This window comes from Helianthus annuus, chromosome 1 (genome assembly GCF_002127325.2).
Source record: "Helianthus annuus cultivar XRQ/B chromosome 1, HanXRQr2.0-SUNRISE, whole genome shotgun sequence".
Lineage (NCBI taxonomy): Eukaryota > Viridiplantae > Streptophyta > Magnoliopsida > Asterales > Asteraceae > Helianthus > Helianthus annuus.
In genome coordinates, this window is record NC_035433.2 from 135,282,174 (window position 1) to 135,354,262 (window position 72,089).

The following is a 72,089-nucleotide window of genomic DNA, read 5'->3' on the forward strand; positions in this document are numbered from 1 at the left end:
TATGGTACATTTGCTTTTCGGCGAATGCCATTTGGATTATGTAACGCCCCCGCCACGTTCCAAAGATGTATGATGAGTATATTTTCGGACATGGTCGGGGAGTCTCTTGAAGTGTTTATGGACGATTTTTCCATTTTTGGTCCAAGTTTTGACTCTTGTCTTAATGAATTAGAAAAAGTTTTAAAAAGGTGTGTTGAGACAAACTTGGTACTAAGTTGGGAAAAGAGCCATTTTATGGTTCAAGAGGGTATTGTTTTGGGGCATGTCATTTCGGACCGGGGGATGGAGGTAGACAAAGCAAAGATTCGGGTAATTTCATCTTTACCCCCACCAAAGAATGTAAAGGGGGTGAGATCTTTTTTGGGACATGCGGGGTTTTACCGAAGGTTTATTAAAGGCTTTAGTGTGATCACAAAACCTTTATGTAACTTATTATTAAAAGATGTTCCATTTGATTTTACTGACGAATGTTTGCAAGCGTTTCATGTTTTGAAGGAACAGTTGGTGAAGGCTCCCATTTTGCAACCACCGGATTGGTCAAAGCCGTTCGAGATTATGTGTGATGCTAGTGATACAACTATTGGAGCGGTTTTGGGGCAAAGGGTAGATAAAAAGCCGGTGGTGATATACTATGCAAGCAAAACATTGTCCGAGGCGCAACTTAATTACACCACAACCGAGAAAGAATTATTAGCGGTGGTGTATGCCTTGGACAAGTTTCGATCTTATATTTGGGGAAGCAAGGTGATAGTGTATTCGGATCATAGCGCGGTCCGATATTTGATGGAAAAGAAGGATGCAAAACCCCGGTTGATTCGTTGGGTGCTTCTACTACAAGAATTCGATCTTGAGATTCGGGACAAAAAAGGGTGTGAAAATGTTGTTGCGGATCATTTGTCCCGAATCCCGTTGGAAGGTGTCGATGACCCAAGTGAAATAAATGAACGGTTCCCCGATGAAGACTTGTTGGCCGTCTCCACTTATGTTGCACCTTGGTATGCCCATTATGTCAATTATTTGGCTAAGGGTGCAATTCCAAGTCATTGGACTAGGAAAAGACGACAACAATTTCTTAGTCAAGTGAAGCAATACATATGGGACGAACCCGACTTGTTCAAAATTGGAGCCGATCAAGTGATACGAAGATGTGTTCCCGAAACGGAAGTTCTAGAGATTTTGATTCATGCTCATTCATCGGCATGTGGTGGGCATTTTAGTGGGAACAAGACGGGTTATCGGGTGTTATCTAGTGGGTTTTATTGGCCCACGATTTTCAAAGATTCTTGTGAGTATGCCCGGAATTGCATCAATTGTCAAAGAATGGGAAGTATTTCGAAACGTGATGAAATGCCGTTAAACCCGATTTTGGTAGTAGAAGTATTTGATGTTTGGGGAATTGACTTCATGGGTCCTTTCCCAAACTCAAATGGGTTCTTATACATTTTGGTTGCGGTTGATTACGTGTCGAAATGGATTGAAGCTATTGCCACAAGGACCAATGATCATTCCGTTGTTTGTAAGTTTGTGCAATCTAATATTTTTGCTCGTTTTGGTGTGCCTAGGGTGATAATAAGTGATGGCGGGTCGCATTTCAAGAATTTCAATTTTGGGAAGTTGCTCAAGAGATACAATGTGAACCACCGCGTTGCTACACCATACCACCCGCAAACGAGTGGTCAAGTCGAAGTTTCTAACCGGCAAATTAAAGAGATTTTAATGAAGACGGTGAGAACGGATCGGAAGGATTGGTCAAGCAAGCTTGACGATGCGTTGTGGGCCTACCGAACGGCTTACAAGACTCCACTTGATACCACTCCTTATCGGATGGTTTATGGGAAAGGATGTCACCTGCCTATGGAGTTGGCACACCGGGCATATTGGGCAATTAAAACGGTAAACGCAAACTACGATGAAGCGGGTCGGGCGAGAAAGCTTCAATTGAATGAAATAGAGGAAATAAGGGACCAAGCTTATGAGTGTGCAGCCGCATACAAAGACAAACTTAAAAAAGTTCATGATGCGAAGATCAAGAAAAAGAACTTTGAAGTGGGTCAGAAAGTGTGGTTGTATAATTCAAGGTTGAAATTGTTTGCGGGGAAACTAAAAAGCAAGTGGATGGGTCCTTACGTTGTCCGAAGAGTGGGAAGGTTCGGAGATGTTGATATTCAAGACGAACGAACAAACAAGCAACAAACGGTGAACGGGCATCGGCTCAAACCGTACTTGGAAGGTAATGATATCAACAATCTCGAGCTAGATAAAGTGGGCTACATTTTACGCCCGGTGGATGATGAGGAAACGTGAAAGAGGCCCAGGTTTGGTATTTGTAAATATTTAGTATAGTTTATTTTTATTTCGAATAAGTCTCGTTCAAACCGGTGTTCGAAACAAGTGTGGGGAAATTTTCACGAATTTCCCGAACATAGTGTTGAGGACAACACGGGTTTTTAACGGGGGGTAGGGTAAAATTTATGTTTTTCTTACAAAAATTATAAAAACTCATAAAAATCAAAAAAAAAAAAAAAAAAAAAACAAAATTTTAAGTTTTTCCAGCCCCTGAGCCCAGTACTCGCCGTAAGCTACGGTGGGGGGCCGTAGCTTACGGCGGCCATTCATCTTTTGGAACCATACGGCGCGGAGCTCCTGTCTTACGGAGCTTTATTTTTGCCCAGTTATCACCGTAAGCTACGGCGATGCGCCGTAGCGTACGGCGCCGAGCAAAATGGTGGGTCTTCGTTGAGTCGGTCATGTATATAAAAAAAAAATTATTATATTTTATTAAACCCGAAAATTTATTAATAATAATAATAAAATCAATTATCTAACCATCCCCAACCACACAATTCTCCCATTTATCCCCAACCACACCTTTCTTCTTCTTCTTCTTCACTTCTCCTTCTTCATCTAAGAACCCTAACTTACACACTTTCATAACTTTCTCAAAACAAGTCCGATTTCGGTGATTCTTGGGTCCATTTTGGGTGGAAGTTCACAAGGAATTCAGATTTAGTATTGAATCTTGAAGATTCCTTAGTATTCTGGGTCAAATTTCAAACCCTAGGTGCCGAAAATTTGGGTCTTTTTGTGGGTTTTTGTGTGAACTTCAAGCTTTAGTGATTCTCATCTTCTACAACACCAAGGTATGCAATTTTTGTTCATTTTTTGAAGTACATTGAGGTTTGTAAGTTTCCATCATGTTTTTACTTACACACTTGCTTGTATGAGATAGATGATAGAATTTGTAAACCATTGATTGTTATTAGTATAAATGTGTTGATGTTTTATAAAACTTTGTTGGAAAATTCTGATTTTAGGAGACATCATGCCAAAATTTTGAAGAAATAAAAATTTTGGGTTTTTGCACATTTATACTTATAACATGAAGCAAGTGTGGGGAAGATGGGATAAAAATCACTAACTTGAATTGTTTGCTTTGTTTTTGAATGTGTGTAGGTATGGCTTCTAGGAAAGGAAAGGGGGTTGCAAGTTCTTCCCAAGGGGATGCGGTACAACAAAAAAGGAGGAGATTGGCTCGGATTGGTGACCCGGACTCGGAGGAGGATGCACCGCCAAGGGGACCAAAGCCGGATTGGGCATCCGGTTCATTGTTAGAACAACCCGCGGAATGGAGAGAGGATCTTTTTCACGAACAAATGAACAAGTTAAAACAAAGGGGAGAAGCGTTTATTTGTGAAAAAGAAATCCGGGAGTCGGATTTTGCCCCGTTCGGGATCATAGCCAAGTTTAACGCATTGGGTTGGGGAGCGGTCACAAAGTGTTATGATGGCGAGAAGAAGAAAATGTATGACACGCAGATTCAAGAGTGGGTGGCATCACTTGAATGTCCTCCATTCAAGGCTCCGAACAAGATGCGGTTAGTTGGGAAGTGTAATGGTGTGAAGGTAGAGATGTCGTATGATTCCTTGCGCCGGGTGGCAAAGTTTGATGATGGGCCGGCCAATGAATATATTTACCCAAGTCTTAAGGATCTTTACCACGAGCCCGCTAAACATCCACAATGGCAAAACATGCTTGATTACCTCTTTCTTCCGGGCACAACACATGGGAAATTATATAGAAGAAATTTAAGAATGGAGGCGAAGTTGTTATTGACGTTGTGTATGTACAATGTCATGCCAAGGCGAGGTAACAAGATGGAGGTACGGTTTCAAGAAGTGCCAATCTTGTATATGATGATGCGTGGGTCACCCAAGGTTCCTTTCCGATTTTTGGTACTAAACAACATTTGGTTGAGCAAGAATAGTAGGGAGAAGAAGATTATACCTCATTGCTGGTTGATTACGGCATTGCTCAAGAAGTACGGGGCAATCAAAGGAGATGAAAAAGGGTCCTACAAGAGGTTTAGACCATTCGACCTTAATAATCTTGGGTCGGATTGGACTTACACAGAATCGGAAAGGTTTCATAAATTGAAGACGGATGGTAGAAGGTGGAGAGCCTTAAAAGTGGATGCGAGGCCGTTGAGACCGGGAGAGGAAGAGGAACCTGAATCAATGGATGAGGAAGTGAGTGGGGATGATGATTATCGTGAAGACACTTTCACGGTAGATGTTCAAGGAGGAAGTGTTGGTCAAGCGGGGGTTCAAGGAGCCGGCGTACAATCTGGCTATGTGGGAAGTGCATTTGACTATGCACAACAAGCTTACGACCCGTATTGGGCCCACTCGGGGGATATGGGTCAAATCATTCAACAAAGGAGGCCACCCACATTCGGCAATTGGAGTGAACCAAACCAAGTGTTATTTGATCATCAAACTTTTTTGGGTGCTAGTGCGGAAAGGGCTATCAAAAGAAGCTATGATCGGAATGAGCAATTGAACCGCGCTCATAGATATGCTCATGAAGAAGAGATGAATAACCGTTACTTGGATGATCGACAAAGGCGCATGCACGATCAATGGCATGCGGGGCAACCGGTTGTGGGAGATCCACCCGTTGTGGACTACACCACACTTCCACCATATGATGGTAGTGTGTCATACCCCACTCCACCATTGCACCACTCTCAATGGGTGGATCCGCATGCTATGAGTTACCAACAAGCAAATCCAAGTAGTGATCAAGGAAGCAGTAGTGGCGGTGGAGCATTTGGTTTTGGTGAATGGACGGATGTGATGACATCCATCTTTGGGCCTCCACAGCCGAAGTATTACTAGCCAGGTCGTATTTCGCTCCTTTGTACATTTTTGTATATATAATTATGTGTTTATGTTTATGATTGCGGTTGGGAGGTTGGGTGGTGTTTGTGTTAATATGTTTGTGGGTTGTGAGCGTTGGTGGTGTCTAATAATAAAAAAAAAAAAAAAAAAAAAAATTTGGGTTTGAGAATATAAGCAATTGGGGATGTTTTCTTGAAAGCGATCTTTCCCTCAAAACCATACATTGGGACAATGTATCCCAAGTGTGGGGATGGGGGAAATTTTTGAGAAATTCAAAATTTTTGCAAATTCAAATAAAAGTGTCCAGATTTGAAAGCTTGATATTGTTCCATTTGACACACCAACACCCATTACTAATCCTTTCTTGGTGAGAATTGAGCCACGTATGATTGTTAGTGATATTTCCTTGTTTGAGTGGCGTTGTGTGTTGTGTGTTAATAGAACTTGTGTGTGAATACTTGTTAGATCCTAGAGTCAACATGCTTTTGAAGATGATAGGGGACTTTTAGGAAACCTCGTCTAGGTGAGTGCGAGTGTGGGATTTGGGGGGTTGGACCTCATTAGTTATATATATGAGCATGGTTGCGAGAGGGGCGGGGGTTTGGACATTTAGTTGCCCATTTTGTGCTTAAAGCCTATCATTTGTTACCCCTAGTTAGTTACCCAAAAATTTATCCGATTTGACCCGGTCTTATAGTATTAGTGGTTGTTAGTAATTTGTGATTTAGTTATATGAAAAAAAAAAAAAATGAAAAAAAAAAAAAAAAAAGTGATGTTTAGTTGTCTTGTATATAGTAGTTAAGTTTGTTAGTTGTTCGTTTATTTCATTGTGTAATAAAAGACCGGGTTAAATCCTTCGCTACTACATATATATTCCTTTTCCTACCCTTTCACCTAGCCCCATTACAACCCGTAAGTTTCCTTGATTCAAAAGCATGCTAGACATTGGTTAGGAGGCAACTTGATTTTCATACAAGCTTATTGTCGCACACACACATATACGCATTGAGTGGTTTAGCATAAGTTGCTAATTTTTCTTGTCACCGAGAGTTTGTGAGGGGTGTGTCTTGTGGATTGATAAAAAGCTAGTAAAAGGATGGCATTTTGGTTTGGTTTGCATGATTGGTCGCTTATGGTTAAAACAGTTTTTGAAGTGGTTGCTTGGGACAAGCAACGGGTAAGTGTGGGGATGTGACGGGTGGTCCGTAGGACAACCCTTAAAAGGCTTAAACATAACGCACATTCTACATTTTATCCGGTTATTTGTGTGAATTAGGTAATCACAAGTTTATGATGGTGCAGGTGTTAAAGTGTACAAAATGCGGGTTTAAGGAAGCTTGAAGGATGCGAGAGGCTGGCGTGATCGAGATGTGTGGAAATCAAGGAAAATGGAGGAATCGGAAGCAAAAGATCACTCAGAGCCGTAAGCTACGCCACCAGGCCGTAGCTTACGGCCCCTATAACCCACAAGAAGAATGCACCGTAAAACAGGAGCACAAGGGCGTATGGAACAACTGCTCACCGTAAGCTACGGCCACCTGCCGTAGCTTACGGCGCTGACTTGAGTCCGGGGCAACACTGATCGCCGTAAGCTACGGCAGGTGGCCGTAGCTTACGGCGCCGATCGAGCCAAAAATGTAACTGACACATTAAAGAGCATTTTGAAGACACTTTATGATGGCTAATCATGCTAGGTCGGTTACCACTTGAGGAAAACGAGTGGGGGACTATTTAGGAGGCACTTGGGAGTTAAGAAAGACATCTTTTTTTTGCATAATCTTTCACTAGAATCAAGTGGGAAGAATCTTGGCACTATATTTCTTGTCTTTGTTGGTGAAACTTGGAAACATTGTTTGTTATTTCTATTTTGTCATGATGTGTGTTAAAGCCATGAGTGGCTAGGTACTTTAATGACTATCTTGTGGTGAAGGTTTGTTAGACTTTTGTGTTCTTATTTATATTTCTAGAATATCAATCCTTTTTATCTAAATTGATTGTTATGGTGTGTAATCGATTGTTAGTAACAGGTTGAATTTTATTTTAAACTAATTAGAAACCATACGTTCTTGGTGCCGTTGGCAATCGAGATATCATGGGTATAGTTAGGTTTGGGTAAGGTTTGATTGATCATCGGGTGATAACCTCACGTTCTCGGAATCTGAGTACTTCGTCCCCTTTCATCACTGCAATTGTTTATACATGAACTATGTCTATGTAGTTCTTTCTAGTTAAATGATTAACACAAAAGTTGAAGCAAACCGGATACACAAGATAGTCGTTTATTTCTCAATTGTTTACAACTTCAAGTTTCATTTCGCAAATTAGTTAATTAATCTTAGTTTTTAAAACCAATCAAATCCAAACAACTCGTGAATTTTCTTTTTCTTGCAATTAGTTTAATTTTAGTTAACTTAGATAACTTTCAAGTAACACATTTTCCACAAACTCCCTGTGTTCGATACCCGCTTACCACTATTTACATAGTTGTTTTAGGGATTAAATTTGATTGTGACCACGACATCACGTCAGTATCATGTGGACCAACCATGTTATTCGATAAAGTTCCGAATCCTTCCCAAGAGAAAAAGGACATCACAGGCATTCTTGCATTTTATTAGAAGAGCCCCTGAGAGAGGAGCCATACCGCACGAAGTCTAGATAAATATAACTTTTGGATTCGAGAGGTGTCTTTGGTGGGTCGTATAATCAATGAAGCAGGGATGCACGTGGATCTCGCTAAGACCCGTTTTGGTTGGAAACTGATCGACACTGAAGAACTCCCCGAGGCTACAACGATTACCTGGTTCCGCTTGATATTACCGCAGGTTAATCGCAAGGATTCCGGAGGTCACGTAACCTAGATCTCTCTAGTACAGCCGAGTGACGTGATTGCGAAAGACAGAACAGGAGGACGCCTTTCCAACCTTCGAATCTTAACCCTGCAAAGCGCTGAGCATCGTTATACCCGAGGGTGTGGGTAAAACAGTGGTATATCATCATGTTTGAATCGGAGTCCCAGCTACACACCGACGCAACACAAGAGAGTGACGACTCACGTAATGGAGTTACAAAGAAAAACAGCACGACACACGACCGGTGGTAGAAATCGTGGCCTATGGATTCATTTGGAGGCATTACTTGGGCGGTACCGAACGCGTTACTTAGACCGATCACAAGGGCCTCCCGTGTACCCTGGCCACGAGAGAAGCTTTATCAGTTGATGAGAACGCTGGATGGAACTTTTGGAGGATTACGACCGTGAGACCTGAACGTGCACGATCTTGCAATACGCTATCCACTCTGACACACCTGACCAGACTCACCTTGTTCGAAGTGAAGACCTGTTGGAAGAGAATTCACAAGATGGGTTCATGCAAGGCATGGAGAAGCAACTATTGGCAGGGCGGACGACATTCGCTACCTCATGGAACGAATGTGGATCCCACTATACAGCAACCGTATGGAACTTATACTGAGCGAAGCACACCGACTCCGATGTTCCGGTAGTCTGGACTTGATAGGGGATATTAGGATTTTAAGTCTCGCATGAATAACCGGGCATGAAGGCCCCATAACACTACATATGAACGATGTTGGACAGGTGCGAAAGTCAAGGTGGAACACCGGAAACCTACTTGTTTGACAGTAACCAGAAACACCCATATGGAAACGAGAACGAACACCATAAAATTGTCATTGGTTTACTTAAAACTCAGAACGGAACCGATGTCACCTGGTGATCGTATATTGCCTCACGAAACCAGCACACTCTCTTACAATCAAGAAAACTAGCGAGTCTTCACAAGCTGTGGATGTTCTTCTGAGAGAGGCGGCCTCATGCACGAGGTGCCAACTTCTGTTACTTCTGATATTGGAGCTATACCTTATTTATGACAGGCAATACACGATACCCTCGGCTTACGTCTAGGCATGGACATTTCGTATCACCGTGGGGCAAACGATCAGAGTAAACGAACCATCCTTGCACACGAGGACATGCTGTGAGCATGTGTAGGGTTAACTGTGGTAGAACTGGAAGGACGCTTACCTTTGGGTGAGTTCTACAGCAGCAGTTACCGTATTAGTATGCATATAGCCTGGGTTGAGGCATCGCTTGGACAGTAACGCTAATCTCCTTGTTGAATTAAGGTGGGTGATAACCTAATCGCAAAACCAGGATTTGAGCTCAAAACTCTGGAAGATTGTTAGATCGGAAATTGTTTAATGGCAACGCGTAACTGTTAGGGAAACTGATAAGCATAAGAAACTCTGGGAGTTCGTTGTGGACGAACGTGTCATAACCGAAAGTATCACCCTAGGAGGGTGCGGTACGCTATAGTAAACATGGTAATCGTAGCTTTCGACGCGTGGGAACATCCGAACTACTAGAATGAAACGGTGGCATGGCTCACAAACCCAGACTAATTGATGGAGTGGGATAACTGTTGTAATGGTATGTACGCCATAGATGTAAGACCGTGTTGTCTGATGAAACCCTTATGATACCCTTGTCGGAGTCTGAAGTCATCAGAACAGTTGTATTTATCAGGGAACCTATCGAAAACACGGGCTAAGGAGTCAAGGTTCGCTAGCATAAGTTGTGTGGATTTGTTAAACCTCAATACGTGGACTAGAGTTTACATAGGAATGTAAGAATCTGTTGAAACTTTAATATCCTCAATGGTTCAAGAGGTTGAACCAACCATGGTTATCACTGGTGAATTTCGGGACGAAATTCCTCTTCAAGTTGGGGATGATGTGACATTTGAGCAAAATCCGCGACAATCTTGAATTCTCACTCCATTCCTTCGTGTTTACTTGTCAAATTTCGGGACGAAATTTCCTTCAAGTTGGGGATGATGTGACAACCCGAACTTCCAAGGTTAGCTACGTTTTAGTCCTGTGAACTTAACTCCGTTAAACATAGACATTTATTAATTGAGTTTATAGTTGAGTGGGATTGTAGGGTCGCATGTATAATTAAGTTATATAGTTTAGCAACACATGACGCCCGGTAGACTTGATTGGGTTATGCGACCACAATAACTAGTTTAACCGGCCCACATGTAGAATATGATCATGAAACCCAATAGCCTTTGTACAGCCCTTTGTAGTCGGCCCACTTGAACATCATGGAGTTCCGGCCCAGTTAGAGTAATAAGCTTGATGGCCGGCCCACTATTGTGAAGTTTAGTATTATATCTAGTGGTAAGGTCACACTTCTGTATCACATAAAATATAACAAGACAAACCCTACTAGTCATTCTTGGGCGACGGCAGTTAGGAGGACCCCCTTCGCATTATCACCTGATCATTCGAATTTCCGGTTAGTGAATCCTTATGCTAGCTAATTGATATTCATGTTCTGTAGATGTTATTATCGATCAAGTCGCATGCTATTTGATGTTTATGCCATGTAGATAGTAACGTCGATCCGGTCGTACATGTTATGTGCAAATTGATAAATTGAATCAGATTTCATAGATCTTATGTGAATTATGTATGATATGCATATGTTATGTGAATTACGTATGTTATGCATGTACCGTGTGAATAATAGGATATCAGATTTGATGATGGGTTAAATGTTTCGGTTACAATTGAGCCATGGATGTGGTGCGTAGACGCTGATAAATGACCGAAACCCTTTGCAATTGTGTGAGATTGTTATACGTGACGACCTAGGGGTTCGATGTTTGATCTATGATAAAATGTGATAAAATCGTGATGCCGCTAGTACTACACACGATCAGAACCGGTCATACTAATTGTGCATTGATCTGACCCGAGAGGGTATTTAATTTGATACACTCGATTGATATGTAAATAATATGAATTTCTGGTACATGATGCACAAGTCGTATAAAACAAACAGTATAATTTGGGAGGGATGAACGACTTGGGCCAGTAACAAAGAAAGGGGTTACTTATAGTTGGGCTGGTTATTTGTTAAAGAATTATTGGATAAAAATCGTTAGCTGGGTCGTACCAAAACAATTGAATACAAGCATGCAATCTGAATATATGAATTGGGCTGCAATCGAACCAATTCACAACTGGGTCACGAGATGTACCGTGCACACAACTCAGTTGGGCCGGAGTTCATTGGACGGCATGGCTGGACACGGGCCAGCAATGTTGAGCCGGATGAAACTGCCAAGGCAGTGGGCCGCATAGGATAGAAATTGGGCTGGGCCTTGTATGAGAACTTGCTGGACATTATGTTATATGCGCATGTTTCAATCTTGAGTCATACACTACTAGTCGCTTTTGTAGACAAGTACATGGTGTATTTTTAAGAAAACATAACGGTGGATTTCGAGTCGTGATGATTATATGCGCGTCAGTTATAATGTAATCTATGAGCGGGCTGTGCACGTTATAATTAGACTTGAAATGTATGATAAGTAGATCATGTGTGTATGACGGGTTTTGGATAATTATTTACTAGCGCTTGTTGATTGCTATAGTCGGGTGAATAAACTGGTATGAGTCAAAAGTATATGGGTGTGCTATGTGAACTATGAACTGTACATGCTTGACGTGAACCCCGAATACGCTAAATGACTGTATACAAAGTGCATGAAAAACTAACTGTTATCGGTACTCCTTTTAGGACGTGATTGTTCAATTGCTAATCAAGTAGATAACCTTACCGAGCAAACCTAAGGTGAGTTCACTACATTCGAGCATGCGTCCCAGTGGTTGGGGACAGTCAGTGGGTATCCCATGGGGGGGATAAGTCTTTGGGTAAAAACGGGTATATTGGTTAATATTCTCACCTATCATCTTTTGTAAGTCCCTCATCGGGTATTAGTTAGTAGCGCTACTTAGGTTTGGCACCCTCACCCCGTGCCTGTAGAGGACGGAGGTGAACTAATGACCCAGTCTGGCCCAGTACTAGATAGGAGTACGTGGGAAGGGCAGTCATGTATTTCAGGAGCCGTCCGTGTTTGGAAATGAGATATTAACAATATTACTTGCATTGGTTATTGAACGGTTTTTCACACAACGGGTAATAAACATTTTCTAAAACTGTGAACTCGCCAGCTTTGTCTGATACACGTGTTACATGCTCGCAGGTCGTTAGGTATCTTGGAATTGGGAAGTTTGCTATCTGGGAGTGCTGGAGTGGTCATGGATCGAGGCTCTTTGATTAAAATACATTTAATACATTGGTTGTAAGCGTTATTACGAAACAATTGCTAAACAACTTATTACATGCTTCCGCTACACAACTTTTGAGAATTAATATTATGTTGGCAACTTATTTTGGTAAAATAGTGTCATGACTTATTTTAATATTTATCATTGGTTCAATGTGATTGGTGGCTCGAACTCTGATGCGTGACACGCCTCGCGGAGTTTCCGCAGGTGAAATTTTGGGGGTGTTACATTATGTGTATATTTTTTATAGTTTCTAACAATCCCCTTATCGTGTTATATTTTCTTAACATTCTATTATTTAATTCAGTTACAGAGGACCCTGGTTCTGTAGGGTAATGAATCGAGCAGACCAACTTATTCTGGTATAGGAAAAAATATTACTTTAGTTATTTGTTTTATCTGTTTTTCCATATTTTTAAAAACATAACATTATTATTCTGTTGTTTAAATCAATTGAAAATATTTATAATTCATTTTCCATTTCATTATATTATTAGTCCATTCCGGATGATGCGGCCTCCAAACTATGGGGTGTTGACAAAGGTCCTACTAATGTTATGATACACACTAAAGATGGTCGTGACTTTAATGTTTTTTTAAGCGCGTCTAAAGGGAAGTTATTTTTTTTTCATGGATGGTCCAATGTTGTTGAACACTTGGGTCTAACTCAGGGATGTTTGGTAGTATTTAATCCTTTAGATCATGCTACGTTTAAGTTAACAACTTATCAGAATGGTGTTAGTCGTGGGTCTTTCTGGACATATATGCTACCTCCATCATGCAATTTTTATGTAAGACAAATGTGATTTTATTTTTCCTTAAGTATTTAATTATAATTTATAAATTTATAGATACTAACCTTTTTTTTTCATCCTACAGCTCATCCCTGAATGTATTTTGCCCAAGATTTACGATTTTTCGTCAAATGATGTAACCTCTACTGTGATGATCGACAACCAAACGTTTAACTTTTCCATTGTAACTAATGACGGCAAAGTCGGTTTTTCCGCTGGTATGGATGTAATTATTAGTATGTTTCAGTTGGAGGTTGGTTGTTATTTCTTATTCACCAAAGGTTTTGGACATTTTTTCTATTTGAAAGTCTTTGGAAAAAACGGTGTTGAAATCACATATCCTAACTTAGATTTTCATGAGGTAAATTAAATATATGTACTTACTTCTATGTATTATACATATCATAATGTACTTCATTTTTTATATATTAATTTGCAGATTGAGGTTGCACCTATAGATGTTGATAATGAAGTTGAAGAACAAATACATGGTGGTGTTACTCGGTTTGTTCGTACGGCTGGTGAAGATTATTTTGTAAGTTTTCATATCATCTTCAAAACTGATAAAACACATAAGTTTTATGTTATTTTATTTTATTTAATGAGTATTAATATTTTTTTTAATTTTATTTAAATACAGAGAATTCCTGATCACGTTTCACGCATGGCTAAGCTTCATGAAGGGTTAAAAGATTTGACCATAAATTTTTTGCATCTGGACCCGCCACTGCAGATTACTAACAGTACTAGACGTGAAAGAAGAACCAATGGTCGTGGTTATCGATACGCTTTAACCTCTTGGAAGAAGTTCATGAAAGCCGCTCAAATTAAGGTCCGTGACGAGGTTCACTTTTCTTTTGATGAAAATGAGCAGGTCTTGACTATTGAGAGGGTTGTACCTTACGTTAACCGTAGTAATTAGATATATGACAATTAGGGCATGTTTTTGGCCTTTCAAGTTTTTTTGGTTATAACATTGGTTTTGGACTTTAATTTCAAGTTTTTATATATCTTTCAATCTATTTCTTATTTTAACCACTGTAAGAAAATACTTAAAAGTATAATATATCATTTTACTAATTTATATTCCCACTAAAACATTTTATCATAGATAAAACCACGATATTCAAACTACTTTTATGGAAAAAATCTATCTTATATATTCAGTATAACATTGCTGATTATTGTTTACAACTAAATATGTAAAAAAAAACAATATATAAACTAACTTTGCATATATGAAAAAGTATTATGAACTTAGTATTATATCTTCAGCATATTACACTAATTTGTTACATTATAAACATTTTATAAACCTTCCAGAATAGTTTTTTTATTATATATAATAATTGCAGAAAGTCAGGTACGACATAGTAGGTTGCATATTTATAAATGTTTTCATTATTTCGAAATTTACTAATCATCAAATTTCCCTCCGTTCCTTGCAATTTCAAATTAATAACTATTGAAATTGTTAATATGCCCCATGTGTTTTTTATCCAGTGTAATCGTTTACAAATCTATAATAAGCCAAAAAAATATACAAATTTAGTATACGTAGTTATGGCCATTATATGGATATGTTCGTCAATGTGTGATATGTCATAGTTCAATGCTGAGTTTAAAACTGCTAAAGTTGTAGAATGTTCCATAGTTTCAAATTCAATTAAAGGTTATGAAGGAATTTAATATTGACAATCCGTATACTAAGTTGGTTAGTTACATTTCATTTTCTAATTTTTTATGACATATACCATATTTTTGGACATTTAGATTGATTGACTATATTTTTAGAAAATACCTTCATATTACATATTTCCATTTTCATCGTATATTATAATTGATTGTGTTCGATATTTTAAATTTTTATAATTTACAATGTTTACTTAATTAACTTTGCCTACCTATTATAAATATTCTTTAAACATTTCACATTTTAATCAGTCTTATCTATTCAGCATTTTTTCTATCATTTTTCATAATCTTTGGTAAGAATACCATTGACAGTTCTATACGATATTGATTTATAATTTATTACAATGTGTTAGTATATAGTGTTTTTTTTCTAATCTTTACTTTGAATTTTATGCAGAAATGGAAGAAGGTGCAATCACATTGTTGAATAATTTGGACCTCAATGTTGATAACTATACCATAAGAATACGCATTGTTCGTTTGTGGACAAGAGCTGATTTCAATAACGCTAGAAAAGTGTATTGTTATGATATGATAGTCATGGACAGTGAGGTAAGTGTTCATATACGTATTTTATAATTTAAGTTTATATACTGTTAATTGTCAAAGTACGTATTATTTGTCTAACATAATGTTGTTGTTTGTCAGGGAACAAAAATGCAAGCTTTTGTCTTGGCTAAAAACGCTTCTGGATATCAACATCTTTTGGAAGAAAAGCGTTGTTTGACGATTAGAAATCCTTCATTGGGTGAGAATCGTCAGAAGGTCAAGTACGCTAAAGGTGGTTTGAAGATTAACCTTAATAACAACACCGTTGTTGAGGAATGCCACGAGGCTATTGGTTCTGAATGGGGTTTTGATTTTACTCCGTTTGATTCAGTTGTGGAGGATCCAACAGTTGACAACAAGTTTTTTAAAAGTCCAATTGGTATGATATACAATTAAAACTATATAACTAAACATAACACATTTTTTATTTTGTTGACACTATTTAATTTTTATCCACAGATGTAATTGGTTTTGTGGTCAAAAGTTTTCCCTTCGAGATAGACACGGAAACTAATAATGGACAAAACCAGAAGAAAGTCACCTTTATGCTTGAAGACTTGAAGTATTTATTTATTTTTTCTTCACTTTTATTCTTTAATATATTTTTTTATATTATGTATTCTGAACAGCTACTTTGTTTGTATTGATTTCAATAATGTTCAGCAATAAGCAGATCTTTGTGACACTTTGGGACGGTTATGCGGATCAAATAATGGAGTATGAGAGCAGCAATCGAGGTGAAAAAAATGTCGTCGTAATCATTCAGTTTGGGAAATACAGATTCTGGGGAGGTATCGTATTACTTCAAATATATTGTGTTTTTTTCTTTATGGTTACATTTTGAATAATTGTTTACATTAATTAAAATAAATGTATACATCTGTTCAGAGCATTTGTCTGTTTCAAATTTGTATACTGTCACCCGAGTCTTAATTAACAGTGATATTGATGAGGTTGCTGAGTTTAAACAAAGGTTCACTATCCTAATAAGTTTTTTTAAATTTCCTATGCATTTCTGTGAGTCTAAATTATTAAATTTTATTTTTTTACTAGATTTATCGAGAAACTTTCTCCCCAAATGTCTTCCAGTTATTCTGGCCTAAGTTCTTCTGTTGTGAAGTCTGCCACTGAAGAGTTCCTTTCTGACCTCACTTTTTTTCCCATTGGGTCGTTAAGCTCAATAGATACGGTAACACGGATAACAGATAGTTTTTATATGTTTTACACCATCCATTTTTGTATACTTTATATATATCTTAAACACAGACGAGGTTTGTTGTCATTGTTGGCACTATCAAGAGTTTTGCATCGAACAATGAGTGGTTTTACAACGCGTGCACAAACTGCAACAAAAAGGTTTCAACCGTTACTGTTGTTAAAGAAAAGCATGATGGTACTGATGGTTTTGAAGAGGTTACTGTCTTGGAATGCAAGACTGATATTTGTAATACAAGGACCGTTTCATCAATTCCACGGTAAATATTATCCATGTTAATTTTTGTTTGTCAAAATAAGTAAATCTCATTTATATTTGTTTGCAGAATTAGGCTTTATATACGTGTCCAAGATTGCACTGGTATTGTGAGTCTAACATTGTTTGAGCGTGAGGTGACAAAGCTTTTGAAGGTTAATGCTAATCAGCTTTTAGACAACAACATTGAAGTATGTACTAAATAATTCATTTTATCATAATTGTGTTTATTTTAAAAATATTAATTATATTTTATTTTTCAACAGTTAGCAAACGAAGGAAGCTTTCCAAAGGAGCTAAATTCATTACTCAATATGAAGTTTGCCTTCAAGATTGTTGTTTCTTCTTTTAACATCACCAAGAAGTCTGATGGATACTCAGTCTCCAAGATGACTGATAACCCGGTTGTTTTGTCCGAGCTTGATAAACATTTTGACACTATTCAGGTAAATTTATTCCAATTCACCTTTATACTATTATTACAATTTTCCAACAATGTTTAACTACTAATTAATATCATATATGTTTTTAACTTAAAAAAATTTTAAAAATCAGCCTATTGATGAGGAAGCCGTCAATGTCGAACCATCCGATTCAAATCGTAATGATGATTTGCCTGTTAAGGTTTAGTATCCTTTACCTTATCTATGATTCAACTTTAACTCATTATATGTTAAATGTATGTTTATAACTCATACCTATTTATTTATTTTATTTTACTAGGATTCTATATCCCAAACGGGAGACGATGTAACCCCTTGCTCAAATGTGTTTAAAGTTGGCTTTACAACATCGTTTGATCAGAAGGATGCTGACTTTGATACGAGCAGCGAGCGTGACTTGAAGCGCAATTTGGATACCGTGTATGACGTGGATGATGTATCTTCGCAATCTTCGTCGAAGTCGCGTAAAGATGGTGGTGTGGATGCAGTTCTTCTAATTCCAAAGAAAGAAAAGTAGTCACCTATAATTCGAACATTTGATTTCATCGGCTGTTTTTTCTTAAGTATTTTGCTATTTTTGTTTATTTTGACAATGGTTTTAAGTGTGTGGTTGATTTTTATGAACATGGTTGTCTTATTGTTTAGTTGTTTGTTTTGAATATCAATTGTTATTTTGCTAATTTATTTTTCTAATCCCACTTTTTGTTTCTTATACATATGACATTATTATTCTTTTTGATAACTAACATTTTAATATTATATTGTTTGAGTATTGATATTTTTATTTAAAATATAAGAGCTAATATCATTTTGTGTAACATAACTCATTTTAAGAACGTATCATTTAATATTTACGTATTTATTAATCAGTATTTAGAAAAAATTACACAGTAATAAGATAACAACTTTTTACGTTATTTAAATAATAAAAAAAATAATCCGTGCTTTAAATAATGAATCTTACTTAAAATTTAGTTCCGAATATGATAATTCGTTAATATGGGACACTTAGATATCATTTTTTTTATTATATAAAAATTTAATATTATTTGTTATTTTATGTAAATAAAACGTAAAATTTAATTATTGGTTGATATTTGAATTCAATTTAATTATACATGTAATGTAATGTATTTAAGGAATGTAGTTAATACATTATCCATTTTTAATATACAGTTACCATAAATTAATTCTAAATATATATATTAATTAGAATAAAATATATATTGTTTATACTATTATTTTTATATACATATTTTACCAACGAATTACCACAATTACTTAGCTGATTTCAACTGACCCTCTTCATTGTATGGTTAACAAATACATGGTAACAGTATTTTAACCCTTAGTGGAACATAAAAGGTTGTTGTGGTAATTTATGTTTAAATCCATGTTATTTTGGTCAGAAATCAAACTATAGGGGATGTATATGTAAATTTCATTATGGCGGTTCTAAATAAGGACTTTGTCCTTACCATACTCTACCATCAAATCATCCTTCTTATCATTCTTATCATCCCTAGGAGAACGCAAATCGCCGACCGGAACGTATCATCGGATTATCGTCGGAATCATCCATCTTTTAGGTTTCCGGCAACCGAAACTAGGGCTTCTAATCTTCACTTAAAGGTAACAACATTTATGTTCCTGTGATCAGTCATAAACTTTACTTTTAATCGTTTATACATTTGATTTTAGACCACTACATTGATGTACTTCTAAAGTTAACCATTAATATTGTTGATTTTTGTAAGATTTGATTCTTTAATTGTTTGAAAAATAGTGTTGTAGTTTAGTTTTGTTATGCTATGTTCAAAAGTTGTTTATATACCGATCCTAATTTTTTCATAAACGTTTGTTGATGAATCTGTATTTAATAATTTACTTAAAATTTGATAGATACTGGTATTAAAACTTTAAATTGCTGATGCATTAAATTTATTTATAATATTGTATGTATATTCATATAAATTTTTAATTTGTTAAGCATATAACTTTGGGTTTTTCATTATTTTAGTCGTCATTTTTTGTAGTCCAATCAGTGGTATGTATATATTTGTTAAGATAGATATATTAGTGTTTGGTAAAGTACTAGAATTTGAAAATAATTTATTGTTGCAGGTTTCAAAATGTATACTTCATTTGTAAAGTATCTTCTAAACCCATCCTCATTGAGTATAGTAAGTATTCTTTATGTAATCTATAATTCCGCTTTTAGAGTAATATAATTTATAATTTTGTTCTTTGAAACTTATAATACTAAATATAGTTAATATTAATATTGATATATATACAGGATGTACCTATCAGCTTTGTTACTCAATTCTACGGAGAGGATTGGGCCGATAGGAAGATGCGTATATATCACTCAAGTGGGAAAATTTAGGTCGTAATGTTGAAACGATTAAAACGTATGCCATTCTTAACTGACGGCTGGGAAACAGTTGTTTCAGATCTCAAACTTCAGAAGGATTGTCTCCTGACATTTCGTCCCATGAACCATTTTGGTCTCTATCTTTCATCTTTTGTTAATGGCGTCTGTGATCAATCTTATTTCACGATTAATCGTCATCTAAGATTGGGTTTTACGGTATGTAATCTCAATTATTTTTCCTTAAACTTTATATTTAACATGTATTTCACTTTTTATAATCTACCGTACATAGTCAACATTCAATTTGTTATGTTTCATATTATGTAGATCATTGAAGATTCATTTGTTCAACAATGTTTTGGAGACGATGTAATGGCTGGCTCATATGAAGTTAATTATAAGGGTTCTCCGTGGACGGTGTCAACAAGTAAGGTTAATTCAAACTATGTATTCTCACAAGGTTGGACTCAACTTTGCAACGATCTTGGCGTTCAGGAAGATGATTTATTGGTTTTTGAAAAACTTAATGATGTTATGTTTGATTTAACGGTGTATCGAGACGAGGTTGAGATAAGGTTGAGCAAGAAGGTTGAATCTGATGATGATGATGATGATGATGATGTAATTCAGATCTCTAGGGCCGATTACGATAAAGCGCTTTTTAAGGTTCGAATCTATTAGGTATTATATTTTGTATCCATTTTTATTCTTCTTTCAATCTTTTTTTTAATATGATTTTTTCAGGACATAGAGGTAGATGATAACCAGGGACGGAACCACAAGGGGGTCAGGGGGGTCAGTTGACCCTCCGGCCGGCCAAATTAGAAGCTTATCGGAATATTCAACCAAAATTTTTCTTACAGTTGACCCTCTAGATTTTCTTCTCTAAAGCGTTAAAACTGAAAGAAAAAAGTAAAAATGTTTGAAGCTTTCCCGGCCGGCAAGCGGCGGCGGCATGCGGTGCTGCGACTGCAGCTAGCGGTGGTCCGGTGGTTTGTTATGACTTCTGAATTCATTGCAGAGAAAATAGGGAAAAAAGAAGATGTGGTGTCTAATATTTATTGGGTTAATAATAAATACTATTATGGGCTTTAAAAGTAAATTAGATTGGCCCGGTTTTCAAAATGAGAAAACTAATATTTTATTTATATATTACTTTCCCAATAAAAATAATCTAACCCTATTCCTGCCGCATTTTTTCTCCGATCTTCTTAAAGACTTTTCTTTGTCTCGAGAAGTGTTAAATACATGGCAAAGTGAAGCATTAAGAAGTAAGTTATTTATCCTTTGTTAAACTTTTTCAATTGTTTAGTTAATATTTGAATACTGCTTGTGAATTAAACTTTGATACGTATACCAATTAGTTTTGTATGTGTTTTATATTTCTAACTTTTAAGATATTTAATTAATTATCTAGCCAATTAGGTTATTATTTAATATAACTTTTATCAAAATTTGCTAATTGCTAAAATTACCACGTGTAGAAATGCATGTTTAAAAAGATATTTTGGTAAAAAAAAAAACCTCAAATCATGTATTGAAACTTCATCAAGTAACAACAAAAGAAGTCGGGATGAAATCATTAGTGATCCGGCCTTGTGAAAACCAATTAATGATTATTTACGTTAAGGAGACGACACATAACAAAAGGTCCTTGTCAACCAAAAGGTCAGGTTTTCCCTAAGATTACAATTACCAATTGATACATCTATTGTTAAAAAATGATTAATGTACTTAAAAGAGGGTAAAACAGTTATTTTCTTTTTAATAGCAAGAATTATATAACTAAATGAACTATAATGTTTGTAACACATTTCCATTTCGACCCTCCGACAAAAAAGTTCTGGTTCCGCCACTGATGATAACCAGCCCACATCTGTTAAAAGTCCATCAGGAACAGTCCCGACAAGTACACCAAAGAATGTTCATGTTAAAGAGACGTTGAAAGTAGGTGATGCTTTACATTTCACGACAACACAAGATGTAAGTTTACACTCTCTATTATATTGTTATATTAATTTATTTATTATGACAATGACAATTGCCTATTATAACTAAATTTTTTGAATTCAACCTACAATTAACCCATACGAACATTAGTACTGATAATAAACCAATGGTTGCATCTATATTATTACTTTTATAGTTTTTTTGTTTCTTTGTTTGTACAAACACATAGTTTAATCAATTTGCCTTATTAGTAATACCATGGGATAGTTTCAATCATCATAATAGTTGTATTCGAGTTGTTGGAACTTCATTATTTATTTCTTTGGTTTACAATTCAAGTATTAATTAAATAAACATGACAATGTACAATTAATTTAACAACTTTATTATGTCTGAAAAATAACCTCCAACTTGATTAGATCAATTAGAAGGTGAGTCTTGGATGTATTTTTTCCTTTTTTTTTTCTAAAAAATTAGTACATTTTGTATATGTAATTTGTTGCTGACAAATTTTTGCTTTAAATTTAAAAAACATATAAGATGTAAAATATTTCATGTCCTAACTCTATTATTTCACAACAGCTCAAAGGAAAGGGAAAAGGTAAACTTTCTGTCGACCGATCCGTCACAGTTGAGAATTTCAACAAACAATGCAAAGGCCGAAAACGTTATACAACATCTGATCAAACTGTAAAGGTATTAAATAATTTATGTATTTTATTTTAACTGTACTAATATCCGTTTGTATTGTACATTATTTTCCTTATCAAAGGCAAATAAATGCTTAACTGTTGTTAAAAATGTGTAGCATCCAAAGAAGGTTTCAAGGAATGCAAACAAAGTTTCCCGTATCTGCATTGATCCAGAATATTTCGACTTTAGCCGTAAAGCTGAATATAGGCTGGTACTTTTTCTTTTATACCTGATCAACAATTAAAAATTTTATAATTGTTTATATTTGCTTATAGTTTTTTGTTATTTTCAACGCATTTAGCGGCTTCCGGTTGAGGTTGTTAATAGAGCCGGCCTGTCTGAAAGATTGCAACCTATATCTGTCCAGAACTTGAATGGTGATGTTGAAGTTTATGACACAAAGACAGAGTTAAACAGTGGTACGTTACGTTACGCTGTGGATGGATGGAGGAAATTTATGGATGATAACCAGTTGCAGTTTGGACACATGTTGCACTTCACATATGTAACTTCACAGAGGAAGATTGTGTTGAACGGTGTAACTTCAATCTAATGAAGACTGCTATAAAGTGTGTTTAAAACAACTATGGTTTGGTTAGTTGTTTGTTAGTCTTTTGAATAGTTTAACTTTTTTGGTTGTGTTTATGAACATGAAAAATTTGCGTCCTTTCCCATGGTTGACTTTATTTTGATCTTTTGTAATGATACTAATGTGACTTATTTTGTAATAGTTTTTAGATTTTGTTAGTGTTTTATATGTCTATTATATTAAGTAGTTACAATCTTCATATTTACACAGTTCATATCTTTTATTTATTTGTAAAGATGTTATAAATCTCAATTTCCTAAGAAAAATTTTAATATAAGGTAAGCAAATTCATTTATGGAAACATATATAACAATTTACAAACTTCTAAAATTAACGTATTACATAAATATATTTCCATATTTTTTATATTCTATCTCTATATATTATTATAGACTTCTTCCAATTTGTGATTTCTATATCCCCCTTTCATTTCTTATTGGATGATTCAATAAGAATTGATCAAAACACTCATTTTCCCTTGATTATTTCATCCTCGGTATTCAACCTTTCAACTCGGTTAGTTTGTTCAGTTTGTATTTTTATCTAATGTTATTTAATCATTTAGCATTTTATTTGAATCTGTATGTATTTTTGTTTTCACAATATTTTTTTTCGCACAGTATAATTCATTTAAGTTGTGCGCTGTCATTATAATGTATCTTTATATTTATATATTTATACATATATAATACATAAATTTTATGATTTAACACTCCGTATAAAATATAGACCATTGTACACAATTAACACCTTATTGTTTTGTTAAATTGTTTATATGAATCTTTATTGATTATTGATTAAATATTACTTAACATGTGTTCCAACATACCAACTATGTAATTTAACAATTCTTTTTCTAAATTCATAGCAATGCCTAAACGACCAAAAATTGTCTCCGTATACAATGACATTGATAAAGAAAACACTCAGCATGGTAAGTTATTTAAAGTTTTACGGTTTTTTTACCTTCTTAGTTATTTGATTATATTGATAGAGATGTATATTTTTTTTATCCGCAGTTCACCGGAATGAAAACACATCCTCCGACATTGTTAACGGTATAGCACTAATTATTTCATTGTCCATTTATATTATTTTAGACCTACTTACTTAGCTCACTATTACGCTAGAATTTTTTATTAATTCTTCCATTTTTTATTTGTGTCTTTTTAAAGTTCGACGAGGGAGAAGACCTTTATCAAGCATAACGAATGGTATTATTTTAAGTATATATTTTTTTAACAAAATGATAATTATTTTTTCCTTATCTACAACTAACTATTTTGATTTGTTATTGTTTGTTTATTATAATTTTTTCAATTTGTCTACGATTTTATAATAGCTGTCCTCCCAATTGTTACTCGAGACGAGGCATCTCATAGAAGAAAATTAAGAAAATTATACTTGGATAATAAGAAATCAAATGTGGGAACTACATCGTCATCCCTCAATATTGATTCCACTAATATTAATTCCACTTCCACTCCGTGTGTTACATCTGATAACATAGTCAACAGAATTGGTTTTCACAATTTTGAATCCACTCCTGAGGTGACTAATAATGTTAATCCAAGTCCTTCAAGTATTGTAACAAGTAAGTATTTTTTTATTTTATTGTTTATATATATGGGAATATGTTCTTATTGTTTTGCATCTATATTTTTAAAATGCTTTTTGTCAATTGTAGCAGGTAACATTATTTGTAGTACCAGCAATCGTACAACGAGAAAAAACGATGTTGGGAATAATATTTCAACTGGCATCACATCAACCACCTGCACATCATCATTGAACCGTAATTTGCAAAGGCTATCATCTGGGAAACGTAAGTTGGTATCCAAAGCACGTATTTCGTCTCCTATACCAATGATCGACTTGACCACAGACGAAACCGTAGAACGAGATCCTTATAAAGGTGTTTCTACAGGTTAGGTTTCTTGATAAGTAGTGCTACATATTGTAAAAATACTAAGTCTTAAATACGTATATCTTTTTATTGTAATGAATGTTGTATATATAACTATAATAATGTTGTATGTTTGAACAGATTATTTGGATCACGGTGATCAAGTTATTACTTGTGAAGTTTGTTATGCAAAGTTATGGGACGCAGAGAAAGGAAGCGGAAGAAAAGAGGGTGGCAAAATATGTCATATGTTATGTTGTGGTTATGCCAAAGTTGTCTTACCGGATTACAAAACCGCGACACCTTATTATAAAAGTCTATTCATGTCCAATGACAATGAAAGCAAGCACTTTTTGAAGAACATTCGACGTTACAATTCTATGTTCGCGTTTACGTCAATGGGTGGTAAGGTTGACCAAACCGTGAATACTGGTAATGCTCCTTTTTGCTACAGAATTAGTGGTGAAAATTACCATTCTATTGGTAGTCTTGTGCCACCAAACGGAGGGAAGCCTAAATTTTGTCAGTTATACATATACGATACTGAAAATGAGTTGGCAAACAGTCAATCAGTTTTTAGGTACCATTCATGAACTAATTCTATTAATAACATTTATTTTAAATATATATTTACTTAATATTTCAATTTGATGAAACAGGTCTTCAGACAATGTTTCCTCATCATCCACTTCAGATGAAACTGATAATAAGCTGATACAACAAATCAAAGCAATGTTTGATGCCGAAAATGTGCTTGTGAAAATTTATAGGATGGTTAGAGATTGCTTCCAACAAAATCCTAATACCACTTTAAAGCTTCGCCTAATTGGCAAAAGAGAACAAGATGGTCGGACTTATAACTTACCTACTTCCTCAGAGGTTGCTGCTCTTATTGTTGGAGATATCGATAACGCACTTGAGAAAAGAGATATCGTTGTCGAGACACAAACAGGTTCATTAAAAAGAATAAGTGAATTGCATCCTTCCTATCTTGCACTTCAGTATCCTATTTTGTTCCCATATGGAGACGGCGGTTACAGAATTGACATACCACATAGGGGTGTCATTGATGTTACTAACAAGAAACGTCCGAATTGTACAATGAGAGAGTTTTTTGCGTATCGTGTACAAGATCGTAGTAACCAGTTTTCATTGATTCTAAATTCCCGACGGTTATTCCAACAGTTTTTGGTTGATGCTTATACGATGATTGAGAGCGAGCGACTTAACTTTATAAGATTTCAGCAACAAGATCTCAGGTCTGATACATATGAGAATATCCGGAAACTAAGATATAACGGCCAACAAGATTTGTCTAAGGTTGGAAAACGTATTTTCCTTCCATCTTCCTTTACAGGCGGGTCACGATATATGATGCAAAACTATCTTGACGCAATGGCAATTTGTAAATGGTATGGTTATCCAGACTTTTTTATAACCATTACCTGCAATCCCAAATGGCCGGAGGTTCAAAGGTTTCTTAAGGACACAAATCTTAATCCGGAGGATAGGCCTGATATTTTATCTCGAATTTTTAAAATAAAGCTGGATTCAATTTGTAAAGATTTGAAAGACCGTGATTTGTTTGGAAAAGCTTCTGCTGGTATGTTTATAAAGTTACTTTTTAAAAATAACCTTAATTATAATTACAAGGTTTTTTTTTTTTTTTTTTTTTGTAGTTGTTTACACTATTGAGTTTCAGAAGCGAGGATTGCCTCATGCGCATATGTGCTTATTCATGGAGAATGATTACAAACTTCCAACTGTAGACCATGTTGATCAGTTTATTTCTGCAGAAATCCCTGATTTAAACCAAGACCCGGAACTATATACGCTTGTGAAAGACCATATGATTCACGGTCCATGTGGTAATGCTAGAATGAGCTCTCCATGTATGGTTGATAGAAAATGTTCAAAAGGTTTTCCCAAGAAATTTCAAGATCACTCAACCTTGGATTCTAACGGATTTCCCTTATACAGAAGAAGAGATGACGGTTCCTTCGTTTTAAAAAATAAAATTCAGTTAGACAACAGAAGTGTTGTACCATATAACAAAAAGCTTTTGAAAAGATATCAGGCGCATATAAACGTTGAATGGTGCAACCAAGCGGCGTCAATAAAGTATTTGTTCAAGTATATTAATAAAGGTCCTGATAGAGCAACAGTTGCTGTGGTTCCGAGCAATAATGAAAACGAGCAAGCAGAAAATGATGAAATTAAAGAGTATTATGACTGTAGGTATATATCTGCGTGTGAAGCCTCTTGGAGGATTTTTTCTAATGAAGTTAATTATAGGAGTCCTTCTGTTATGCGTCTTCCTTTCCATCTTCCTGGACAACAAACAGTTTGTTTCGGTCCTGATGAAGATATTAATCAAGTGCTAAACAAACCATCTGTGAACTCATCAATGTTTTTATCTTGGATGCAACGTAATCAAGATCCTAACGACCATGTTGCATGTACACTAACATATGTACAGTTTCCGCGTTTTTATGTGTGGAAGCTTGACAGGCGTATATGGGTTCCGAGAATAAAAGGAAAAACAATTGGAAGAATTCATTCCGTTTCTCCTTCTACCGGTGAAGCGTACTATTTAAGAATTCTTCTTAACAAAGTTAAAGGACCAACATCGTTTGATGATATTAAAACAGTTAATGGTCGAGTGTACGATACTTTTAGAGATGCTTGCTATGCGCTTGGTTTGTTGGATGACGACTCGGAGTACATTGAGGCCATCAAAGAAGCAAATATATCAGGTAGTGCAGCTTATATTCGCAATTTATTCGCCACCATGTTACTGTCAAGCACATTATCTAGACCTGAAGTTGTTTGGGAAAGCACATGGAAGTATATGACAGATGATTTTCTGTACAGATTTTCAAAGTATCATCGTGTTTCAGGTAAAATTATAAATTTCATATTATGTTTTTGTGACAGTTACAAAAAATTTACCATTAAATTTATATGTGGTTTTGATTTTTCACAGGTTTATTAATTCCTGATGAGCAACTAAAGAACTACGTTTTATGCGAAATCGAGAAGTTTTTAACTCGGAATAATTCATCACTTCGGAGATTTTTATCAATGCCTTACCCGGATACTTCATCTTTAGATAACTTTCGCTGCCGATTGATTAACGAAGAGCTTGCTTATGACAGAACAGAGTTACAAAATGTTTATCAAGGTCAGGTGAATTTGTTAACGGATGAACAACGTGCAGTATATGAAGAAATTATGAACGCAGTTCATGGAGACAATGGAGGAGTATTTTTTGTTTACGGTTATGGCGGGACCGGTAAAACATTTTTATGAAAAACATTGTCTGCTGCAATTAGGTCAAAAGGTGAGATTGTATTAAACGTTGCATCTAGCGGAATTGCATCATTGCTGTTGGAGGGAGGAAGAACGGCTCATTCTAGGTTTCATATACCTTTGAATCTTAATGAGGATTCCGTTTGTCATATAAAACCAGACGATGATGTAGCTAAATTACTACAGCAGACCAAACTCATTATATGGGATGAAGCTCCTATGGTTCATAAACATGCATTTGAGGCTTTGGATAGAACTATGCATGACATTTTCAATATATCTAATCCATCCAGGTCTGATGTTTTATTTGGAGGAAAGGTAATTGTATTTGGTGGTGATTTTAGGCAAATACTACCTGTTGTTCCAAATGGTGGACGTCAAGAAATTGTGAATGCCTCATTATGTTCTTCTTATTTGTGGAGTAAGTGTAAGTTGTTGACGTTATCTAGAAACATGAGGTTAACTGTTGGAAGACCATCATCTGAAGTTGAAGAGATCAGTAATTTTGCAAAATGGTTGTTGGACGTTGGTGAGGGAAATGTTGGTGGTTCCAATGATGGAGAAGCAATAATTGAAATACCACCTGAGCTTTTAATTGATAGCATATCTGATCCAATTTCTAGCCTGATTGATTTTGTTTATCCGTCAATTTTGGAGAATTACAATGATCGTAATTACTTTAGTACAAGAGCTATACTTGCGCCTAAGAATGAGGTTGTTCACGAGATTAACGACAGATTGTTGGCAGTATTCCCTGGTGAAGAAAAAGAGTATCTTAGTTCTGACAGTCTATGCCCTACTGAAGATGGCAATGTTGATCAGCAAAAAATATACTCCCCCGACGTGCTCAATGGTCTCAAAGTGTCTGGTTTACCAAATTATAGGTTAGTGCTTAAAGTTGGTGTTCCAGTAACGTTGTTGCGAAATATTGACCAACGAAATGGTTTGTGTAACGGTACAAGGTTAAAGGTCACAAAACTTTACAGCCGTGTTATTGAAGCTGAGATAATTTCTGGTGGTAATATTGGTTCTCGGACATTCATACCTAGAATGAATTTGGTACCTTCGGACCGAAAGATTCCTTTTGCATTCCAAAGGAGGCAATTTCCAATAACTGTATGTTTTGCAATGACGATTAACAAAAGCCAGGGACAGTCGCTATCTAAGGTTGGGTTGTACCTAAGACAACCAGTTTTCACACATGGTCAATTGTACGTAGCTTTATCCAGGGTTACAAGACGAGATGGAATCAAGTTACTAATACTTGACAATGATGGCAGGCCTACAAATAAAACAACCAATGTTGTATATAAAGAGATATTCAATGGATTGTGACTTTTTTATTTTTGTCATTTTTTGTTCATCACGTTATTTGTATCATTTTTTATTATATGCGAAGAAACTTATAACGAAGTATTTACGCATTAAAGTATATTCACATTCTTATGTATTATTGAATCAATAGTTATTTCTGGTAATAATATTGGGACATGAACTTTTATTCCAAGGATCCATATTCCTCCGTCCGACAAACTAATTACTTTCAAATTATATAAAGTAACCGATTCACATATAAACAACAATAACTTATTATGTTAATATATATACATACACATATTAATCAACAACCTTTTATAGATGATACCAACATTACTTACATTCCAAAATATGGTTTTTTTTCATGATATATAACTAAATGTCTTTAAGGTTAACCACTTACTACATTTCCATAACAAAAGTAAACATAACATCATAACCATTGATTACATGTCCAAAACAAAAGTAAACATAACATAACTTGCATAATATAGTCCTCATTTCGAGTACACAAAAAACCTTCTTCATTAGCTTAAACATTTACCTTTCAACCTGCATTAACTTGATCCACGTCTGTTAAGATCAGCAGATTTCCTTTGCTTATGAATTTGAAATGCATTTTGTCACCCAGACGAAGCCCATTCTCTTTCATGAACATTGGCCATCCTTCGATTGCATACCTCACATCATCTCCATTCTTTTGGCGCCTAACATTCATATCGACTGTTTTTCCCTTCATGCTCCTCACTTTTAACACATGCACTTTGTTTTTTAATCCGCCAATTCTTACAACATTAGCAGGCAATCTCTGCATGAATATGATAATTAACAATTAAACCAACCTTATGAATGTTATAGTCTTACCGTTTATCAATTAGTGTTGAAAAAACATACCATTCTGTTACCTCCCTTTTGTGTAAATTCACAGCAACCATCTTTATCTACAGAATTGTTCCTTGCAACACGTTTTGGTGCAACATCTGATATCTTCAATTTACTGCCCGATATCTTTCTAATGTCTTTTTCCTAATTATTACAGAAACACATAATGTTTATAATAAAATATGTATTATATATTTTAATCTCTTTGAGTTAATCATAAGTAAATGTTATTATACGTACCAACCGACTGCGTGTTCTTTTTCCAACTGTTGAAACGGTTTGCATTTCCACTTCTGTTCCGCATATCAGCACCTTACCTTCGTCTGCCTTACAATATCCCTCAATATGTTTTCCTTTTTTCTTAACCTGTTTACACAATTTCTTATTTTAGACATCAATGTCCAAGAAGTAAAAAATAAATATGGCTATACATATTAAAAGTACTACTCATGTATTATTATGATTAAAATTCTTACATCTTCTTTTGGCAGTTGGTTTATCTCTTCTCTCATCACACTCTTTGTTTCCACGTTCGAGGCTTCTTCTCCACCAACGTTCTTACTCCCCTCATATTTGTAACCACTTTCATTCATCTATTTATCATACATTTATACTTAGTAAAATCCCAAAAGCTAATTCTAATTTATATTTATCTACATAAATGGATGCTTATTACCTCACACATAAACAGATCAACTGAATCATCGTCTTCACATAAAGTCTGTCATACAATAACATACGTAAGTAAGTCGGATTTTTTACTAAAGTCTTATAATTTAGTATAAAATACTTACAAAGTCAACGTTTTTGTAGTATGTGTGTTTAGGTATTTCCAGCACAGATTCATCATCACTTTCTTCTTTGATGTTAACATCTAACTCAACTCCTCTACGATATATCTTTATCTCAAATGTTGCATTGTCTGTTTTCGTCAACAACAGTAAATCATCCTCTTCTATTCCAAGATCATGAAATAACTTCGGACAACCTTTTGTAAAAACATAGTTATCATTTATTTTTTCCGTCTCAACTTTCCAACTATGACCTGCTGCATTTATGTTGTAACAGTCGTTCACTGGGACGTACGAGTAACATTTTGTGACATAAGCTTCTGGAAGCACCTGAAAAGTAATGTAACATTTTATTGATATATATTTATGTAAATCATCTATATTTCAAGTATGACAAAATAAAAAATCATTAAGAAATAATAGTATACTTACTATTAACTTTAAAACGTTGTAACGATTGAATGTTACAAAAGATTCACCACTTATGTTTTCAACGAAGCAACTGATTTCCATACTTTTGTCCTCCATTATCCTTAATCGCAATATCGTCCTCTTTGTCAATTCAAGATCCCTTACTAAATTACTCCATCCGTTGGTTATAACAGATTCCCCACTTACACTTCTTAAAGAAACTGGCCAACTTCTACGACTTTCATGATTTATCATTATTTTTTTCCTTTGCTAATATTCTCCGTATACATTCTTAACAAAATCAATTGGCAGCACCTGCGGTTAAAGTTAGTCATTACATAATTTTTAATACAGGTTATATATATTATTTTTTATCCTTTATACATACAAGTTTTAACGACGATGGCTCTTCTAAGATTGCAATGCATGAGGGACTCATTTTTTAAACCTGCATTATACCAACATATGGTATAAACATTTAGTGTTGAACTTCAATGGATACATATATGTTCATATCAATAAGAAAATAATATTTTAAACAGATGTTCACACACATTTTGCTGATACAATTAATATCTACAATATACATATAAACAAGACTAAAGCAACTTTTCCTGATCATTACATTTATATAGAGTATTAGAAATAAATAAACGAGTCAATTATTTTTTACCAAATATTATCATTTTATAGTGTTCAAGATGAGTTAAATATAATCTTACTTTGAATACAAATCAACAAAAAAAATTCTGGATCGTAAATTTAAGATGATAATCATACCTATTCAATCATCCAAATCACACTATTAACTAACATTTTTTCTTCATAACAATATCATCAAAATATATCAACCAAATCAAAGTAATAACCGAAATTATATACACTCAAACACATGCAATACATATACTCCTTCTTAAACACAGATAACATACAGAACTTTCCAATTAATGAAAACCTAACTCTGATTTCACGTCTAATTCTTCAATAATCGATGGAAATAAACACAATTCTTGAGTTGTTTGTAATACCGTTGATAATTTTAGTTGGTAAATGAAAGTAACCATGTTCTTACAAGTGATCGGAGTTGAAGTCGGAACTTACCTTTACCAATTTTTAGAACCGGCGGTGAAGCTTTTCTTGAAGCATGTGAAGAAGGTAAGCTTATTTTCAAGAAGTTGATTTGATATATTTGCAATGATAATGATGATAGTTTTGTTAAAAGATATTATCATACATTCTTGCCGAAAATATTTATTAAAAAAAAAGTAATTGGACGGTAAGTTTGGTAAGAATTTTTTACTTTTATATATTTTACTCAAAAAATTTTAATACATATTGTTTTGTTTATTTCAGGATATAAAATTCTTATTAGATTATTAGATGTTCAATTTTTTTACAACTAATTTTAAATATATTTACAAGTTTAGTAATGTACAACTGATTGTTTTTTCAATTGGTCTAAACCGAATTTGAAGTTATTTGTTACGAAACTCCATGAACCATAAGTTTTAGAGTAACAAATTTTAAATATATATTGACATCCGAGAATCATATATCTTACATACACATCATCTATCCACTTTTTTTACATTTGTAGTACGATGAATATTTTTTTTTTATATTATAACTTCAAATTGATATGATAACAACGTATTCTGTTTTCAAAAAGTAAGAAACATATCATTGTTCAACACCGCAATATTCGCGGGTATTATCAATAGGCATCATTGATCATAATGTTCTGAGGTACTAACTTTACATTTATGTAGATTAAAATACATCATAATATTAGAACGAAGCTGTAATAAAGAATTTACGTTTCAAAGTATAATTTATTTGTTCTTTAGCCACCCGTGTATTACACGGGTACTTAGACTAGTTAAATTATAAAGGTGGATGGTGGAGAGATATAAATATATAGGGCTGTCCAAACTACTTAACGATCGAAGATCGCTCGACGATCGCTCGAAAAATGTTCGAAAATGTTTGTTCGATTCCCGCTCAGTTTGTAAATGAGCCGCTCGGATCGGTTCGATTCAAATTCAATCCAAGCATGAGCAAAGCTCCGCTTGCTCGTCGATCGCTTGGTTTCGGTCGAATTATTTTTATTAATAATATATATATATATATTATAGATTTTATAGATTAAAAACCCAAAAAATATATAATAGCCCCAAAAAAATTAAAAGCCCAAAAGTATTCAGCCCAACTTAATATTTAATATTTCATCCTAAAACAATATTCAGCCATATCATAATTCATATCGCCGCTCTAGTCTCCGACTCTCTCTCTGGTCCACAGTCACACTCACACACACAAAATCTAACCCTAATCGTCGGACTCGTCACTCGCTGCCATAATCGAAGATGATCTGATTGTGCTCCAGTCTTCAATCTGCAACATATCGCCGCTCCAGTCTTCATTCTGCAACAGATCGTCGGACAATCAATAATCATCGCTCCAGTCTTCATTCGTCGGACTTGCTGCTAGCCTGCCAGTTCCACAGGTCTAATCTGCTTCTGTTTGTTAACATAATTAGTATCCTGTTGGACCTGCTCTGTTTTTTAAACTTCTGTATGTTTGTTATAGTATGTTTTTATGTTAATTAATCGTTAAATGTTAAATAGTACAGTATGTTGTTATAGTATGTTAATTAGTTTGTTAACATTCTGATTCTGTTTGGTAACATAATTTCTGTTTGTAGGTCTACAATCACTCGAGATTGCATAAAAGTTGTAGATGTAGAAAAATAGAGGATAAAGAAAACTTTGAAAAAGGCTGAGATGGTATCCCTCACTAGTGACTGTTGGACATCTAACCAAACGATTAGTTACATGTGTTTAACGGCTCACTTTATTGATTGTGATTGGAAATTGCAAAAATGCATTATAGGTTTTAATGAGCTTGCACCACCCCATAGTCGTGAGGTTATATCCGATGGTATCATAGAGTGTCTTATAAAATGGGGTATCCAAGACAAAATAAGTACCATCACTTTAGACAATGCATCGAATAATGATAGGGCAACCAACATTTTGATGAGTAATTTTAAGGGAAAGGGGAAGTTACACTTTGATGGTTTGTTTTTTCATATAAGATGTTGTGCTCACATCTTAAACTTGGTAGTGCAAGATGGTTTAGGAACTATCGAATCAAGTCTTGTAAAAATTAGAGAAGATGTCAAATATTTGAGGAAGTCTTCAGGTCGTTTATTGAAATTTGGTGAAATAGCAATAACAATTGGCACATCCACTAATCGGTCTTCATGTACCGATGTAAAAACTAGGTGGAACTCAACGCACCATATGCTTGAATCGGCTATTCACCATAAAAAAGTTTTTTTAGGTTATGCGTTGAGAGATTCCAACTTTGTGCGGTCCCCCACAGTTGATGAATGTACGATCATGGTTCAAGGTGTGAAAAGTAAGTTAAAATCACTTTTTGACAAGTATTGTAATGCATATAAGACATCTGAGACTGCCATGAATAGCTCAAAAATATCTTATAATGAATCAACTTCACACACGAATGATTTTTTTGCTTGCCTCAATTCAAGAACCATTTCGATTGAAAGAAAATATGAACTTGATGAGTATTTGGATGAGCCGAACCTAAAATTGATGGATCCAAAATTTGATGTCTTGAAGAGGTGGAATCAACATTGTAGCAAGTTTCCGGTTTTGAGTAAGATGGCGAAAGAAATTTTTGGCATCCCGATCACTACCGTGGCTTCCGAATCAGCCTTTAGTGCTGGGGGGGCGTATATTGGATGACTATCGGAGCTCTCTTTCAAAGGATATGGTGGAACTTCTTGTTTGTGAAAGTGATTGGTTAAAGGCGAGCTCAAAAACAACCTTAAAAACATTGAAAGTAAGCTTTTATTACATTTATAATCTACTTATACTTTTGTAGTTTATGCATTTACATTTGTATTTTATTTTTTTAATGTGTAGCAAGCTGCAAGAGAAGAAGAAAAATTGGAAATTGATGTGTTGACTCTAAATGGGTCTGATAATAAATGAAAGGTATTTTTATAATTAACAAAACATATATGATAATCATGGATGGGTAGGTCTATAAACAAACTGAACGTTTATAAACTATTCGTGATTTTGTTCGGCAGTAAGTTTGTTTATGTTCGTTTATTTAATAAACGAACGAACATGAACACAATTTTTTGTTCATGTTTGTGATCGTCTATTTATATTCATTTATTTACATTTCTTTAAGTTCGTTTGTTTATGTTCATTTTCATTTAAATACATTAGTAGTTATATTTGTATAAATATTAAGCATAAAAGAAAGAGTAAATTACGTTTTTGACCCCTGTGGTTATGTCAGTGTTACTATATTAGCCCAAAATAAGAATTTTTAACGTATCTGCCCCCATGGTCCCTATATCTAACCATTTTGGCCCCTAATTCTAACCAAACCCCAACTCTGGTTAACTTCTTGGTCACATGGGTTGCACATGATGGGTAAAACTGTAATTTCCCATCCTCTTTAGAAACAATAATTATCATCTGCACATTAGATCTTCAAACCACTTTCAAACCCAGAACTTCAAACCCAGATCTTCAAACCCACTTTCAGATCTTCAAACCTAGAACTGCAATTGAAAGTTACCGATTCAGCAACTTTTGAAGTATTTAAACGACAAATCTGGACCATAATCACTAGCCTCATCAAGAATTCAAGAAATGCAATCAAAAGCTATTCAAAGTCATCAATTGAAGTAATCAACCAACTAATCTGGAACATTATCAATAGTCCGATCATGAAATCAAGAAATATCATCAAAATGCAATTAATAGCCATCGATTCAGAAACAATTAAAATAACTAAACATCTAATCTGGATCACAATCACTAGACTGATCAAGAAACGCCATTAAAAAGCAATGCAAGTCATCAACTCAGCAACAATCGAAGAAATTAAACACCTTACAATTATAACTAACACTCCAAGAACAAAAAATCCCTCCATCACTAGATCTAGATCTCCGCCCAAATCTCCACCAAAACCTTGACATCACATCCCAAATCTTTGATATAACACATTCAGATCTGCTACAATGGAGGGGGATGACTAATCGAGTTCTGACTGTCATTTCTTTACGGATCTACTGCAATGGAGGGGATGAGTGGTGGTTCGAGTTCCGGCCATAGGCACCACTACCCAGCCCTTAAACAACACCATCGCCACCGGTCTCGCCGCTGATGTTGACGCAATGGAGGGGGATGAGTGGTGGTTCACTCAAAACCCTAATTTCAGAGCAGACAAAGATGGTTCTTTTTCCGACACCGTCGCACTCAAACTCGTCAAAATCGGCTTCTCGCCGCTGATGTTGACTCAAATGGAGCTCAGTATCCGCCATTGAAGTTTGAAATGGAGCTCTATATCTATATATCGATGTTTATACGTATATGTTTGTATGTGTGTGTGTTTCTCTCTCTAGAAATTTCTTTCTACTGTGTGTGTTTTCGAGTTATTTATCATCAGTTTAGACTGCTTTTTGTAAAGTAATAAAAGAGATGCAGATGATGATGATTTGTTCAAGATTTGGGTTTTAATTATAAAGTCATAAAAGGGGAGGGGAAATTACAATTTTACCCATCATGTGCAACCCATGTGACCAAGAAGTTAACCAGAGTTGGGGTTTGGTTAAAATTAGGGGCCAAAATGGTTAGATATAGGGACCATGGGGGCAGATACGTTAAAAATTCTTATTTTGGGCTAATATAGTAAAAATGACATAACCACAGGGGCCAAAAACATAATTTACTCTAAAAGAAACTTTCTAACTGCTTTTGTATAAATATTAATCATAAAAGAAACTTTCTAACTGCTTTTGTAGATATAATTAATTGGTAATTGGGTTTGGTAGTAATAAAATGTTTTTTTTTTTCCAGTGAAATTTATTGTAATTAATCACTAATGTAGACAACATATAATTTATGTTCATTTATGTTTAGTAAATTATGTTCGTTGTCTTCATTTATGTTTCTTCAATTATTTTCATTTGTGTTGTTTATTGTTTGTTAAGTTATGTTTGTCTAAATTTGTTTGTTAATGTTCGTAAACTGTTCGGTTAGGATTTAAAGGAACGAACATAAGTGAACACGAGCATGCCAATTTTTTTCTTAGACGAACATGAACAAAAAGAATGTGTTAAATTCTATTTTCGTGTTCGTATTTGATTATAGTTAAATAACTGAACGAACACAAACATGTTTTTGTTCATGTTCGTTCGGTTTATTTACAGACATATAGATAAGTAAAAAAATTCAGTGATATGACTCAATAAAAATTATTTTTAAAAGAAACCCAAATATCGAAAAATTGTGACAACTAAAAAAAGTTTATTGGTACGCATTAGCATCGACTAAAAAAATTCAGTGATATGCCTTTGTTCCTCTTTGTTATACACATAAGATTTCGTTTGGCTTCTCAATTATTGCAAAGACTCTCACATCTCACCTATCATTGTTTTCTCTTCTTCCCTTTCTCCCGACTCTTATCACTATAACTAACTGAATGCTTCATCTTGCCACCTCACCTCCGGTACCAACCCACCCTCCCCCCCCCCCCCCGCGCCACCACCCACACCCTGCAACTTAAACCGGGGCGCCATGGGTTGTCCGCCACCATGGTAACGAGGAAGAAGCTGTGTTCAGGTGGGGCCCACATGCATTTCATCCAATAAAATCTTATTTTTTAAATAGGGTGCATTATCTCACACCCAGCAAGTTAAGGAAGGACGTGATAAATCCCCCTAGCTGACGTGGATTTGACGTGACGCAGATGTGTCCTGGTATCCCACAATCCATAGCCTTATCACTATAACTAACTGAATACTTCAGTAATTTGTAAAAGTAATAACCTAATTTTTACAAAAGTTAGTATTAGACGTTAAAGATGTTAGAAAATGACAAATCCATATAAAAAAAAAAAACCTTTTAACACTAGACTACCAAGGTGTTACCTTTGACTAAACACATTGACTATTTATCGAATCTACTCTTTTGTTTATTCATTAGTTGATGCTCCGCCCGCGTTGCTGGGCGATAGCCGAATAATGAGCGAGTGTTAGTTAGCTCACTGATACGAAAAACAATTAAATCGAGTCAATCAATTAAAACAAAACACTTTTATAGTTTTGATAAAAAAACGAAAACAATGGCAATATTGTAATTTTTAACTGAGGGAAGGTTGTATTTTTTGACTGGGGTAAAATCGTAATTTGCCAAAAGCTAAAGTAATGACAGTACTGTAAATTTGAACCAGGGGCAAAATTGTAAATTTTCATAGGGCAAATTCGTAATTTTTAAGTTGGGGTAACAACGTAATATAAATTTGAACTAAGGGCGCAAGCGTAATTTTAAGCTGGCGGCAAAAGCACAATTTTATTTTGAACCGAGGGCAAAATCGTAATTTTGAAATGAGAGTGAAATCACAATTTTTTAAACGGGGAAAAATTACATTTTTGAACAGAGGGCAAAATCGTAATTTTTAGCTGTGGGCAAAAACAAAATTTTATTTTGAACTGGGAGCGAAAAGGTAATTCTGAGCTGAGGGCAAAACCACAATTTTATTTTGAATGGAGGGAAAAACCGTAATTTTGAGTTGGGGAAAAAAGCGTAATTTTATTTTGAGCTGGGACAAAACAGTAATTTTAAAGAGGGACAAAAACGTGATTTTAGAATGGATATAAAATAATAAACTGGTTGGTCCAATGGGAGAGCGCCAGGTAAAGTCGTAATTTTGAATTGAGTGCAAGATCGTAATTTTGAGATAGGGACAAAAAGCGTAATTTTATTTTGAGCTGGGGGTAAAACATAATTTTAAAATGGATATAAAACAATAAACGTGTTGGTCCAATGAGAGAGTGCAAGACAGCTGCCTGACACTATTCCTCTAACTTGGTAAATGTATATATAACTGTCTGGCACTATTCCCCTAAAAGTGTATATATAGGAAATTGTTAGATGTTCACTTGTACCGTACAAAGTTGAGCCATGTTACACTATATTGAAACCTGGATTGAATTTGAATTTTTTTTTTTCCTTTACAAACTCCTACGTAGAAACTTTGTATAAAAGATTATATTTTAAATAAGAGCTCTTGATTAACTAAGATTATATTTTAAATAAGAGCTCTTGATTGTTTGAAATGTTAGAATCTCGTTTTGCTTGCAATCAAAGAATTAGAAAGATAAAAGTGTCTTATTATTCTTGGGAATTCTTTTCGATACTTGGGTTGGAAGCGTGCACCACTTGGTCGGTATGGACAGTTATAAAACAAATATTCATGCTTATAAAAAAGTGCACAATAATAACAAGAAGATTAAAAAAATCACAATGGAAAATGTAGAAATCACAAACTTTTGATTCAATAAGTTTTTCCTGATATGCAGTTGTTGAAATTTAGCTAACATGCCTAGCTCTAAGTATAAAATTATAGGTCATCTTAACATACATAAAATTATATATACACGTTTTTAAATTTTATTAAAATAGGTAAACATAACTCAAATATTATTATATATCCTAAACATACAAAAAGATTATATTATATAAATAAATGCAAAGTTTATTTGGTCCTTTAAAAAAACTAATTTCTGAACCGAGGCCGTCAAGTGCCACAACGGGTAAAGATAATATAACAAATCAAAACCATATAATAAAAATACGTATCATCATGTGGTCAATAAGAACCTTATTAAATAAAAAAAAAGTTTATTTCACAAAAATGTTCATCATGTTGTTACTCTGTCGTAGAAAAAAAAAAAAAGTTAAAAAGCATCCCTCATGTGGGTGTTTGGATTAACTTATTTTGGAGCTCTTTTTGACTTATTAACTTCTTAGAAGTTAAAAGGAATTCCAAGAGAAGTTCTTTTATGGTTAAAAGAAACCCCAAACACTTTCTGAGAAGTCCTTTTATGCCTTCAAATGCCTTCAAAAAGGAGAAATTGAGAAGTAACAAATTATGACTTCTCACTCTTAAAAAGGACTTTTAAAAAAGTCACAAGCTAAAAGGAAACCCAAACACCCCCATATAACACGTTGAAAAACCAACTTTTAAAAAAGTAAGAAACAAAGAGTACTTCAACATTTCGCCCGAGTATGCTCAAAGTGCTATCATTCTACTCCCTTCCAAAAAAACAATAGTTCAAGACCAATAAAAATCGGGTTATTGGATTTTATCACCTTCAACTATCGGCCTTTGGCCGTTGCCACCCGCAATTAACACTTTGACACCTGGCACCCCCAACTTGACTTTTTGTTTGCACTGGCACCACCCAGTTAAATCTGCACTAAATTGGTTAGTTTTTTGTCCAACGTGGCACATGTTTGCTGATGTGTACATGATTAGGTGGCGCTGATGTGTTATATCCCTCTCTTCTTTATAACAATCCCTATAAAAACCATCTTCTCCTTCTTTAAAACAATCCCCACAACGCATCAGACTGTATAAACACACACACATCTCCGATCTACATCCATCACGCAACTTCATATCTCTATTTCTAGGATTTTCAATTTCTACACATTATTCTAACATCATTCAACTAAATCTCTAGAAACCTCATTAACAGTCGATTAGTGTTGCGCAAATCAGGAACAAAATGGATCCAAAACTTCACTCCGATCTACAAAACTCACCGGAAATCGCCAAAAATCGTCACTGTCATCATCCTCATAGTTCAATCAAATCACTTGAAAACTGAATTGAAGCCAAAGATCATGTGGGTTTGTTATCCACACTACCTTTCCCCGCCGGAAAAAAAAGTGTGCACCCACCAAAGCCGGTGCTATCGCCGGAAAAAAAAAGTGTGCACCCACCTCAGTCACCGTCGCTTAACAAGATCGCCGGAGGCTTCGAGCCCTAACAAGTCTTGATCGTCATCACGGTACAAGCAAGCAAGCACATGGTACACACAAAGGGTACGTCTATGACTTTTTGTTATAGATGGTGCCGATGAGGGTGCCATGGTGTCAGTGACTTTGATTTTAGAGAGAGAGAGAAATGGGGGAAAGGGAGGGGGTGGTCATACGGCAATATCCACAACCTAAGCTACTCTTTCACTGGCGGTAACCAGCAGGACCACTGTGGGCCACCGGACTTCCACCTCAGCTGTGTTAAAAACAGTTACCCAGAGTTAACAATTAATTCAGTTGTATACAGGGTTCTTGAAGTCAACTTGACCGGAACCAGCCTGGTTCTAGCCAGATCAGACTTATGGAACAATACATGTCCTACTAAGTTTCTGAATTCTTCTCTTGATCCAAACATTTTTTATTCGGATAATGGTCAGAATGTTGATCGTACAATATTCTATGGGTGTAGCTCATCACCCGTGTTGGTTCAACAGCAGAGTCGGTTTTATTGTGATGTGGGTGGTGTGGATCTTACGGATTCATTTTTTATAATCGCGGAGGTCCCGATTGATCCGATATGGAAGATGATACATTGTAGGAATGGTGTGACGGTTCCTTTGTTGAAAAGTGTTGGTGCTGAGCTTAACCGGATCTTGTTAACTCTTGCGGAAGCACTTACGAGAGGTTTTGAGGTGGTTTATAGTGATCCATCCGTATGGCGATCGGTGTGATGAGTGTGGAAGATTGGATGGAGAATGTGGATTTGATGTTGGTACTAGGCAGTTTGTTTGTATTTACAAGTGGGATATAGTGAGACATAATTGCCACGTAATCATCTCCAACTCAGCAAACCTGTGCCACGTCGGACAAAAAACAAACCCAGTTAGTGGAGATTTAACTGGGTGGTGCCATTGCAAACAAAAAGTCAAGTTGGGGGTGCCAGGCATCAAAGTGTTAGTTGCGGGTGGCAACGGCCAAAGGCCGATAGTTGAGGGTGATAAAATCCAATAACCCATAAAAATCCCAATTCTTTTAAATCCATAATAAATCCAAAACCAACAAGAACAAAGTCAAAACATGGTGTTCATCTAATGACCTAGATAGTGTTAATAAAATTAACCTAACATGGCTTTAAACCAGAGAACAAAATCTGAACAAAAGCTAGAAACATGGTTGATAGAAAGTAAACTAAGAACGAAGCAACCCGGATGATATACCGAAGAAATCTCGAACCAATTCACCAAAGTCTTAAACTTTATGCTTCTAAACTCTTCCAAACTCCTATTTAGCTCCTGAATTCGTCTTAGGGTTTGTAGATTGGCCAAAAGCCTTTAATTTTCGTCATTAAGGTTGTTTAAATAGGCATAAGACTCATAACCCAACTTCAATTCGTAACATTCAGGGAAAAAAGGGCTCCTCGCATCGCGCGAGGAGCGTATGGTATCATGGTCGCGCGATGCGATGAGTTCAAGGTCAACCCGTGGTCAATCTCTTCCTCGCGTCACGCGGGGAAGGCTTCCTTTCCTGGTCGTGCGACGCGACCAGCTGTTTTCTCTCGAGAAGTCGTTTCACTTCCCGACTTGCACAACTCATTTTGGGGCTCGGTTTTCCTTTTTTTACTCGTCTAAGGCTCCTGAACCGTGCAAAGACACATGACTCGATAATATAAAAAATACTCATAAAATGACGCATACAGACTCGATTATTATTCAAACTTAACACCGATAAGTGATGTAATTTACATTACATCAATGGCCCCTTCTTTTTCCATTTTACTTAAATGGTCCCTCCTTTTGTCGTTGTGTTTGAGAACTTTTGATCCACTTGATTTTGTAAAGTTCCAAGTTTTCACTTTTCATTTCTTTACTTAAGAAACTATATTTTACGTTGTGTGTTTCTATTTATGTGTCGGTATAAATTTGGTTTTGTCTATGTTTCGAACAAGTTTGGTCAAATATAATACGTTTTCATACTTGTTTTATGTACATTTTCTATTGGTCTACGGTTCAACGTAAATTTAGTTCTGAATCGAATGGGGTTAAATATAATACGTTCTCATTTGACCGGTAATTCGAGTTACTCTACGTTTCGACCCCGCCGCAACTGATTATGTTTTTTTGTATGTTTCCTATGTATAAGTCGGGTCACATATAAATACGTTATGACCGTACAAATATAAATTTGATTACTTTACATTTTGATCTAACCGCAATGCTACGAGTTAAATCGAATACGTCAAAATGCACGTTTTCATATGGTTATACGTTTGGAATAATTCGTTCATGTTGTAAAACAACCTAACCTATTAGCAATATGTAGGAAAGAATAAGAAAATGAGATTGTAAATCTTATTGATTGATCTCTTTTTACCATACACAAATGCCATTATACATATAAACACATACATTAATATTAAAGAAACTAAAGAGATAGGAGTTAGATAAGTTATGTATGTGGAGAGTCACAATATAAATGATACATTCATAACACTCCTCCTTGACTATCCACATACCTTTAATACGCTTGGTGATGCTGCCTCGTTAAAAACCATGCTAGGAAAACCCAGTGGGACAAAACCTCAGCTAAGGGAAAAAGAGTGCAGCGCGTATTTTCTCCTCCTGATACTTTTGGATCAGGTATGTTGCCTCATTAAAAACCTTACTAAGAAAACCCAATGGGACAAAACTTAGTTAAGGGAAAAGAGTGCAACTTGAATAAGTCTCCCCCTCATTTTAACATGTATCCTTTAAGTGACGTGTGTACATCTTCCTTGAAAGTCGAATAAAACTTTTGTAGTGAATGATTTGTCGTTTGATCCCTTAATGTGCAAACCTTTATGTTAAGAAATGTTGTATAATCTTCTAACGAGACTTTAGGTGCCTCCTTCCAAAAATTATCATATCCACGACTGTGTTTCGTTACATTCCTGCATCTACAAGACTAACCAAACTTGTTTTGATGGGTTAGTAAAATATAATCAAATATAATTTATACCTGAAATGTTTCTTTGAACTCATTCCAATGTCTCTTCACTTGACAAATGTTATGACAATAAGCTCAAATGAAAGATATTATAACCATACATAGCTAGCAAAACATATTAATGCACTTATGCATTCAACGATGGTACTTCTAGAATGAGAATCTCTACTTTGATAAGAGATGATAATAGGTATTTCTTATAACAAATCACTTAACAACCTTTAACATACATTAAGGTTCAACTATGCCCATACTAAAATATCCAAACATCATCTTCTAGTTGCACTTGGTGGATGGGTAAAATATAATTACATATATACTCGAACTGCAGTACGAGTAATAGTTAGACCATGCCAAGGTCATTCAAAAATTCTCCCTCTAAAAGTTCGACAATTTCTCTCGATGATGCCTAGACATCATCACTGTAAACTGCGATTATAGTAAACTTTTAAAAGTAGAAGGTCGATAAAACATGGCTAATTTAATCAAACTTATATCCCTCTTTATGCAAATATCTCGAGTTGTATAACACTCGATCTAACTATTTTAGTCCGTACATATTCTATGAACTCGATATAGTACGTTTTTGAGGTTTTGACATCATTAATGCTTCTAGCATTATCAATCCATGAGGGAATTCTTTCCATCTTATCCAAATATGCATGTGCTTTCACTCTTTAGAAGTTTTGCTACATAAATTTTCGCATTTAACACATTGATATCTATATCATATGCAAAAATGCCATAAACATTTGCTTTTATATCCAAAATCCATATTGTACCATGTATGTACAGTGTGTACATTGAGTTTCCATAATAACCAGGTACACATTTTCTATGTATGTTTATTGGAGTATTGGTGCACTATAATTACATCCATAATGTGTTTCAATTAACCTCTTAAGCACTCAAATGCTTTAGAATACTCATGGGGAGTTCCAATTATATTCAATTCAATAACATATACAACATGTATATGTATTCAGTTCTGAATTTATATAATAATCATAATATTCCTGAGAACTTATTTTATATGACTTAGTATCAAGTGATACGTAACTTTCCTAAGACGCATGTCAATTCTCTTTTATATATTACCAGACTAATAAGATATTGGAAAGTCAATGCATCCACCACTGGAGAATACGTTTTCTCATAATCAATCATAGGTCTTTGTGAAAAATCTTGTGCCACCAATTTTGACTTATATTACTTAATTTGATTTTCACATGATTCGCATAAAAAACACTTTTGTATCCAGCATATTTTACAACTTCAATTGTATGGACTGTTGGTCCAGAAACTTTCCATTTTATTAGAGAACTAAACTCTGCCTTATTTGCGTCTTTCTATTTTTTGGCCAAACATTTCTTAATATTCATTCATAGGCAGATCTTAAATCTTGATCCTCATCATTTAATCTTTTTAAGCGCTACAATATATACAAAAGTATAACGACGTCGATTTTTATTTCGATTCCATACATATCTTAGACATGATACAACTTAGCGAGATCTCTTTATTTTCAGGTACCTGAGGTTCTTCTTGAACCATCATGTCTATTGTCTCGTCTTTAGATCTTATTACTATAACCTCGACTTGACCATCTTAATTACTTGCTCCAATTTTCGAGGAATTTTATTATTGGAATCGACTAGTCTACCACGCTTCAGGCGTGCAATAGACTCATTACAAAATATGTGGTTGTCCTTTTGGACACAAATATAACTAGAGCATAAGCAGTTGATTATGTGACTTACTTAGTCACTCTATTTAGGTCAGTGAACTTGTCTGGTAAATTTGTTCTTTAATATTGGTAAATAAATTATACTTTAAACTTCTAGTTTATAGTCTGAGGATCAAGATGACATGATAATTCATTTCACTTTTCACTTTCCAACTGCTTGTTATCTCCCCCTAATGTTGGGAACATTCATTCACTAAAGTGAAAACCAATGAGCCATAAACGAATTTCTCACTAATGGCTTTAAGTATTTAATCATAGACGATTATTTATACCCAACATATTCTCAAACTTTTTAGAAGTCCCATATTTGTGCGGTTTGGTGGATGAGTTTCAATATATGTCGCACAACCAAAATCGTTGATGAGACATATTTGGTTCCTGACCAAAAACCAACTGTATGGGGAGAACTATAACTTATTGGCTTGATGTGAATTGATGGTACTATATATAAAATTACATGTACCTAAATGAACTTTTGCTCATCTCATGATTACTAGCTTTGTAACCAATAGTAGACGTTTATTGATCACAATAACACTTATTCCAATGATCGTTAATAACCTGGGAATCAAATTCACGATTATCAAATAAATATACTAATCCGGATTAATATGCTTGCTATCACAATAGCTAAGCCACAATCACACAAGCTTTAGGTTGTGGATTTTATAACCATTTAGACGATGCATCGATTTCAGAATACTAAATGGTATCATGTCAGGATACACATATTCCCTTATTATTTCCAAAATATTTAGGGATCTAAACCATACTTTAGTTGGTATATCATTAACTTCCCTTGAGAGCAAATATTGCATGTGTAAGTACCATGAAGAATCTTCTAGTTCTTTGATATTTTTCACATCATCTAGACTCGGTATGGTCTAACCGGTCATGCCAATCATTAAATGATTATGAACCATAAACTTTGGGTTTGTGATCATCATATATGCTTTTAGTTGCACTCGTGTTTGTTCAATACACAAATAAAAACACAAGAGAATAACAATTATTATTTCAATCATTCATATTATAACATGTTTTCCATATTTTATTCTTGTATAATCACTCCCTTATATTGCCACTTCTTGTGGTCGATATAAACATGGTTGAGGTTCATTACAGTTTCCTCATTTACCATGATCATGACCTTTATAACGATCAATTTATAGTCATCGCAATATAAACATGGTTGATCTCATTACATGAGCATCATTCCTCAATTACCATGATCACGATCTTTGCACTAATTATTATATCATCACATTTTATTCAAGGAATAATCATAGAACATTCATGGTGGCATTATTACAATTTCCTTAGTTATTACATGATTATGACCTTTCACTGATCGTTATATCATTACATTCACTTTAGGGAATGGATAGCTCCACACAACTTTTATTCTGGTAATAACCATGAATATTCTTTAATAATATTGCTACTTTATGAGCATATGATCATATATGTATTACTTGCAGTATGTTTTATGTGCACATTGTTTCTATACTAAACATATAAAATATGAGACGACATCGTATTAGCAACTCAAACTTTCAACACTTTATTCTCATATGATCACTCTCTTTATTCGCCTCTTTTGGTGGTCTATCTTGTTATTAGCATGACCATCATTACACGTTTTATAATCGATTTCATTATTAATCTGATCATCATACCATTTTTCAGTTACATCCATGATCACAATAATCAATATGTAGTCACACTCACTTCGAAGAACGAAGGAAAGCCAAAAAAAAATGTTTCATAGCTTTTCATTATATGAAATCATTTCAAACTTTTCATTTGATATTGCTACTTAAAGAGTACATCTAAGGTGTGACCAATGGAAAACTTTATCTTGTTTTTTCTTAAAAACAATCTTCTTTTCTCATTAATATATAATTTGAGAAAAACTTACATTACCGACTTATATAAGATTTATTGGTCAACATATGACGACCTTTCAGAGAGTATGACACACGTTGAATGTCATACGTGAACATATTTATAATATTTTTTTGAGAGTAATGATAAATCACAAATTTTGGTTTTTCATTTGCTTAATTTGTCCAAAAAAAAATATCTACATACTAACAATATATAACATATATTACAAAGTTAAATCAAGTAATACATAACATTATAACATGTCATCAAATAAAACAAGGTTATAATAAAACCTTATGAAATAATAATATGTCATCACATTCAAGCAAAATATATAAATTATATATTAACCTATCATGGCATAACCAATCACATGCATATCTTATAATAATATTTGTTGCTCTCACATTAAAAAAATAGAAACATCTATAAAGTATATTCAATACGAAATAAAGAAACCTACTAGTTATGTGACAACTCGAATTTCCAAGATTTCTATTTCGCATTTATTGCACGTTTATTGACTGTTTAAATTGTTTGCTTGCACAATTGGTTTGCTATGAAACTATATACGTCTTGATATAATATAGTGTTTTGTGGTTGTGCATGGTTATGTGTTACTTGTGAAAGATTTGTCATATAATGGAATGTGGTGTTGAAACTGTAAAAAAAAAATATTACTTAAGGGTGCTTAGGGTTGATAGTGAAACTTTAACAACTAATAACCCTAATCCCCTTCCCTAATCATTCTCTAATCATTCACAAGAAACCAAAAACACGTACTTTCACCTCCTCTAATCCTCTCTACAATCATCTCCTCATCTTTCTTGATTTCTCAAGTCTTTCGCATCAAGGGTGATTGTCAACTCATCTAGAATCGAATCAAGGTAATTGTTAATCATCGTTTGTGATTGTTTGATTGTCATTGATTCTTGATTATGTGAGTTATGTTAAAAACCCTAGTTCCTTATGATAGTTCTGTAATTATTGATTCATTCCAAGGATTGTGAAATGATGTTGTGTGTTGTGTGATTGCTGCCTGATGTTATGATACAGAAATGTGGAATTGTGATTTAGAATTGAGTTTCAATGATCGCACTGTATGAAGTTAGGGTTTTAAGCGTTTTTTTTTACGTAACTGTTGTTTATATGAACCATGTTCTGCTCGACGATTGATTTACACATGATAGTCTGAGTTTAATATGATATCACATGCCTGAGTTTAATATGATGTATCATATCCGAGTTTAATATCATGTTTCATGTCTGAGTTTAATATGATGTAGCATGTCCAAGTTTATAACCAAACACAAGGAGGTCCGAGTTTAATGGATCACACATGGTCCGAGTTTAATGCTCACATGGTCCGAATATAATGCTTTACATATGGACCGAGTTTAATATGTTTGATGTTGGTCCGAGTATAAAGTTACATATGGACCGAGTTTAATGTGTATGATATTGGTCCGAGTATAATGTTATATATGGACCGAGTTTAATGTGTTTGATATTGGTCCGACTTTAAGGAAGTTCACATGGTCCGACTTTAAGAAAGCTCACATGGTCCGACTTTAAGAAGTTCACATTGTCTGACTTTCTAAATGCTCCATGGTCCGAGTTTAATGGATCAAGGGTGGACCGGGTTTAATGATGTTATGATTGATCGAGTTTACAAAGATCATGTCTGAGTTTGTATGTTGATTTCATGTCTGAGTTTGTATGTTGATTACATGTCTGAGTTTGTATGTTGATTACATGTCTGAGTTTGTATGTTGATTACATGTCTGAGTTTGTGTGTTGATTATATGTCCGAGGTTGTATGATATATCATGTGTTGTCCGAGTTCAAACAGGGGAAACCCCCCCCCCCACACTTGTCTGATATTAGTTGTTCATTTGATACAAGATGATAACTGTCAAACGCATCATGACAAAGATTACATGCGTATCATTGCGAACATGAACTGATTTGTTACGTGCATACAATAGGACTTGATTGATTACTTGTGAGTGCATAACCTAGCATACCGAGCAAACCAAGGTGAGTTCACACCTTTACTAAGGCATGGGATTCCCAGGGCACGGGAATTGGGATTGAAGGATTGGGATTGAATAGAACTGTACTTATACTGTTACTAGACTACCATACCACTATCCTCGGTTGTGAAGGAGACATATACTTATTACTATCCTCGGTTGTGAAGGATACCTATACTCATTACTATCCTCGGTTGTGAAGGATACCTATACTCATTACTATCCTCGGATGTGAAGGATACCTATATTCATTACTATCCTCGGATGTGAAGGATACTTATACTCATTACTATCCTCGGATGTGAAGGATACTTATGCTTATTACTATCCTCGGTTGTGAAGGATACTTATGGTTACGAGTAGTCTAGTGGTTATACAACATGGGAAGCCCCCACCAATAGAACGTAATAACGGCCCAGTAGAGCCACCTGTTACAAACGAACTTACTATTACGCATTTACTTTCTGTGAACTCGCTCAACTAGTTGTTGACCCTCTGTTACATGCCTTGCAGGACGTTAGGTATATGGAGCTTGCACACGGAGGAGCTGGTCGTTGTGGGGCTTGGATCGTGATCATCTTGTTAAACACTTTTGATATTTGATACTTACTTACTATGGGATTTACAATAATACGCTTCCGCTAAACATTGATAACTTACTTATGTTTTGGAAACACCTTTCATATGGATTTGTTTTGGATTATATTGCAATTACTTTTTCTATATACAATGTTCTATATGATTGGTGGCTTGATCCTGGTCAGTCACGCTCCCAAGCGGTGATACTCCGCAGGTGGATTTTGGGGGTGTGACAGATTGGTATCAGAGCCATTGGTTATAGAGAACTTGGTTTTAATATGGGAAAACGTTTTATTAAAACCAGACTATAACCAGAACAGTGCTCTCAACGATCCACAACGACGCTTCGCTCCACGTGCAAGACTCGACATCCTAGGTAATAAGGTTTATGTTTATTACCTGCTTGCTAGAACTGCCTAGAACTTTGCTCGTAGTATGCTTACATTACTTTGCTCACAACTTGTTATTGCTTAAGAACACATACGTGCTTACACTCTTCTGTCATCGCACTATTCGCGAACTTTTCTCACTTATGATGCCTTTGATGTGAAGATCAATGGCCGGACGTATCAACATGACTCAAGCCCAGCTAGAGGCTCTTGTTCAGGCTCAAGTTGCTGCGGCAGTTGCAGCTGCTCAAGCAGGTAGTATACCCTGCAGTATAGACACTAGGATCTTTAGATCCTACATTAACTCTCGTATTTAACTTTGTCCTATTCGTACACAATAGGTCAACACGCGCAGCAGCCTGTGTGTACCTTCAAGAACTTCATGGATTGTCGTCCTAACACGTTCAGTGGCACGGAGGGAGCAGTTGGACTCCTCCACTGGTTTGAAAAGCTCGAGTCGGTTTTCGAGATGTGCGAATGCCCTGAGGCACGCAGGGTTAAGTTTGCCACTGGAACTCTGGAAGGGATTGCGCTCACTTGGTGGAACGCACAAGTGCAGATTTTAGGGTTGGCAGCTGCTAACGCCACACCCTGGAATGATTTCAAGGAACTGATTAAGAGGGAATACTGCACTAGAGAAGACATTCACAAGTTGGAAGACGAGTTGTATAATTTGAAAATGGTTGGGTCGGAAATCGAAGCTTACACCAAGAGATCAAATGAGTTGGCTGTGTTATGTCCAACTATGGTGGACCCTCCATACAAGCGTATTGAGTTGTATCTCAAGGGTTTGGCACCAGAAATCCAGAGCCATGTAACATCGGCCAATCTTGACGACCTTCAGGCCATCCAGCGCCTCGCTCACCGCATCACAAATCAGGCAGTGGACCAGAACAGACTGCCAAAGCGTATCAGTGCTACTGCTACCGCTACTGCTTCTACTACACTTGCTACTCCCAGTGAAAGTAAGAGAAAATGGGATGGGGATTCTAGCAAGGGATCAGCTTCAGTGCAGTCACAAGCTCAGCAACGAAAGACAGACAGTTACCAGAGTCCCAGTCAGCACTCCTCAGGCAGCCACAGACAGGGGGGATATCGAGGAAACCTCCCGAAGTGTAACACCTGCAACAAACATCACAGTGGCCAGTGTAATAAGGTTCGTTGTCAAAGATGCCTCAAGATGGGTCATGAGGCCAAAGATTGTAGAAGCCCTCGACCTGCGAACCAGAATCAGCAGCAACCCCAAGCACAGCAGAATCAGCAGCAGGGTAACAAAGGGTGTTTTCAATGTGGTGCAGAGGGTCACTTCAAAAGGCATTGCCCTCAGTTGAACAGGAATCAGAACAACAACAACCATAACAACAATCAGGGTAATGGTAACAACAACAACGGGGGAAACAACAACAACAACGGCAATGAAGCTCGTGGTCGTGCTTTTGTGTTGGGTCGAGGAGATGCAGTGAATGATCCCAATGTGGTTATGGGTAAGTTCTTACTCGACGATATTTATGTTACTGTCTTATTTGATTCGGGTGCTGATACAAGTTATATGTCCTTGAAAATGAGTAAATTATTAAAACGTACACCAACACCCCTAGACACCAAACACGTCGTAGAACTAGCCAATGGTAAAAGTGTAGAAGCCGCACAGGTAGTCAAGGGTTGTAGTATTGTTCTAGCGGGTCAGACTTTCTCGATTGATCTCATACCCATAGTTTTGGGTAGTTTCGACGTCGTCATCGGTATGGATTGGTTATCCCAACATCACGCGGAGATCTTATGCAAAGAAAAAGTTATTCGTATTCCTCGCTCCAGTCAAGAACCTCTCGAAGTTCAAGGCGACAAGAGTGGTGCTGTGGTTGGCATCATCTCTTACTTGAAGGCGCAGAAATGTTTACGTAAAGGACACACAGCCATTTTGGCACTTGTTACTGATGCATCAGCAAAGGAAAAGAAGCTGGAGGATATTCCAGTTGTACGTGACTTCCCTCAGGTGTTTCCTGAAGATTTACCCGGTTTACCGCCTCATCGTCAAGTCGAGTTTCAGATCGAGTTGGCTCCTGGAGCAGCACCTATAGCTCGTGCACCGTATCGTTTAGCTCCAACCGAACTGGAAGAACTGTCGAAGCAACTACAAGAGCTCTTGGAAAAGGGCTTTATTCGTCCAAGCTCTTCGCCTTGGGGAGCTCCAGTGTTATTTGTAAAGAAGAAAGACGGTACGTTTAGAATGTGCATCGACTACCGTGAACTCAATAAGGTGACGGTGAAGAACCGTTATCCTCTTCCGCGCATAGATGACTTATTCGACCAGTTGCAAGGGTCGTGTTATTACTCCAAGATAGACTTGAGGTCAGGTTATCATCAGCTGAGAGTCCGGGATGAGGACGTCTCCAAAACCGCTTTCAGAACTCGTTACGGTCACTACGAGTTTCTTGTCATGCCATTCGGGCTTACGAACGCGCCTGCAGTCTTCATGGATCTTATGAACAGGGTGTGTAAACCCTATCTAGACAAGTTCGTCATTGTTTTCATCGACGACATTCTAATCTACTCCAAGAGTCAGGAGGAGCACGAGCAGCACATACGTCTTATCTTGGAACTTCTTCGAAAAGAGCAACTGTACGCCAAGTTTTCAAAATGCGACTTCTGGCTTCGTGAAGTCCACTTCTTAGGCCATGTGGTGAACAAGGATGGGATTCATGTCGATCCATCCAAGGTTGATTCGATCAGAAACTGGCCAGCACCGCGTACACCGACTGAAATACGCCAATTCTTGGGTTGGGCGGGTTACTACAGGCGATTTATCAAAGACTTCTCCAAGATCGCGCAGCCGCTTACTATGCTAACACAGAAAGGTGTCGTTTACAGATGGGGTAACACGCAGGAAACTGCTTTCCAGTACCTGAAGGATAGACTGTGCAGCGCACCTATTCTCTCATTGCCAGAGGGCACGGATGACTTCGTGGTTTATTGTGACGCATCGATACAGGGGCTTGGTTGTGTATTGATGCAGCGGGATAAAGTTATTGCCTACGCTTCGCGGCAACTTAAGGTTCATGAACGAAACTACACGACGCACGATTTAGAGCTGGGAGCTGTTGTTTTCGCGCTTAAGATATGGCGACACTACCTGTATGGTACCAGGTGCACGATTTACACCGATCACAGGAGTCTCGAGCATATTCTTAAGCAAAAGGATTTGAATATGCGTCAACGGAGATGGGTTGAACTACTGAACGACTACGAATATGCCATCAAATATCATCCAGGCAAGGCCAATGTGGTGGCCGACGCCCTCAGTCGGAAAGACACTCTACCTAAGCGCGTGCGAGCGCTACAACTTACTATTCAGTCCAGTCTTCCTGCACAGATACGAGCTGCTCAGGTAGAAGCACTAAAACCAGAAAACGTCAAAGCTGAAGCATTACGCGGTTCAAGGCAACGAATGGAACAGAAGGAAGACGGCGCCTACTATGTAACGGGGCGTATTTGGGTCCCACTTTATGGCGGTTTACGAGAGCTTGTGATGGACGAAGCGCACAAGTCTCGCTACTCGGTACACCCAGGGGCGGATAAAATGTACCATGATATCAAAACAACATACTGGTGGCCAAGTATGAAAGCCCACATCGCCACCTATGTTGGCAAGTGCTTGACCTGTGCGAGAGTCAAGGTCGAATATCAGAAACCCGCAGGTCTACTACAACAACCCAGGATACCACAATGGAAATGGGAAGAAATTTCCATGGATTTCGTTACAGGCTTACCTAGATCCCAGCGTGGGAATGATACTATTTGGGTAATCGTTGATCGACTCACAAAGTCTGCTCACTTCTTGGCTATCAAAGAAACGGATAAGTTTTCTACCTTAGCAGACATCTACTTGAAAGAAGTCGTTTCGAGGCACGGAGTGCCAACCTCTATCATTTCGGATCGGGATGCGCGATTCACGTCAGAGCTATGGCAAGCAATGCACAAAGCGTTTGGCTCTCGTTTAGACATGAGCACAGCATATCACCCTCAGACGGATGGGCAGTCTGAGCGCACGATTCAAACTTTAGAAGACATGCTTCGAGCGTGTGTTATCGATTTCGGCAACGGCTGGGAAAAGCACCTCCCTTTAGTGGAGTTTTCATACAATAACAGTTATCATACCAGCATACAAGCCGCTCCGTTCGAGGCATTGTACGGACGTAAATGCCGGTCACCTCTCTGTTGGGCAGAGGTGGGGGATAGTCAAATTACGGGTCCAGAGATTGTAGTGGACACCACAGAAAAGATTGCACATATACGACAACGTATGGCGGCAGCACGCGACCGTCAGAAAGCCTACGCGGATAAGCGTAAGAGACCATTGGAATTTCAGGTCGGGGACCGGGTTTTATTAAAAGTCTCACCCTGGAAGGGTGTGGTTCGATTTGGTAAACGAGGCAAACTCAATCCACGGTATGTTGGACCGTTCGAAATCACTGAAAGAATAGGCCCAGTAGCCTACAGACTGAACCTACCAGCTGAACTCGGTGCAGTTCACAATGTATTTCACGTGTCGAATCTGAAGAAATGCCTGTCAGATGAGACCCTCATAGTTCCTTTTAAGGAACTCACTATCGACGAGCGGTTGCAGTTCGTCGAGGAACCAGTTGAAATCACGGACCGGGATGTTAAGGTCCTCAAACACAAGAGAATCCCTCTTGTTCGAGTTCGTTGGAACTCCCAACGTGGCCCAGAGTACACCTGGGAACGCGAAGATCAGATGAAAGAAAAGTACCCCCAGCTATTCGAAACCAATGCAACCACTACTGAATTTCGGGACGAAATTCCAAATCAACGGGGGGATGATGTGACACCCCAGGAAAATCAGTGAACGATGCAACTTATCTAGCTTCCTCAGTGAGTGCGTACCAAATTTCGGGACGAAATTTCTTTTAAGTTGGGGATAATGTGACAACTCGAATTTCCAAGATTTCTATTTCGCATTTATTGCACGTTTATTGACTGTTTAAATTGTTTGCTTGCACAATTGGTTTGCTATGAAACTATATACGTCTTGATATAATATAGTGTTTTGTGGTTGTGCATGGTTATGTGTTACTTGTGAAAGATTTGTCATATAATGGAATGTGGTGTTGAAACTGTAAAAAAAAAATATTACTTAAGGGTGCTTAGGGTTGATAGTGAAACTTTAACAACTAATAACCCTAATCCCCTTCCCTAATCATTCTCTAATCATTCACAAGAAACCAAAAACACGTACTTTCACCTCCTCTAATCCTCTCTACAATCATCTCCTCATCTTTCTTGATTTCTCAAGTCTTTCGCATCAAGGGTGATTGTCAACTCATCTAGAATCGAATCAAGGTAATTGTTAATCATCGTTTGTGATTGTTTGATTGTCATTGATTCTTGATTATGTGAGTTATGTTAAAAACCCTAGTTCCTTATGATAGTTCTGTAATTATTGATTCATTCCAAGGATTGTGAAATGATGTTGTGTGTTGTGTGATTGCTGCCTGATGTTAAGATACAGAAATGTGGAATTGTGATTTAGAATTGAGTTTCAATGATCGCACTGTATGAAGTTAGGGTTTTAAGCGTTTTTTTTTACGTAACTGTTGTTTATATGAACCATGTTCTGCTCGACGATTGATTTACACATGATAGTCTGAGTTTAATATGATATCACATGCCTGAGTTTAATATGATGTATCATATCCGAGTTTAATATCATGTTTCATGTCTGAGTTTAATATGATGTAGCATGTCCAAGTTTATAACCAAACACAAGGAGGTCCGAGTTTAATGGATCACACATGGTCCGAGTTTAATGCTCACATGGTCCGAATATAATGCTTTACATATGGACCGAGTTTAATATGTTTGATGTCGGTCCGAGTATAAAGTTACATATGGACCGAGTTTAATGTGTATGATATTGGTCCGAGTATAATGTTATATATGGACCGAGTTTAATGTGTTTGATATTGGTCCGACTTTAAGGAAGTTCACATGGTCCGACTTTAAGAAAGCTCACATGGTCCGACTTTAAGAAGTTCACATTGTCTGACTTTCTAAATGCTCCATGGTCCGAGTTTAATGGATCAAGGGTGGACCGGGTTTAATGATGTTATGATTGATCGAGTTTACAAAGATCATGTCTGAGTTTGTATGTTGATTTCATGTCTGAGTTTGTATGTTGATTACATGTCTGAGTTTGTATGTTGATTACATGTCTGAGTTTGTATGTTGATTACATGTCTGAGTTTGTGTGTTGATTATATGTCTGAGGTTGTATGATATATCATGTGTTGTCCGAGTTCAAACAGGGGAAACCCCCCCCCCCCCACTTGTCTGATATTAGTTGTTCATTTGATACAAGATGATAACTGTCAAACGCATCATGACAAAGATTACATGCGTATCATTGCGAACATGAACTGATTTGTTACGTGCATACAATAGGACTTGATTGATTACTTGTGAGTGCATAACCTAGCATACCGAGCAAACCAAGGTGAGTTCACACCTTTACTAAGGCATGGGATTCCCAGGGCACGGGAATTGGGATTGAAGGATTGGGATTGAATAGAACTGTACTTATACTGTTACTAGACTACCATACCACTATCCTCGGTTGTGAAGGAGACATATACTTATTACTATCCTCGGTTGTGAAGGATACCTATACTCATTACTATCCTCGGTTGTGAAGGATACCTATACTCATTACTATCCTCGGATGTGAAGGATACCTATATTCATTACTATCCTCGGATGTGAAGGATACTTATACTCATTACTATCCTCGGATGTGAAGGATACTTATGCTTATTACTATCCTCGGTTGTGAAGGATACCTATGGTTACGAGTAGTCTAGTGGTTATACAACATGGGAAGCCCCCACCAATAGAACGTAATAACGGCCCAGTAGAGCCACCTGTTACAAACGAACTTACTATTACGCATTTACTTTCTGTGAACTCGCTCAACTAGTTGTTGACCCTCTGTTACATGCCTTGCAGGACGTTAGGTATATGGAGCTTGCACACGGAGGAGCTGGTCGTTGTGGGGCTTGGATCGTGATCATCTTGTTAAACACTTTTGATATTTGATACTTACTTACTATGGGATTTACAATAATAACATTGATAACTTACTTATGTTTTGGAAACACCTTTCATATGGATTTGTTTTGGATTATATTGCAATTACTTTTACTATATACAATGTTCTATATGATTGGTGGCTTGATCCTGGTCAGTCACGCTCCCAAGCGGTGATACTCCGCAGGTGGATTTTGGGGGTGTGACAAGTTACACCAAATAATATGTGATAATATCATGCACAATTATAAACTTCTTAGTTGATTTAGTTGATATTGAAATATTATGCAATTCAGTTAACACATGTTACAAAATAGTTTTGGTTCATGAATCAACAATTTGAAAAAATGCGCTTTACGTGTAATAAAAGCTAATATCGACTTAGAATATGTTTATATGGTTTGATCATTCTTATCATTTAAGGCATGTGTTATTAATGTACAAACAAGACAAATAGATTAACAATAATTTTCTAAAGTTACATATTTTGTCTAAACATAAGATAGAAACTAATATATGTGTGAGAATACAACTCCATGTTTTTCTAATAGCAAAGACCTTTAAAATAATATACTGATTTAATTTTGTATACAATAAATAAATACGATGCTTAGCTTGACAGCGAGTTCTTATCCCATAATTAAAAGTATAAAGTAATTAAGCTTAAGTAAGATAAAGTATATATCTTGAGAACAAAAATACTGAGTTATATGTCATACACAAATAACTTAATTATATAGACATAAAGCAAGATTCATTAAATAATATAATAAAATTAAATAATTGAAACCATTCATTGAAACTTTTCATATTAATACTACAATTAAAAAAAACTAAGATAATGAATATTCATTTATATGTTGTGATAAATCCAATTTAATAATACCAATGGTAACTTTTCATCTTCTAATTTAATAACACTAATGGAAACTTATCATCTTCTAATTTAATAATACTAATGGAAACTTTTTCATTTTTCCAATGAGAAAACTTAAAAGAAATTCGAGTAGGTTTTAAACCGATCAAACAATAAATATTCATGGTTGTAAAGAAACCCACATCATATCAAACTAGTCAAAATAACACAATAATAAAGACAATGCAAAGTGGTATACCCAAAAGTTATGAACTACAATATGAGATGAAATTAAACACTTTTTAACGGATTATTTGATTATGATATCTCAACAACAAAAACAAACATAAGACTGGCATCGACCCATTGAAGTAAACCAACGAGAAAAACTGAACGTGACAAATCAATTGGACAGTCGACTCATATGAAGCAGTTTCTACATTCTAAAATTTTGTAGCATTTCTTTAAGCTCGTTTACTTAGATTCGAAAACACAACAATATTAGTTATATAAATCTCAATCTATCCAAAATTGTATGAATTATAATATGGATTCTTTGAGAGATTTAAGATGATAACAATAACAAATTAATGACATACCTTATGATAATGTGATCCATCATCAAAAGCAACTCGTGCTGATAACGTGTTGTAAAACAACCTAACCTATTAGCAATATGTAGGAAAGAATAAGAAAATGAGATTGTAAATCTTATTGATTGATCTCTTTTTACCATACACAAATGCCATTATACATATAAACACATACATTAATATTAAAGAAACTAAAGAGATAGGAGTTAGATAAGTTATGTATGTGGAGAGTCACAATATAAATGATACATTCATAACAGTTCAATGTTTGTAATGTACCCCGCAACAATGCGCACAAGTCTAATTACTAATTTTCTCAAATCTATCGTCAATAAACGTCGTTTTGGTAATATCAATTATTTATTACAAAGTATAATCAACTTTTATATTTTTTTTATGACAACGCTTGCTCTACAATTCTGCCCAAATAATCCCAAATTAATTGCTCTTGCCCAAGTTTAAATCTTGAACCTCACTTTGAAGAGATATATGCCTCTACCAAGTGGGGTAGCTCACATTCACAATATAGCATTGATTATTACATTGATTTTGAAGCAAATAAGCTCTAAAGCAATATTATAATATATGGCAAGCACGTCTAATGAGAAGAGATTGGTCTGGATTGTAGTTATTTATTAAAGTATGGTGATCAATGAATACAATTTGATGTAAAAAAACATGCAGCTGCATAAAGAAAGGCACGATGCCATGATCATTAACTAGCAAACGGGATTTATGAAGTATTTAAATTATTCTTGCATATTTGCAAACGCAAATTAGATTTAAATAATCCCGACTTTCTCAATTTGGTAGATAATAATTCCAACTTAGTTATTTGCCGATAATAATCCGAATTGATCCACTTTTGGCCGATAATGGTTTCCGGTAAAAATAGCATAACGGAGTTAAGTTTATTCCAGAATTACAAACCGATGTTTTAAGACATTTGATCAGAACGAGAATACGAGTTGATTGATGTAAAATTTATCTCGGCCCCAAACGACGAAAACGGTGCTTCAATTCGAGTGTGTTTAAACTTCCAATTACAAAAAACCAAGCCGTTTGGAGCACCGTTTCAAGAAAATTTTTACATAAATCGACTCGTATCTTCGTTCTAATCAAAATCCCTAAAACATTGGTTTGTAATTCGGAAAAAAACTTAACTCCGTTATGGTATTTTTAACGGTGGACTATTATCGGCTAAAAGTTGACCAATTCGGATTATTATCGGCAAATAACTGAGTTGAGATTATTATCAGCCAAATTGAGAAAGTTGAGATTATTTAAATCCAATTTGGGATTTATTAATTATTTAAATTATTCTTGCATATAAAATATTAGGGTGTTAATTGGCTAAGTCTATTATATATTAACTTATTTATATTCATGGCCAGCAACATTTGGCAAAATAGTAATATATATTAATTTATTTATTCATGGCCAGGATTTGACATTTTGCAATACTGTATTAATATATAGAGTTAATTACTGTTTTTGTCATTGTGGTTTGTCAAAAATCACTATTTCAGTTTATTAGTTTAAAAATTGTGATTTCAGTTCCTGTGGTTTTACTTTCGTAATCATTTTAGTCCCTGTGGTTTCACTTTCGTAACTATTTCAATCCATTATTCTGTTAAGTATAGGGACTGAAATGGTTACGAGGTGTACTGAAATGGTTACAAAAGTGAAACCACAGGGACTGAAATCGCAAATTTTAAACTAATGGACTGAAATAGTGATTTTTAACAAACCACAAGGACGAAAATAGTAATTAACTCTAATATATAACTAAAAAACAATGATTCTAAACACACTTTTAAGTTGTGGAGAGACTCTTAAGGGCAACTTTGATGGATACTTTCAAAAATGAAAAAAAAATGTTTATATGTGTTCTTTCATGAAAAAAAATGAAAAGAATTGTTTATATATGTTCTTTCATTAACTTCACGTTGAACGGTTCACGTTGAACGGTTCATAAAAGGTTAGTTTGTTTATTAACCTATAACTAGATACATGATCTTCTAATGGAATAACAAAATAATAGTTAAAATTTACTAATTCTCTCCAGAGTACCTCAAGCGCCTATATGGCTCGCTTACAAAATAATAATAATAATAATAATAATAATAATAATAATAATAATAATAATAATAATAATAATAATAATAATAATAATAATAAAATAAAAAAATAAAAAAAATAAAAAATCTGAGCTAACTAGTTTTATTATAATTCTATAAAGAGTAAATTGCTAAAATCGTCCCTGACGTTTGTTCACATTTGCTAGATTCATCCAAAAAAGGTTTTTTTTCTCATAGGAACCACCGAGGTTTCAAAAAAGTTGCTAAATCCATCCAAAATGACTAATAGTCTAACAATATTAAGTTGATAGAGGGGTAGTTTAGTCATTCTTTTAATTTATTTAATTTACCCTTTTTTTAACAAGTTATTACATGCCCCCACCCTTTTATAAACAAAACCCTAAAACCTAATTGTTCCAGTTGACCTCAACATTTAAACATTGATGGTTGTCTGCAATTGTGGTTCTCCAACAACAGTTGTGGTTCTTTAAAAAAAAGAAGATTGTAGCAGCCATTAAAGACCACTGTTTTACTTAAAACTAACCTTCTTATCTTCTTCAACATATCAATGGAGGTGAAGATTGGGTGCAACACATGCATGTTATTAAAGCGTTAATGAACTCAACATTCAATTGCCAATGTAAGGTTCAGATTGTGTGCAACACACGGAGTGCAATTTAGAAAGAAACTACAAATCTACAATCAACTACCTACACAAGCATTCAAAATTTGTAGAATTTTTAAAGGGTGTACATATTCAGACACCTTATCCCCTAAATCCACACCCTTCTAGACGCCTCGTATAGACCTATACGAGGCGTATAGGTTTGCTTTTCCCGACAGCTTCTGCACCTCGTACAACGTCACATCAGTCAACTTATACGGGGAGTCTAGCCCTGTACGAAGGGTCAATACGAAGGTACTTAGACGCCTCGTATAGGTCTATACGAGGCGTCTTGGACTGACCGATTTGACTATGATGAGACTATGTCCGACATGACTTAAAGGCATACGGGGAGTAAAGACCTATACGAGGCGTCTTTAACTCACATAAATTGCAACCTACAGTGCGTTCTTGGTCCACATCCGAGCATTCAACAAACAAACACTCACATTCTGTTTCTTCTTTTATTTGTCTTTGCGTTATTATCATCCCGGAGTGTTGAAATGTCATCATATTGGGACGGCAACTATATCTTCGGGCAGTATTCTAGCGAAAAGTGGGGGCACGAAGGCGTTCCGGTAACAGTTATTAGCGTAAATGTTTTAATTGCTTGTTGTTTTAGTTTATTATTTACTAATGATGATACGGTTGTCTATTTTGGAGGAGTCTGGCGTTCCCGATTCTAATGAGCAAGAGGAGGTTGTGTCTAGTATACAAGGAAAACAAAACAGCCCGTTTCTAGATTTGAACAAGCATCCTCCTGTTGATGAAACAGCCCCTGTAGATGACTCATACCATGCTAGTGGATACGGAGGAGACGGTGGATACGGAGGAGACGGTGGATACGGAGGAGACGGTGGATACGGAGGAGACGGTGGATACGGAAGAGACGGTGGATACGGAGGACACCGTGGATACGGAGGAGACGGTGGATACGGAGGAGACAGTGGATACGGAGGAGACAGTGGATATGGTGGATACGGTGGATACGGGGGATACGGTGGATACGGAGGAGACGGTGATCATCAGCAATTCATTTCCCCGGGCACTCCTTATGTTCATCAAAACAATTCGGACGTTGGAGGATATGGTGGTTATGGTGGATATGGTAGATATGGTGGTGAAGCACCTCCGATTCTAGACAGTCTGTACTTAAAAAAGACGGTATAAATTACTATTTTATTATTAATATTTTTATTATTATTATTTTTATTATTATTATTATATTATTATTATTATTATTATTATTATATTATTATTATTATTATATTATTATTATTATTATTATTAATATTGTCGATGTACAGGTTTTCAACTCCTTAGATGAACTAAAGAAACGGATACAAGAAATAGCAAATGCGGATGGTTTCGTTATTGTCACCCGTCGATCAAAGAAAATTGGGGGAAGAACCGGGAGGGTATGGCTTGAATGTGATCGTGGTGGTGAGCACCAGAGTACAGCAACACTTAGAAAAGCTGGAAGCAAAAAAACCGGTTGCCCGTTTTACCTGCTAGCTGTTCGAAACCACCCGTATGAAACCTGGGAGATAAAAGACGGAACAATTGAACATAACCACGAACTTTGTGAGGACCTGTCGGCCCACGCGTTTGTGCGAAGGTTTACTCCAAGCGAAATGAAACTGATCGAGCAGCTGACAGCTCAAAACATGGAGCCGCGCAAAATATTTCAAACGATAAGGAAGCAGGACCCCGACAGGTTTCATGTTCAGAAAGACGTTCAAAACGTTGTAGCGAAGATTAGAGCCGAACAAAGACAAGGATTGACTCCCATGCAGTCACTAGAAAATGTGCTGATGAACAACGACTTTATTTACGAGACACGGGAAGAACCCGGAACAGAGATCGTAACAGAGATCTTCTTTCTTCATCAGGACTCGAGAGTCTTGTGGCGTGCATTCCCCCACGTCATGATGATCGATGCAACGTACAAGACAAACATATACAATATGCCCTTTATCCAGATTGTTGGTATGACGCCTACCAACAAATCGTTTATTATCGCGCATGCCGTTGTTAGTAAAGAACGGGGTGATAACTTTGTGTGGGTGCTTGAGAGGGTTAAGGCAATGTTGGATGAATGTATGGAGCCACGTGTGATTTTAACGGATAGAGACCTAGCCCTTATGGGCGCGTGTGCTAAAGTATTTCCAGACGCCTCCAGGCTTCTTTGCAGGTGGCACATACAACAGAATGTTATGAAGCACTGCAAGGGTGCCTTCACAGACGACGACTGGAAGAAATTTATGTCATTCTGGGGGACATTGATTGAGTCTCCATCCATACCCATCTACGACTACCACTTGCGCAACATGCGAAAGCGACTTGTGGAGTGCAAACGTTCTAGTAAGTTTTTCTAATAACATACGACTCACCTATGCAAATTTTATTAAATTATTTTTACTTTTTAGGAGTCTTCAAATACGTGTACGATAACTGGCTAAAAGACTATAAGGAGATGTTTGTCTTTGCGTGGACTGATAAGAGGCGCAACTTTGGTAATCGTACTACAAACAGAGTTGAGAGCCAACATGCCAACTTAAAGAGATACGTCGAAGATAGGAGCTCGCTGGACCGTATAGTTGGTTGTGTCCGGGATATAGTTGAGACACAGTTCGGTGAAATAAGGAAGACTTTTCGAGAAAGCATCGAAAAAACAATGAAACACCACAAACACCCGATGTTTCAACACCTACTTGGAAAAGTATCCCACAAAGCCCTTGACTTGTTGCATGGAGAGGCAATTAGGAGGCTAGATGTCTTGGAGCGCTTTAATTCATCATGTGGTTGCCAAATGTGGCACAGCTGTGGGTTGCCCTGTGCTTGTAGGATAGAAAAGTACATGCGTGAAGGTAATAATTGTTGAACGTACAACACTTGTGTGATATATTTCCTTTTTTCATTTTACTTAAACAATATTGTTTTTAACCGTGCAGAGCGTCCGATTCAACTCGAAGACATAGACGTCTTCTGGCGGAAACTTAACTTCCAAAGTTGTAAATTGATAGACGACTCACTTGACGTGGTCGAAGAGCTAGATGTTGTTAGACAACAATTACAGTCGCACCCCCCAGCTCAGCAAAAAAGCCTGCTTTCAAAGATTAAAGCGGTGTTGACTCCAACGAAATCTACCAAGAAACCACCGGTTGTCCAACAAAATACTCGTGGCCGACCAACAACAAAGCAGGTACAAGAAAGGTTGGACGAGGCCTCTCGTATAGACGAAGAATTGAGGAGAAGCTCCTTCGGTGATGCAAACACGTGCTTTGAAGGTTCACGACAAAGTAAGTACGATAAACCTCGCCACAGCTCGTACGTTCCGTCTCAGGCCTCACAACAGTCGGTTATAAGGTCCCAAAAACCCAAAGCGACCCTAAGCCGTTCAAAGAGTTCTAAGAAGAAAGAGACACGAGATGATCACGGTTTTCCTTTAATCATTGGGGACGAGTACGTGGGAATCATCGAACGGTTTAAGTCTGACATTCCGCCAGTGTTCCATCCGTACGTCTCGTGCATACGAGATGTGATGCCGGACGGTCATTGTGGGTTTCGGTCTGTGGCTGTGGGCTTAGGGATGGATCAGAGTTCATGGGGGCTTATTAGGAGGGACCTTGTCCAAGAAATGGATCAGAACGAATCGATCTGGTTCCCAATATTTGAAGCATGGGCTGATGGTTATTTTCACACACATCGTCAGGGCCTAATTTGGGATTCAGTGGCCGGTTGTGAGGAGAATCACTGGATGGACTTCCCCTTTGCAGGACTTCTTATTGCACAAACGTACGGTATCGGGGTGCACCTGTTAACGACAACCATGGGTGCGAGTTCCACTTACTTCCCAATACTAAGTCCTCCGGCTAATCAACAACCATTATTCATAACGCTTACACATGTTAACGAGAACCACTTCATACATGTTAAGCTGGAAGGGGATTATCCTATGCCACCAGCACACGGGCTATGGTTGACCCACCGAAGACCCCATACAGAACAATGGGAAGATATGTACTTGCCACGTCTAGAATGGTATACATCGATAATGAATCCTCGGCCAAGATCAAACCCCAGTCTTAATTACATAGATAGTTACACGGAAGAATGATTTTTGTAATTAATAGTATTTTATTGTAATTAATAGAATTTTATTTTAATTAATAGTATTTTATTGTAATTAATAGTATTTTATTTTAATTAATAGTATTTTATTGTAATTAATAGTATTTTTTTGTAATTAATACTATTTTTTTGTAATTAATAGTGTTTTTTTTGTAATTAATACTATTTTTTTGTAATTAATAGTATTTTTTTTGTTATTAATACTATTTTTTTTAATTTTCTACAAAAAATACAACTGTACGACTCGTACAGAACTAGACCCCTCGTATATAGTTGTACAAAAGACCATTTAGCCCCTGATATGCCCCCAATCTAGGCTTATTTCAGGGGCTAAAAAGTAATTTCACTTAAACCAGACGCCTCGTATAGTGCTATACTGAGCGTCTATCAGAGCGGGTTTTTGAAAATTCAAATTTTGAATATCTGAATTTCAAAATTTGAATTTTTTTAAAATGGACGCTTCGTATAGACCTGTACGAGGCGTCTATTTGAGCGGTAACAATTCTTTTCTTTTAAATTTGAATTTTGAAAATATTATTGGTTAATTACTATTTTACCCCTGTTTAGACCCCAGTATAGCCTTTTAGCAGGGGCTCAAAGGTAATTTCAAGCCTGTACGATTCGTACAGGTCTGTACGAGGAGTACAAATGAGGCGGTTACTTTATCACCTTTTTCTTTTTTTATTATTAAAATGTATTATTAAATGACCATTTTACCCCTGTGTAGCCCTCCGTATAGCCTTTTTTCAGGGGCAAAATGGTAATTAACCATTCCAGAAATATCTTTTTGGTTTGGTTAATTACCATTTTGCCCCTGAAAAAAGGCTATACGGAGGGCTAAACAGGGGCAAAATGGTCATTTAACAAAAAGAATAGACGCTTCGTATAGATCTATACGAGGCGTCTAGGCTTCGTATAACACAGGGGGGGCCTAGACGACACAGATCATACACCCACACAAAAAACACACACATACGCTGCTGCTTGATCTATACGCGTCGGACGTATTTTCAACCGTATTTTTGAAGAATCGAAGCATCACCGGTACGTATTTCATCCCCTAGTTAAGTATTTTTGTCTCGTTTATGCCTTTAGACCGTAGGTTTGCCCTGAATTTGAATTTTGTTGGGTTTTGGGGGTTTTAGTATGATGATGATGATGAACTTGTAGAACAGGACGCCGAGTATAGCCCTATACGAGGGCTATACGAGGGTCTGAATTTTTTTTTTTTATTATTGTTATTATTGTTTATTGTTATTATTATTATTATTAATTATTATTATTGTTATTATTTATTAATTATTATATTATTATTATTATTTATTAATTATTATTATTAAAAACATTATTATTATTTTTATTTATTATTTATTAATTATTATTATATTATTATTATATTGTTATTATATTATTATTATTAATATTATTATTGTTATTAAATATTATTATTATTATTATTTATTAATTATTATTATTAAAACATTATTATTATTATTAATATTATTATTGTTATTAAATATTATTATTATTATTATTATTATTTATTAATTATTATTATTAAAAACATTATTATTATTGTTATTTATTATTTATTAATTATTATTATATTATTATTATATTATTATTATATTATTATTATTATTTATTTATTTATTTATTTATTATTGTTTTATTTATTATTGTTTGTATACGTATACAGTATTTATTATGGAGGACGATCTGATACCGGGCGATGACATTCACATAGAGCCGGTTCAGCAGGGTCCACGACGGAGACAGCGACCGCCTGTGGATACGCTGCAGGGGCATCCATATATTGAGTTTCCCGACGGCACTGACGCCGCCCGTCATTGCCAGAAGCTTAGGAGGATGCACGTTGGATCGCATGCATCGATCGACTGGGATGCGATGGAGGAGATTGCTGAGACGCCGAGAGTGCGTCGGTTTATACCTATCGATTCGCCGTGGCATCGTCTTTTTGATTTGGCGCACATGCCGACCTACAGGGAGCTGCTGGTCGAGTTCCTTTCGTCATTCACATTTCACCCTCCTGGGGAGCCAGTGCCGCTTCCGTACCCAGGTGCTCCCCATCCGCCTGAGGTTTCTTTCAGGCTTGCTGGCGTTATGCGTTCGATGACGCTAGCACAGTTTGCGGTGCATTGTGGTTTATACATGCAGGAGGAGATCGAGATTGAGATTTACACAGCGGGGCTAGTGGTGGTTGAAAAACCCACTCTTGTAGGGTTTTGGCAGGTGATTGCGGGGCCGGATCATTGGGAGCACGAAAAGTCGAAGGGGAGGGTGTCGTTTGTTAGGGACCCACTATACAGGTATGTACGTTTATTATTGCAATTATTGTGATTATATGCACTGTTTATTAATCTCTGTTTTTGTATTTCGCTAACACTATCTGCAGGTATCTGCACCATTTGCTCGCCACTTCTATTTCAGCGCGCGGCTACAGCCGTGAGTGGTGTACGACCACAGATCTTTTTTTCCTTTACTGTTTGTTGTATAGGAGGCCGTGCGCGCTAGCACACGGTCTAGCCCAGTACTTCGCCTCCGGCCATCACCGGCAGGAGCGCGGATTTTTGTATGGCGGGGCGTACGTGACCGCATTGCCCGTTCATTGGGCCTCGTACCACACCAGGACCCACATCTACGGACGCCGGCCATCATGCCGACGCGGATGGGTATGCAGTCGCTATGGGGGATGAGGGTTATCAGGAGGTTCCCCATTGGCATGCGGTTTAAAAACCGCGAAGGGGGCGTATGGACAGAGCAGGCCTTACCAGAGCATTTCGAGCCCGTTCATCCTCCTGCAGATCCTGCTGATGTAGTGCCCGTGGAGGACCCTCCGGAGGATCTAGACGGTGCAGCGGAGCCACAGCCACCGCCACCTGCCGGGGCACCTCAGTTTCCACGTCACGTTATTCGAGGTCGTGCCCCAGGAGCTGCGCTACATCCGGATGTACGAGCCAGGCTTGACAGGCTCGACGATTTGGTAGGTTGGCTGGTACGGGCGGAGCAGGATAGACGAGAGAGAGAGGGATTACCCCCGATACCGCTTCCACCGGTTCGAGCACCACATCAGGAGCACCAGCCGCAGCAGCAGCATCAGGATTCAAATTCGGATTTGGATGCATAGACCTGTTGTTGTTTTTATTGTTATTATGGATGTACAAACTTATCTTATATATTTTTGTTATGGATGTAAACAGTTATCTTATATATGTCATATTTATGTTTGTTTTCAGTTATTCGGTTACTTAATGATTGTTGTCTTAAATTTAGGTAATACGGAAACAATATAACCCCCTGAATATAATACGGATACAATATTTGAAAGAAATAAAATTTTAATCGAAAGAATAATATTTAAAAAAGTAAAATGTTAAAAACAATATAATATTTAATCAATATAATATATTTAAAGAGCCGATTTTTAAAATAGTTGATTTAATTGATATAAAACAAAAACTTTTTTAAACTTTTTATAGTGTAAAAAACAAAAAAAAAACAAAACTTTTTTAAAAACCAAAAAAGAACGATTTTTAAAGGCAAATAGTTAATTTTTAAAAAACAAAAACTTTTTATAGTGTAAAAAAGAAAAAAAAAACTTTTTTTAAAACCAAAAAAAATTTCAACAAAAAAACACATCTTCAAAAACTATCCAAAAAACCATACCCAAACCCACCAAAACACCCCTCATTTCAGCCAAAAAAAAAACCAAACATGGACGCCTCGTATAGCCCTATACCCTGCGTATAGGGTTCCTTAAACAACGTGCCTGACACCCTCTGAGACCCCATCGAATTCAGTGCATGTACGCCTCGTATAGAGCTATACGAGGCGTCTAGGTTTGAAAAAGTGTGAAAATAGGCGCAGGCGGTGTCCGGATAGTCCCAGCCTTTTTAAATAACTTTCTTTGCAAAGACATCTTAGTCTATAATTTTGTTATTTCCCTCGATGGAATTAGAAACCTGCTGCTATATTTTTTTTTCTTAAAGTTGAGGCTACTGTCTAGATTGTATCATTGATCAGCCAATATACATGCCTACTGAATTTGGGAAGGCATATATTAAATCATTCAAGCATGAATGAATCATTAAATTTGAGAAGGAATTTAACAGAATCTACATGGTTATGAATTCTTGTAGTCCCAGGAACTCCAGTAGCTCCTGTAAACCTAATCTCCATTGGATTCGGATTCCTATATTGACTTTTAGTATAGACAGTTTGTGAGGATCAATCTAAACCATGTAAAGCGATAACTAGGTCTATTAACTTTAAAATAAGACCCTCTCTTATGGAATAACGCCTCCACCAACATGGAAGCTTTTCTAGAATGAAAGACCTTCGAATTGTTGTTGGAGAACCACAATTGCGTATGTTGAGGTTGACTCCAACAATTAGGTTTTAGAGTTTTGTTTATAAAAGTGTGGACTTGTTAAAAAAAGGGTAAATTAAATAAATTAACAGAATGACTAAATTACCCCTCTATCAACTTAATATTATTAGACTATTAGTCATTTTGGATTTTAGCAATTTACTCTTCTATAAATGATATTCATTATTATGTAAACAGATATCTTGCATATTATAGAGTTACAAAAATAATAGGCTTGTTTATCTTGCTAGCCTAAGCAAGCTTGAGCCTTGAGGTCAAACTCCTTTATACTTGAACCTTACAACTTTAAACTCAAAGATACAAAAACAGAAACAATTAATAATTACCAAACTAAAAACTAAATATTCACCCTGAAACAATATTTATACTGGAACCAAACAACTTTCAAAATAAACACCAAACAAATAGATAACTCAAAATGATGAAAACCAACGAAAAAAAAAAAAAAAAAGATATTCGAAATCAAGTATCCAAATACTCCCCGCATCATATCAATTATTCGCCCAAATTCCGGCTTGAGCTCGTCAGCTCGATTCGAATTTTTACTCATCCATTCTTGAGTAGCTCGGAGCTGCTCAGCTCGTTTACACCCCTAGCTATTTACAAGTGATTGCGTAATTGTTTCTTTAGATGATATATGTAATACAAAAAATAAATACAAATGGTGTGATACATAAATAATACATGAAATAAGAAAATGATATATGCATCAAACTGCATCTATCCTTATATGCGACATAAACAAAAACGGACTTAATGAATTGGTTTTAGAATTTGTGTTGTTGCAATCAATAATGCAGGACATAAACATCGTACTCAACAACGGCATCACCAGTGCTAAGATTGAAAAAATGAGTCTTTGCAAGCGCATATCCACGAGCAAATCGAAAAAGCCCACTTCCACCAACGATCGACATCTCTCTCACCTTTGAGAACACCGAATTTGACCCTAATATACTCAAAGTGCTACCATTGTACTTTCCTTCACTAAAAACATAATTCAAAGTCATTAGCAATCGTGCCTCGGTTAAACCAGCAGATGCATATATCCCTTGGGCTCTTCCGACAATCTTGGAGGTCGGTTCAGGACCCATTGTCAACGGATCGTCGATCACGGCCATTGCACCAAAGAAGGTACTAGAGGTGTTGGTCATGGGGGCCTCAGCCACCCGGACTGCGGTGGGGTGGTCACCACTAACTATGTCGTGGAAATAGAAG

At 36.1% G+C, this 72,089-nt stretch overlaps 7 protein-coding genes across 7 annotated transcripts in view; 6 read left to right on the forward strand and 1 right to left on the reverse strand.

Annotated features, from left to right (window-relative positions):
* Positions 1-13,349: 13,349 nt before the first annotated feature.
* Positions 13,350-14,063, forward strand: LOC110879437. Its single transcript, XM_035989375.1, has 3 exons — positions 13,350-13,502; positions 13,581-13,676; positions 13,782-14,063. Exons 1-3 carry the CDS (start codon positions 13,362-13,364, stop codon positions 14,061-14,063), a joined length of 519 nt encoding a protein of 172 aa, XP_035845268.1. The 5' UTR covers positions 13,350-13,361.
* Positions 14,064-15,235: 1,172 nt separating this feature from the next.
* Positions 15,236-17,816, forward strand: LOC110932067 (replication protein A 70 kDa DNA-binding subunit B-like). Its single transcript, XM_035989376.1, has 11 exons — positions 15,236-15,388; positions 15,485-15,764; positions 15,845-15,947; positions 16,049-16,176; positions 16,274-16,358; positions 16,439-16,574; positions 16,652-16,860; positions 16,927-17,047; positions 17,123-17,302; positions 17,412-17,480; positions 17,580-17,816. Exons 1-11 carry the CDS (start codon positions 15,236-15,238, stop codon positions 17,814-17,816), a joined length of 1,701 nt encoding a protein of 566 aa, XP_035845269.1.
* A 929-nt stretch (positions 17,817-18,745) lies between these two features.
* LOC110932059 lies at positions 18,746-29,461 on the forward strand. Its single transcript, XM_022175422.2, has 16 exons — positions 18,746-18,931; positions 19,599-19,659; positions 19,747-19,892; positions 20,004-20,342; positions 20,421-20,471; positions 22,209-22,322; positions 22,435-22,530; positions 22,621-22,738; positions 23,777-23,842; positions 24,251-24,502; positions 24,599-24,835; positions 24,956-25,394; positions 25,474-26,417; positions 26,494-27,714; positions 27,801-28,109; positions 28,158-29,461. The coding sequence occupies exons 1-16, from the start codon at positions 18,746-18,748 to the stop codon at positions 29,459-29,461; spliced, it is 5,883 nt and encodes a 1,960-aa protein (XP_022031114.2).
* Positions 29,462-34,310: 4,849 nt separating this feature from the next.
* Positions 34,311-35,300, forward strand: LOC110932051 (zinc finger BED domain-containing protein RICESLEEPER 2-like). Its single transcript, XM_022175413.1, has one exon. The coding sequence runs from the start codon at positions 34,311-34,313 to the stop codon at positions 35,298-35,300; it is 990 nt and encodes a 329-aa protein (XP_022031105.1).
* Positions 35,301-65,010: 29,710 nt separating this feature from the next.
* Positions 65,011-66,446, forward strand: LOC110879417. Its single transcript, XM_022127877.2, has 2 exons — positions 65,011-65,196; positions 65,281-66,446. Exons 1-2 carry the CDS (start codon positions 65,025-65,027, stop codon positions 66,444-66,446), a joined length of 1,338 nt encoding a protein of 445 aa, XP_021983569.1. The 5' UTR covers positions 65,011-65,024.
* Positions 66,447-68,648: 2,202 nt separating this feature from the next.
* LOC118480345 lies at positions 68,649-69,717 on the forward strand. Its single transcript, XM_035975147.1, has 2 exons — positions 68,649-68,790; positions 68,877-69,717. Exon 2 carries the CDS (start codon positions 69,138-69,140, stop codon positions 69,606-69,608), a length of 471 nt encoding a protein of 156 aa, XP_035831040.1. The 5' UTR covers positions 68,649-68,790; positions 68,877-69,137; the 3' UTR covers positions 69,609-69,717.
* Positions 69,718-71,400: 1,683 nt separating this feature from the next.
* The window catches only part of LOC110879409 (dirigent protein 21), an 871-nt gene continuing 182 nt past the window's right edge, over positions 71,401-72,089 (reverse strand). The window contains exon 1 of the mRNA XM_022127864.2: positions 71,401-72,089. This exon is cut by the window's right edge and continues 182 nt beyond it. Within this exon, the coding sequence (XP_021983556.1) occupies positions 71,660-72,089 (430 nt within the window). The 3' untranslated portion in view covers positions 71,401-71,659.

Excerpts from the sequence above, each read along its gene's own strand:
- LOC110879437 (XM_035989375.1), top strand. The coding sequence starts at position 13,362 with ATGGATGTAATTATTAGTATGTTTCAGTTGGAGGTTGGTTGTTATTTC. Across the intron at positions 13,503-13,580 it reads CTAACTTAGATTTTCATGAG|ATTGAGGTTGCACCTATAGA; the intron begins GTAAATTAAATA and ends ATTAATTTGCAG. Across the intron at positions 13,677-13,781 it reads CGGCTGGTGAAGATTATTTT|AGAATTCCTGATCACGTTTC; the intron begins GTAAGTTTTCAT and ends ATTTAAATACAG.
- LOC110932067 (XM_035989376.1), top strand. The coding sequence starts at position 15,236 with ATGGAAGAAGGTGCAATCACATTGTTGAATAATTTGGACCTCAATGTT. Across the intron at positions 15,765-15,844 it reads GTTTTTTAAAAGTCCAATTG|ATGTAATTGGTTTTGTGGTC; the intron begins GTATGATATACA and ends TTTTATCCACAG. Across the intron at positions 16,575-16,651 it reads CGTTAAGCTCAATAGATACG|ACGAGGTTTGTTGTCATTGT; the intron begins GTAACACGGATA and ends TCTTAAACACAG.
- LOC110932059 (XM_022175422.2), top strand. The coding sequence starts at position 18,746 with ATGGCGGTTCTAAATAAGGACTTTGTCCTTACCATACTCTACCATCAA. Across the intron at positions 22,739-23,776 it reads AAAGACAGAGTTAAACAGTG|CAATGCCTAAACGACCAAAA; the intron begins GTACGTTACGTT and ends CTAAATTCATAG. Across the intron at positions 24,836-24,955 it reads TTATAAAGGTGTTTCTACAG|ATTATTTGGATCACGGTGAT; the intron begins GTTAGGTTTCTT and ends ATGTTTGAACAG.
- LOC110932051 (XM_022175413.1), top strand. The coding sequence starts at position 34,311 with ATGGTATCCCTCACTAGTGACTGTTGGACATCTAACCAAACGATTAGT.
- LOC110879417 (XM_022127877.2), top strand. The coding sequence starts at position 65,025 with ATGTTTCAACACCTACTTGGAAAAGTATCCCACAAAGCCCTTGACTTG. Across the intron at positions 65,197-65,280 it reads AGAAAAGTACATGCGTGAAG|AGCGTCCGATTCAACTCGAA; the intron begins GTAATAATTGTT and ends TTAACCGTGCAG.
- LOC118480345 (XM_035975147.1), top strand. The coding sequence starts at position 69,138 with ATGCCGACGCGGATGGGTATGCAGTCGCTATGGGGGATGAGGGTTATC.